This window comes from Thamnophis sirtalis, unplaced genomic scaffold, assembly GCF_051295495.1.
Source record: "Thamnophis sirtalis isolate CommonGarterSnake01/CBP01778 unplaced genomic scaffold, rThaSir2_p1.2 scaffold_9, whole genome shotgun sequence".
Lineage (NCBI taxonomy): Eukaryota > Metazoa > Chordata > Lepidosauria > Squamata > Natricidae > Thamnophis > Thamnophis sirtalis.
In genome coordinates, this window is record NW_028261389.1 from 29,106,297 (window position 1) to 29,160,417 (window position 54,121).

The window sequence follows — 54,121 nt, forward strand, 5'->3', positions numbered from 1 at the left end:
TTGGCCTTTTTGATTCATTGTTTTAAAATCTGTTCAACTGACTTCTGTTTCTGAGTTATTAGACAACACAATTTCCTTACCACAATTCCAGAATGACCTCACACTGTCATTTATTAACTTATTGTTAACACTGTACCTTTTTTTTTGATGGATCGCTTCCGCAGTCTGGTACCCTCCACATTTGCTGGGGCTTCAACTTCACAATGCTCAGGCAGCATGGGCCAACTAATCTATTTACTCACTCTTGCCCACATTTTTCTCTCCCTTTTCTTAGAGGTGTAACTTCCTGCTAGCTCAGAGTTTAAACAAAGTCAGGAATTGCCATCCATTGAGACTCGTGTTACTTTGAATTGGGCCAGAAAACAAACTGGCAGTTAGATCAGATAATAGAAAGGTGCTAGTTGATGTAGTCCCTTTCTCACAATATCTTGCCTTACCTGGAAGGAGGGTTATCATATGGGGAGAGAACCACTTTTGGCAGAAGTTTAATTTTACAATTGGTTTTTTTTTAACATTCAAAGCAGGAAGGGTTAACTTGTATTTCTAAGTACATAGGCAGACTTCATTTTAATTTCTAAGATCCATGCTCTTCATTTCAAAAGCCCTATACTGTACAACTGATCGATTCAATATCTAATAAAAGTTATTTTTCTCTTCTTTGGCAGGCTTCAATGGGTAGTTGTGGTGGGGCGTGGAAAGTGATAGAAAAGCAAAGAAGAATTTTGATTTCATCAGCAGTCTTCATGTAGCCCTCTGCAAATTCTCCTGACTGGCCAATTTTGTCATATTCCATCAGAGTAGGAATATTGATCTTGGGTTGCATTGAGGAAACCAAAATGCTGCTTTTTTTTGAAAATAGAATGGACTCCCCAGGGTTATTTCTCATCATGGTGCCTTTGCCAATAACTCTGACAACATGCATGGCTACTGCAAAATCTAGTGATGATTTCCATATATGAATGCTCTATGCCAGGCCTGATTGCACAGATAGCAGAGATTATTCAAGGTGGAGCTGGACTCATTTTATACTTTGGGGAGGTGGGGGTGGAGGGAAGTGGAATGGTACAGCTAGGTTCTGTGCGGTTGGGAATATGGGGTTTAATTTTTTTTTAAGTGGAAGTATGTGAGTAAAAATCAACAAAATTGAAATGTCATATTGTCAGACCTGCCAGCACGTAAATCTCTAAATAGAAATGATCCTTGGATCCATTTATAGGGAAAGGTATAATTATATTAGAAGTATATTGCAGTAATGCATAATCAGAATTGAGAATCATGCACCAAAATCCCTAAGTTCTGTGACCCGACATAAGCGTGCCCGACAACAGCGCGCCGACAAAACCATGTCGATAAAACCGCAATGGCGATAGCATGCCCACAAAGGCGTGCCCACAAAAGAGCGCCGACAGAAGCACCATTACGGTTAAAGTCAGGGTTAGGTTCAGGGTTAGGTTCAGGGTTAGGTTCAGGGTTAGGTTTAGGGTTAGGTTCAGGGTTAGGTTTAGGGTTAGGTTTAGGGTTAGGTTCAGGGTTAGGTTCAGGGTTAGGTTTAGGTTTAGGTTCAGGGTTAGGTTTAGGGTTAGGTTCAGGGTTAGGTTTAGGGTTAGGTTCAGGGTTAGGTTTAGGGTTAGGTTCAGGGTTAGGTTCAGGGTTAGGTTCAGGTTTAGGTTCAGGGTTAGGTTTAGGGTTAGGTTCAGGGTTAGGTTCAGGGTTAGGTTTAGGGTTAGGTTTAGGGTTAGGTTTAGGGTTAGGTTCAGGGTTAGGTTCAGGGTTAGGGTTAGGTTCAGGGTTAGGTTCAGGGTTAGGTTCAGGGTTAGGTTCAGGGTTAGGTTTAGGTTTAGGTTCAGGGTTAGGTTTAGGTTTAAGTTTAGGTTTAGGTTCAGGGTTAGGTTTAGGTTTAGGTTCAGGTTTAGGTTTAGGGTTAGGTTCAGGGTTAGGTTTAGGGTTAGGTTTATAGCGCGCTTCTGTCGGCGCACTGTTGTCGGCGCGCTTCTGTCCTCATTCTTCGGCATTATTTCAAACTTGTGCTTTTGTCCCTGCGGTTTTGTCAGCGCACTGTTGTCGGGCGCGCTTTTGTCGGTGAACCCCTAAGTTCAACTTTTTCCTTCCTTAACTGCCTCCCATCATTGACCCCCTCATGACCAATCAGGTTCAAGCAAGATGTTTTCAGAACGGATACTTTAAAAGTAGATTGGTATGCAGTTGCCTTCTTCTCCCAGCTGGGTGACCTTGAAGCAGTATCTTAGGGAGATCCAGAAATACTTTCACTTTCCCCCAAGAATCCCCCTCCCCAGAGTTCATGGCAGGCTGTCATCGCATGGTAGTGAAGCACATAAGCAAGCATAAGGAGGCAGCTAACACATATTTTCTGGTTCATTATCAATTTAATATCTCATGTTATGCATTTTTAATTAGAAAATATTTGGAAGGTGATCATGGACTATACAGTGAATGGCAGTCAATTTTATTAACAATATAGACTTGCTAATATATCCCTTTCTCAGAAACGAGCCCGATATTGCCAGATGCTTTAGGACACCAATTTATACAGATGAATCATCTAAGGAGTGGCAGGCTAACTAGCACCAGATTCAAGTACATTTGCAATCTGATACAATTTCCACTATAGGCAAAATGTCTTTCTTTGTGGAATGGAACTAATTACTATTTGTGCCAAGGAGTACGTTTTAATCTATTTTAGTTCTTGCTTGGTTTCTCCTTGTTCCTAACCAGATGGATTCCACAATTTCTTGCTTGTTAAATCCAGCCTTACTGGAGCTGAGGACAAGAATAGTTTAGAGCAGAGATGTATGTGCAACTCTAAGAGTGTCTCCTGGTCCCCAAAAGTTATATATACAGCTTCATAGTCAGAACAAACATCTGTTATTTATTTGGATTATGGCTGGGGAGAATTTAGTTTGAGATTACCAACAACAAATCAGTGCTTTGCTGTAGAGATCTGACTTTCCGTTTCCCAGTTGTTTAAGGCAGTGTTTTTCAACCACTGTGCCGCGGCACACTAGTGTGCCGTGACATAGTGTAAGGTGTGCCGTGGGAAAAACACTTTATATATAGTCAATATAGGCACAGAGTTAAAATTTTTTAACATTTTCTAATGGTGGTGTGCCTCGTGATTTTTTTTCATGAAAAAAGTGTGCCTTTGCACAAAAAAGGTTGAAAAACACTGGTTTAAGGAAACCTCTCTGTCAAGCTGGAAGAAAACTTTGAATGAAAAACAGGCGTGCTTTTTATAAGTGGCTGAACTGTGAGTGAGTTCTGGTACAGGAATACATTCTAATCTGAATGTGTGTTCAGAGGCATAGTCGTTCCTCAACTGTAAGGTCAAAATTTCTTTGCATTCTCTCAAGCCACTGTTTTGTACTTGATTTTTGTGGTTAAAGAAAATAAAATTATACTCTGCAGGTTTGGAGTCTCTGTGTCCCTAGCTCATGCTGACCTAAACTCTTTGCCTTACCTGGTCTCCCTGCCTTTCTGTCTATTCTGCTAGGGTGGGCTGCTCCGGGCTCATCCGGGTTCAGGAGAACCCATAGCTAATGATACGGCAAGTTTGGAAACCTCCAAATCCCACCCCTAGTTGGCCCTGGTCAGCCCACCCAGCCCCTCCCAGGAGTCTTAATGTGGCCCATTTTGGATGTGAGGTAAGTACAAGGCCCACACGGAGGCTCGGGGAGAGGGGGAATGGGCCTCCCAGAAGGTCTGCGGAGCTTAAGGGAAGCAGTTTTCACCCTCCCAGAGGCTCAAGGAAAGCCTCCGGAGCCTGGGGAAGGCGAAAACGAGGACCCGCCATGGTGCAGGAGGCCAACTAGGCTGCACCCATCATGGTCACGTCCACCTCAGCAACCAGGCGGAGAACCTGTTGCTGAAATTTTTGAAGCCCACCCCGGCTAATTGATTTAATATTTCATAATTCTAGTTCTTTGGCAATATATTTCTTGAGTCCTCTTATTTTAAACTAATTGGAGTTTCCAGCCTAGTTTTTCCATGTATCCTAGGCCTGCAGCTTCCAGGATCCCAAGTTCAACTGTGACAGCTGGCATTATATACAAACGTTCAGTAGAGATTTGTATTCTTCACAAACGTTTTGCCATACATGTCTGTTAACTATAATTGGAGGCTTCCAAATTAACTTGTTTTGAATCTGCTAGAATCGAAAGAACCCGCATAGATGCTCCCGTGGGAATTCCAGAACAGATAAGGGAAATAACACAAAATTACTATTCATGCTTTCCTATGACTTACTGTTTCCTCCAAAATATTCCTATCCTCTACCACTATAAATGGTGTATAGGAGAGAGAAATTGGTTAAAACAAGAAACTTGTACTTTCCTTTGCTTAATTCATGGGTGTCAAACTCAAGGCCCATGGGGCGCATCTGGCCCGCGATGTGGTTAGATCTGGCATGTGGGGCTGCCTTGAAAACAGTGAAGGACTGGCCCTTAGTGCCTCAGCCCCAGGCCAGCCTGGCACTGATCTGCAACTTGGTGGTGACCATCCGGGCCAGAACACGATCAGCCTTAGATCTAGGGGGCTGCCCTGGAGGTAGCGAGGGGCCACCCCTGCCCCGCTCCACCCCCTGGGCATGCATTGCAGACAATGGATCCCCCAGCACCACCCGGGCCACTACAGGTGCCACTGACATGAGTGACATTGAGCTGGCCAAGCCCACTCCGGTTACGACCACCCAGTCAGCTGTGATCACCTGGCCATCCCCCCACCCCCTCTCAAGGTCAACCACAACCCTGATGCAGCCCTCAATGAAACCGAGTTTGACATCCCTGGCTTAATTCATGAGTAGGCATAATTTGTGCCTGGAGAACTGTGTTGATTGATGGTAGCATTACTAGAGGGAATCCAGCCTCAATTTTCAGGTCTGACAGATAGGAATTAGGATTGCTTAAAAAGAACAAAAAAACTAAAACAAGCTTATTGAAAGGTTAACACCCCTCTTTTCTGTAGGTTTGCACCAGAGGGGAGAAGGGGAAATGGAGAGAACATTAAAATCATGTCTGGTGAGTTTGAAGGACTACATTACAGAAAAGCATGCTGATGCTGCTCTGAAGATGGGGTAATTACTACTGGGGTAATTAAACATCTGCAAGGAAAGAACCAAGCTTACAGAGCACTAATGAGGCTGCAGGGCTAAAGAAAAGTAGCTAACCTAGCTCTAAAGTGTAGGAAACAGAGGCCAGCAGCTATTTACCCCTCCATCATACATTATATGTATAAAGCTAAATCAAGACTAATACCCTGGAAATGGATAAGTGATTTTGTTGCTGAAAAGTGGTTGGGAGAAAAGATATCTCCATGCTTTCTAGATCTAGCATTCACTCTCTGCAACTGTCTCTTATATCTTTGCACATATATATCATCAATGCATTAAATTCCGGAGTTCCATGCGAATGCTAATATGGGATCCATTAATACTATAATAAGCAAGTTAGTGCAGTAGAGCAAAAGACAACCGTTTGTTCTGAAACTCTTGGAAGGACTTCAACTGCCTTGAGATGAAATTACAAGCAAAAGCACAAACCACAGAAATAGGCGTTTTGCCTCTGGCTTTCTTTTTCTTTACTCTGCAGATTTAATTCATCAGAGAACTTATTCTCCCCACCCTCTAGCCTCCATTTCAAAAAGTCCTCTTTTGGTGCCATGACTAACAATTAGCATGATACACCAAAACCTGATCACTTTCAAGTTCTGGAGAAATTACTGAGAAGTCTTTGCTTCTGTACTAAATTCTTCTGTTAACTCCATCTGAAGCCAGTTGGGTTATCACCAAGTCAAACCCACCTAAGGGATTATATTGGATCTGAAAGTTGGCCACTTGCCTAAACAATTCAACACATTTCAATTTACTGAGCTTCCCACCTTGCCTTTTGGCAGCATTGGACCAAACCTGAGCTCTTATCAGGTGACTTTACAGTGGAACAATTATTATTTTTTTAAGTTATAGAAACCAGGATGGATGACCTATCAAAATGACAAAACCAATACAATGATTCTACTCACTGCTTGGTATTATGGCTTGTTTGAATAGAAGATAATATCTGTAGCTCAGGATTGAACTGTGTTGAGAACTTGTTGCTATCTTAGATTGGTTATTTGCTTTTTATTACCCAACTGTGTTACAGCCTCAGTGCGAGTGAGTGTGGGGCTAACTGCCTGTTTTCAGTTTGTTTTTTATGCTACATAATATAGCATGTTTTTTTTTCTTTTGCTATATGTTATATTGTACCTCTTTCAATGTGGCTCCCTCTCCTTCTGCCTTTCATAAACCATTGAGTGTTGATGAAAAGTTTCAATGCTCATTTTGTCACGGTGCTGCCTAGAATATCCTTACAGTTTGCAAAGTTGGGAGCAGCAATGTTATGAAGTGCTGGCAACTAATGTCATGGAGAAAGAAAAATAGAGGTCTAAATAAAGGAGTCTATTTAACTCTAACCTGGTGTCCAAAAATAATGAATTTGCAACTTTCAGAATTTTCATCTAGCATGTTGTAGTTTTACAGCTTCATTCTGCGAACCTCCTTTTGATCCTTCCCATTGTTAGATTTTCTGATGTGACAAAGATGTGGTTTTGAAATTTTGTGGAAGGATTTTTCAGTACCAAATTCCCCATTCTTCCTCCAGCCTCAGAGGGAAAATGCAAAATATCTTATGATCCCTGGTAAGCCCTCCCACAGATCATAAGATTTCAGGCTAGTCATATTAACTGTTGATGGCTATGTTCTGTTTTCATGGGGAAAATGACTTGAAGGACCCAGAAAATAATCCACAAAATATTCTAAAATTGAATCATTCTGGTTAAGGAAAAACACACCGCAATCCTTCCTGAGACAAAATCAACTGTATTTCTGTCTCACCCTGGATATATGACAGGTAAGAATAAAACATTAAATAAAATCTCTGTTTGGAAGGAAGTCCGATAACAAAACAATCTAATAATGAATGTGTAACCATCACTGTTGTTGGACGTGAATTAGATATCTTCAGTTAAATATAAGAGTCATGTCTTAACAATAGATTAATTCAGCACTGGTGGTTTAAGCTTCCCCCGCTTCTTTTTTTTAAAAAAAATAAAGCCATTTATTCAAATATCTCTGAATCTTTTGGCTCTGGTCTTTATAGGCTTTTACAATAAAGAAGCCTAGAAAGTGCCTGCCAACTACTCAATTTAAATTGGGGAGGGAAGAGATCTTGGACAATAAAACCCTCTCATTGTAAAAGTATTTTGCATTGGCCTCAATGAATAATGGGAAAAAAACCCTATGCCACATTGCCACATCCCCCACAAACAATTGCCTTGATAATCCTTCCAGCCATCATTCACTGCTGCTTTTCTATTGGTTGGTTGCATCTGTAATTCCTCAGTTGCAGAGTATTTAAAAGCAAGGGAGTGGCATCATAGTTCCCTTCATCTCTGCGTAGGATCTTCTCCGTGAGCTGCAGGAACAAGGAACAGAGCCATGCCTGTGAGTTTATGGGACAGAGATGTATGATACTTAAGGATGCCAGCTATTACTGAATTCATGCATTCAAATTAGATTAGAGTATCTTGCTGTCTTGCTGTTGCAAACAGAGGCGAGATACCCTAATCTACTCTGATCTTTATGGAAAGTGGACCTTTATTTTTGAGCTGTCTAATTAATTTTTCCTAAAAGCTGTCATTGTAGTAGCACCAGAATGAAAGGTGAAACTGGCTAAAAATGTTAAATAGAATGTGTGTTCTCTTAACAGGCTTCTAACTAGCACAGGGTTTCTGAAGTATTGAATAGCTATGAGATTATTGTAATTTTCTCATTTGTTTGGGAAAAGTTTGTGGAAATATATCTGAGAAGAGAAGTTTGGCTTACATTTGCTTCAGCTTAATAATTTTTGTCTCCCTAATTCTCATCCTATCCGCTTTCTCCCAATTTTGCAGTAGCTGCAAAAAACCTGCTGGAAAAACTGCTGATGGAAGCCCCTGGTTTTGCAGACTCTGTAATCTAAATATTATAATATAAGTCTAGCACTATTTTAAATCCAGAGATTTGAAGGAACGGAAAACATCTGTTTGGGGGAATAAATAAAAGGGAGGCTCAAAGTCTTGGGAAACTTGGTATGGCTCAGGCTGGCATAGACTTGTAGGGGTGTTGCCCTGTTGGCCTTTCCTCACCATATCTAAAAAAAAGAGATTAAAATTGGCAAAGTATGTTTTATAAAAAAATCCTAGTATTTCTGATGCCTACAGGTTTTTTTTATAAAGCAGCCAAAACAGAACTCAAGCAAGCAATATTCCTTCCTTCCACTGAACTAAAAAAAAAAAATGGGGAAAGATTCTTTTTTTTTGTCTATTGTAAAACTTAAGTTCCCCATAAAAGAGAGAAAATGGTAGATAAGGTGAGGAAAGGCCTAAAAGGGCAACACCCCTGCAAGTCTATGCCAGCCTGAGCCACACCAAGTTGCCCCAAGACTTTGAGTAGTGCTAAAATAGTGCTAGACTTATATTATAATAGTCTCTTTTTAAAAAAAAAATTGTAATTTTATTTATACATGTATATCTTCTTTGCAGCACTTCTACATCTTTTACATATCCATTGTGTTTCTTTTATCTATACATATATCTTATATAACTATATCTATATACTATATCTATATACATATTTTACATATCCTTTATCTCTATTAATTCTATACATTACATCTTTTATATATATTTGATCCTCTTAAGTTACTTATTTCGTACTATTTTTATCTACAGTCAATCTTATATTTTTCCCCTCCGTTAATTCTGCAGTTTTGTATTTATTTTGTGGTTTTTAAAAATCTTTTTTCTTCCCTTTATTACTTTCCTATTTTTTTTCCTCTTTCCTCTAGCCAATTATACCATAAGTCCCATACTAAGTAGTACTCGGATTCCTCTTTGTCTTTTTGCTCTTTTGTGAGCCTGTCCATTTCGGTGCCAATTTTAATTTCTTAAGTAGACCCCAAAGGCTTTTGTAAGACATTTCTCTGAATAGCAGGTAGGGATTGAAAACGGTTTTCCTGAAGAAAATCACCTCAGGCATTCAGGATCAATATGATAGGAGTCAAACGTGGCCTTCTTCCCATAAAGGAAGGGACTGAAAACTTTCATGTTGCCATCTTTTACTTCTGAGATTTTCCACAAGCTTCTACTTATGAATTAGTGTGGAGAAGTTAACTATCAGATGGCGCTATCAGTACACCTCCTTCCCCTCTCCCATTTTCCTGGCAGAGACAGTTAAATAGGCAGGAGCTGCCCTTCCCCTGCAGAAGATGGCTATGGTTTGAAGCTGCTACTCTCACCCAGCCGTTCCAATAGTGAAATTCAGCCTGAAGAAAGAGAAAGGGCAGTTGGCATCATCATGACTCAGCCTGGTTCTTGTCCCTCTCCTCTCAGTTCTGTTAGGTTTGGCAGGATAGAAAAAAGCAGGATGAGGCTGCAGTAGTTACGGTCTGGAGGCAAAAGAATGCCAGCTCAAAGAGAGCAGGATAAAAAATGTCTCTTTCTGTTGTTTCATAGTTGCCTTAATTCAGCAGTCTAGAACCACACTAGAGCATTTGGTCACAGTTATGGCAACTCTTATTTATTTATTTATTATTATTATTTATTAAATTAAGGAAGGGGAACATTTTTGTTTTGCCTGTCAATAGCAACAAATAATCTAATTGCATGATTATCATTTCATTCTCAGCAGAACTGCCCACTTAAAAGATAACATCTTAATGTGCCATGCTAATCATTAATTCCATGCGGAATCATTAATTTCCTGGGTTTTTCCTGTAAACACAGTGCAAATTATAAATCTCCCAACTAATAATATAAAATGTTGTGAGAAATAACCAGTTATGCTATCCTTTCTGATTTATGCAGAAATATTATTCCTATTTTTTTATTTGCTTAGAACACCTTTTCTCAACCCAGTTAACCTCTAGAGATATTACAAGGTTGATTCCATTGTTGGCTGAGGATGATATTGCAATCATTTCTAGAATGATTCTTTGAACTGGTTAACACTGAGTAAAATCTACTTGTATTTTTTTAAAATTTGTACATTTGATTTTTTTTTTTAAAGTAATCCAAACAATAGAATACGGTAGCAACTTCAACACAGGCTAAACCCCCCCACCCCCGATTTCCTCCATATTTAGAGGACTTTAGTTTAGGAAAGGATAGAACCTTTCTTGGCAATCCCTTCCTGTGATAAAATAATTAGACTTTAAAAGGTTTTGATTGTTCACTTTTTATTATATTAATTTGAATATTCATCGGTTTTGAAATTAAAGGACAGTAAATACTATATGGCCATATTTCTCTGTCACCTGGTACAATAATGTGTTTTATCAATGCAGCAAGTTGTTGAAATTTCAAATAACCCAACAGCGGTTGTTCATAATAGATGTAGATTCCAATTTACCAGGGGGGGGGGCAGGTTCCTACAAGGGGGGGGGGGCTACAGGAGCAACTCACTAAATGCTTTTGGAATTCCTTTTCTAGGGAGTTGTTTGTACGAATCTGAACGTTACACCTGGCCAGAAGATAACAGTGAAAGGTGATATTCCATCAGGATGTAAGAGGTAAGATGGCATCTCTAAAAAGATAATTTGGAACATATTTAGATTCATGTGTAATGGAACCTTGTATTGGTTCATAGAAGCATTCCCCACCAGGTGATGACCAGGTGTACAGTAAGAGGTGATATCTAACACATCTGGAAGATGCCAGATTGTTAAAATTAATCATAATGGTTTCCTCCAAAATGACTGGGAGCTATTGTTAAATAACATAAAGAAATGTCTTTGTACCTGTCTAATTGCCAATCCCATCAGGAGGCCAGACCAGAAAATCAAGTCCACATTAAATTAGAACTGTACTTTATTGAGATAAGATATAATACTGGAATCTTGAACACCTGATGTGTATTACTTCCCTTCTCCTTGTGTCCTGGTGAATCAGGGATGAGATTGCCTGAGTTACTTCTGGATACTACCTTGCTTTCTGAGACTTAAATAGTGTTTTAGTCCTCTTTGTTTATATAATGATTCTTGCATATAACAATAGCACTTATATACTGCTTCACAGTGCTTTACAGCTTTCTCTAAGCAATTCACAGAGTCAGCATATTGCCCCCAACAATCTGGGTCCTCATTTTACCCACCTTGGAAGGATGGAAGGCTGAGTCAACCTTGAGCCTGGTGAGATTCAAACTGCCAAACTGCTGGCAGCCGGTGATCAGCAGAAGTAGCCTGCAGTACTGCAGTCTAACCACTGCGCCACCACGGTGCAGATATCTCTACACTGATATATTCTTCAGGGAACTACAGTACAATATAGTCTGGGTCTATGCGAGTAGGAGGAAGAACTTAGTAGTTCTCACTAATGAAACAGAAGACTCCTGTTGCTTCTTCCTTCCTCTTACTCTAAAAGATCCCAAAGTTGTTTTTTTTTTCCAAAAGGCAAAACATATTTTGAGAAAAAAACATCATTGGGACAACCATGTCCTAGATGATTGAGAATCTCCATGGACAATTTGCAAGAAAGGAGTTAATGCCACTGTAACATTTCCCAGTGACTCATATCTGAACACGTCCCCCCTGCTCTCTGCTATTCCTGCCAAGAAACTAAATAAAACCAGCTGTTAGGGCAACAGCCCCATTTTCTGTCTTCCTCTGGTCTCCTTTTGGAATTTGTCTCTCTCCTATTCACAGTAACCTGCATTTGGTGGTCTTCTAGAAGGAATGAGCATGATGATTTGAAAACTGTACATATGTTCTTCTGACTGTGGTTTCCAATTTGAATCTCCATTTTCAGAGACAAACGTTTGTCCACTTGTTGACTCATACTGTGGCATTCCTCAACCAAGTCTCCTCCAAATGTGTTGGCTCACAGATCAGTAGCTCAAGCCAGCACGTTCAAATGTCATTCAGGCTAGGAATTGTGGGAGATGCCTAAAGTCTGTTCTCATAAAGCTGAGAAAAATTATCTTGATTTTTTTTTCAAAGCCTGGTATTTCACTTTTGGAGATTCCCCCCCCCCCCCCAAGAAATGGATATTTGATCATTGCTTATGCCGCATTTCTCCCCCTTCTATTCAATCATGTCTGATTCTCAGAGACTGCCTGGACCAATCTCTGCAGTTTTCATTGGTAAAGTCTTTTAGAAGTGGTTTGCTATTGTTTCCTTCCTAGGGCTGAGGGAAAGTGACTAACACAAGGATACTTAGCTGGCATTGGGCCCAGGATGTAATTAGAACTCACAACCTTCCAGTTTCTAGCCTGATGCTTTAGCCACCTCACCAACAGCTCTCACCTATGATTCTAAAAAGTTTTAAAACTGCATGCACGTTCTTCCAGTTCTCACCAATATCAGGAAAGCAGCTGGGGACTTTTTCTTGGAAAAAACACTGCATGATCAGCACCATTTAGTGCTATAATCAGTCCTTAATATTTGGCTTGGCATGAAAGCAAAAGTGAGTGTTGGGTCTGTAGAGGAGGAACAGGTCTGGGCAGGAAAATATTTTAGAGCATCTTGCCAAAAAAGCTTACAGACAAAGGTACAATTTGAAAGAGAAAGGTTGCAGGATATTATGAAAATGATGCTCTTCTGTCTACACAATGGGCTTACCCAAGTGAGTGACTTCCACATCTACTGCTTTTAAGCTCCCATCATTTCTAGTTAAAGACAATTTTTAACACCCCCTAGCAAGCACCAATGATGTTGATGGGGAGTGTATTAGGCCTCTGCAGAGAGTCTTGAGGGAGTCTGTATTTTGTCACTGAGACAGATATTCTGATGATCAACATGTCTCAACTCTTCCCTTACTGGTAATAATATCATTCCCATTATTTGGCTCAGACATCTCCCACTTGCACCCCAAAGGCAGGGAAGATCCCTGGAAGAGACAGATGATACTAATTAAAGCCAAGAGAACTGATCATCTTTGAGAAAGATGCTTGAGCAAGAACATTGCTAAGTGACTGCTTCAGCTCGCCTTAGGGGAAGGCGAGACAGCTGCCAGGCTGTAAATTGGGATTGGAAAAGCTTGGAATTGGCAGTGGGTGCCTGTTCCCCATTATCATGTTGCACAGCTCCCACTCACCCTGAAGTTGGTGTGAAATTACCAGCATGGAATTTTCCATTCCCATTGATGATCCCCATTCTGCTTCATGCATGCTTATTCTTATCTTCATTTATTGCTCTTTATCAGAATAGGAAGTGGGAAGCATTTGTATGAGTGAGAGAGAATACCTGAACTTGCTTCAGATTACAATGTGAAAGAAGAAAGGGAGAGTCTACCACAATCATTCTCAGTGGCTGCCTTTGTGGAGCATACTGCAAACCAGAGATGGGTTCCTACTGGTTTGGACCGGTTCGGCCAAGAAGGTATAACTCAGCCTTCAAAGCCCCTGAACCAGTTCTCTCGGTGGTGCCATCGGTGCCACCATCTTGTTTTTTTGCTTCTGCGCATGCGCAAAAACTTTTTAATACTGTGCATGTGCGTGAAGTGCGCATACGCAATGTATCTCTGAGCAAACCGGCAAAGTGGTAGTAGAGTAGCAGCAGCTGGAACCCACCCCTGCTGCAAACTAACCCATCTCTGGTTTGCAGTATGCACACTTCAGCTTACTTCATTGTGCCTTGTTGAGCCAAACATTGGGTTAATAAAGTATTTTATAAGGGTGCCAGGTAAATACCTTAAGTACACATTGCCACTATTTTTCACATCACGCTAAAATACTGTTTGCAACCTAAGCTGATGAATTCATAAAGCTTAAATGCAGCACCCTGTATTAAATACTGCTGGGAGTAATTTGTTTTATGCTCTAGTAAATTGCCCTGTAAATATTTTGGTTTCAGTGATTTTGGAAGAGAGGGATATAAATTCCACAAATCAATCTATTTCTATAATTCTTCCTTACCTTATTTTTTCGTCCATCTTTCACAGTTTTGCAGTAAATCTTGGCAAAGATGACAATAATCTTCTACTACACTTAAATGCACGTTTTGACATTCATGGAGACATAAGGACCATCGTGTGCAATTCCAAGAACCAAGGACAATGGGGGAAGGAACTCAGGGAGACCAATTTCCCTTTCCAGGAGGGTGGACCTACTGAGGTGAGAGGCACAAAAAGAGACAAATGTGTGTGTGTGTATGTGATTGGCAACTAAGGAGCAGCTTTCCCCAACATTTATTCTGCACATGTTTGATAAAAATGTCCATTCTCCCAGCCAGTAGTTTATAAGCCTTCTGTTCCAATACACCTAGAGAATAATTTAGACATTATTCACCTAGTGGTCCTTCTTTGTTTTTATTAGTCATGAAGTTGTGTCCGACCCATCGTGACCCCATGGTTCCTCCAGGCCTTTCTGTCCTTTACCATCCCCCGGGGTCCATTTAAGTTCCCACAGACTGCTTCAGTGACTCCAACCAGCCACTTCATTCTCTGTCGTCTCCTTCTTCTTTTGCCCTCAATCTTTCCCAGCATTAGGCTCTTCTCCAGTGAGTCCTTCCTTCTCATTAGGTGGCCAAAGTAAGATCCAAGCAGTGCGGCTTTTTGCATTTGACTGATGGTGATTTTGTCAATTTTTAACTGTTTTAAATGTAATCCCAGTATTTTTGGAATAGCACCCAGTGTGCCAATTACCACTGGAATTACCACTGCTGGTTTGTGCCATAGTTGTTGAATTTCGATTTTTAAGTCCTGGTATTTTGCGATTTTTTCATGTTCCTTCTCGGTGATCCTGCTATCACCTGGTATTGCGATGTCTGATTGTGACCTTATTTTTCTCAACCAGTGTGATGTCTGGTGTATTATGCGCCAGTATTTTGTCCGTTTGTATACGGAAATCCCACAAGATCTTGACCATCTGATTTTCGGTGACTTTTTCAGGCTGATGTTCCCGCCAGTTAGTTGCTGTTTTAATATTATAATTTTTGCACAAATTCCAATGGATCATTTGTGCTACTGAATTGTGCCGCAGTAGCACAAATGATCCATTGGAATTTGTGCAAAAATTATAATAATAATAATAATTATTATTATTATTAGGCTAATTGAATGGATCCTGTCTCTTCTGTTGAACTCTACTTTATATTTCACTCCATTGTGTTTTTTCTTTCTTTTTAGCTGTCCTTCATACATGACAAAAAAGAAGTGACTATTACATTGCCTGGAAACCATCAGTTCAAGTTTCCCAATGAAACTGGTTTGGAAACCGTTACATTTATCTGCACAGATGGAGAGCTGAAATTCAAAAGCGTCTCACTAGGTTAAACAACCTCCTGACCTGTTTACCTTTTTTTTCTTAATAAGGCAGCAAAATAAATGCAACTGAATTCTGGTCTTCTGTTGATGTGTCTTTTCAGTTCTTGTCTTCGTAGTTCAGGATTTCTCAAACCAACCATCTCTATATACCTCGAGGGTGGCTAACTGGGCATAGGGCTGCTTGGTTGAGGGATAAAAGCTGTATACATAAAAAATGCAAAAGGAGTACATTTTGGGGTCCTTATTGTTTATTTGCATCTCAGTTCTTATTTTATAACAAAAAGAAAATTAAAGATAAAATAAAACGGGATAATAAACCAGAATAAAAACAATTTATTTCAAAACAAAAGGTTATGCACTGCCTTTGCTCACGCACAAGCATGCTCAGTTTACATAGAAATCACCACTTGCATTACTACTGGGGAGGAAAACAGCTGAGGCAATGCACTCTGCCGCACCTTTCAGCTGGGCTTCAGAAAAGGGAATATAGGTGATTATAGCACAGGGGTGGCCGAGCGGGCCCAGCTGAAAGTCAGAGTGAACCGGTTTACTCCCAGCTGATAGTCGGAGCTACCAGTTCACCTGAACCAGTCCGAACTGGTAGAATCCCACCTCTGTATAGAAGATCTCTGAGCATGGGGAGAGAGAAGGAGATAAGCTTACTTCAGTCTAACAGTCACTCAGCAATACAGAGTTTAATTAAATACATTTGGAGGATACCATTTAGCAGAAATAGACAGCCAGTTTGTTGTAGCAGTTAACCTGATGCCTTAATGCAGGACTGTCAAACTCCTGGCCCGTGGGCCGAATGCATCACGTTCTGGCTACGCCCGGTTTAGCGAAGGGGGTGGGGAAGTCCCAATATGTCACATGACGTCGCCATGACAATGTGAGTTTGACACCCCTGCTTTAACGCCTCACTAAAAACCAGGTGTCTGTCAGTTCTAGTGCTCAGTAGATGCCAGGTGCGTGATCTTGGAATACTGACTCCAGGAAAACAAACAAAAAATTAGCAAAAAAACCTGCTTCACCTATTTGGAAATTATGCATAACCAGCTGCTGGAAATTCACCAGAACTTCCAAGTGCTAACTTGTTACTTCTGCAACCATAACTACATCATGAATACCTTAGAAGAGTAGAATGTATATTTATGTGAAACCTACCTGGAGTAACTGTGCAAGAAAAGTGAGAACTTATAATAATTATTTATTTCAGGCTATCTACTTGTAAAATAATCTTCAGTAATTGTTAAAACATATGAGGCACTTCAAAGTGCAATGCAAGCATTTTAAAGTATATTCATGACTACAAGAATGTGGCAAAAGGGAGGAATCTAAAATCCTTACTAGGGAAATCTAAAGAATTTTTATTAAGCCAACACAAAATATATCACACATGAATGCATTTTAAAATCTCCATGTCAGTCAAGAAAAAGTTATAAAAAGCAGGAGGCAGGAAATAAACTCAGGGATTGGGGATTTCTAAAATACAGTTAGCGTTCCACTTACAACCATTCATTTAGCAATCATTCAAAGTTGCAACAGCAGTGAAAAAAGTTACATATGACCAGTCTCCAAACTTATGACCATAGCAGATTGTGTCATGTGACCACCATTTGCAACCATCCCAGCCAGTTTCTGACAAACAAGATCTCAGAGGGAAGCTGGATTTGCTTAATAACCACATGATTCACTTAACAACTAAAGTGATTTGCTTAACTGTGGGAGAAAAGTTCGTAAAATCCAGTGCAACTCACTTATGTAACAGCCACCATGGAAATTCTGGTCCTCATTGTGATCAGAAGTCAAGGACTACCTATTATACCTGAACCAGTTTGGCATCCTGAGTAAAGGCATCCTGAGTAATGCCTGTGGATTGCCAATTTTATAAGACAAAAGTTTAGAGTTAATCTGCTCTTGGCTCTTGTCCACCAGGGGACAGCCTTGCCCACCTCCTGGCTCAGCTTCAAACTGGGCATGTGACATAGATATACATGCCACAAGGAACGTTCGGATAAACCACGACTCTGATTATCCCATTTTATCTCATTTGACTTGAATGTCACAAAGAAGGTAGTTTGCCATCTGGCGGTGAGGAAAGAGTCATGCAGACTACAACTTCTAGGTTGCATGCAGACTTCCATTTGGCCAAATAAATTTCCTAAAGATGGAAAGGAGGAGGAGGGGGAAGAATCTACCAATGTCCAATTCCTTTTAACATTTTTGTTTGCATCTTGCCTTTCCCATTCATGCAAGCTACTTAGCCCCTGTGTCGGCAAGTCCACCAGATTTACCAGTGATGGGTCTCAAAAATTTTTTAGAACCTCTTCTGTAGGTGTGGCCTGCTTTGTGGGAGTGGCTTGCCGGCCATGTGACTGGGTGGGAGTGGCTTGCCAGCCATGTGACTGGGTGGGCATGGCCAATTTGTAAAATGTAGTAAAACTCACTTAACAATGCTCTTGCTTAGCAACCAAAATGTTGGCTCAGAAACTCTGGCATTTGAAGCACACAAGTCTTAAAACTGTCAAGTTACAAGACCCTTGCACCCCTAACCCTTTAGAAAAAAACCCCAGGGGTGTTCAAACTTGACAGCTTTAAAACTTGTGGACTTCAACTCCCAGAATTCCTCCTCTTGCTCTTCAGCGGGGGGAGGTAGCTGGAACCAGTTCTAAACGGAATTGTAGATTTGTGGAACCTCTTCTATAGAAGAGGTTAGAACTGGCAGGAACCCACCTCTGAGACTGACCTTCTCCTTCTAGAGCAGTGTTGGTGAACCTTTTCGGCACTGAGTGTCTAAATGAGAGCGTGTGCGTGCATGCATGCCAGAAATCGGAAGAGCAGCTACCCAGTGTGTATGCACGTGCCTGGAAGATGATCTTCCGGGTTTTTGGTGTGCACATGCACACCAGCCAGTTGGTCTTCATGCACGCATGCGAACCAGAAACCAAAAGATCGGGTGGCCGGTGCGTATGCATGCACCAGAAATTGGAAGAGCTGCTGCCCAGCGCTTCTGTACGTGAAGACCAGTTGGCAGGCACACTGGAACCTGGAAGAGCAACAGGCGACCGCTCGCATGCCCGGAGAGATGGCTCTCTGTGTCACTCCTGGCACCCGTACCATAGGTTTGCCATCACGGTTCTAGGGAATTATACTGTTTAACTCTCAGGGATTGTTCCCAGGCAATCCCACAAAGCAGCATTAATTGGCATATTTGCATTTTGCAGTTTTGAAATTTATGACCATATTTTCCTGACATATATCTATCTGATTTGCTTTATGTTATGCAGGTCTAATTTCCTATGCCAAAGTTCAACACAATTTCTCCCTTTACCCTGCTTTGCTAGCTTCACAAACCCACCAGTTTTGCTGCTGTCACCAGAGGTTTCCCAACTCTTTAAGGAATCCATTCTGAAAGCATTCTAATGCTTTTCTTTGAAACAACAGAGGCTCCCCCTCTGTTTATCACAGCATCTACAGGCCCTTGAAAACCTCTTTGCTTTCATTGGCTACGAGGATTTGTTCTTTGCAGGTTCAGGATCAAGAAATTATCAAGATCCACACAAATCCTGATCTGTGAATCAAAGAACAAGATTAAAAGGACAGTGTGTGTTATTATTTATCTTTCTCCATTTGCCCTAGTGATCAAAACTAATGCATAGCCAAGAGATGACACAGTCTTCAATGGCAATTACAAACATCTCTTATAGGATACGGAAGCTTCGCCCCACAGGGAGAGTAGCAGTCATTTCAAAATGACTCCATCACTTTGAAATGAGTTTTACTTATCTTCCATCTTTCAAATATTCTGGGCTCCTCTCAGTTACAACCCAGGGTGGCTGGAAATGGCTGGGATTGTAATAAAAGATGTAAGCAACGCAACTCAACTAGGCTGGGGTGGTCTGCAACAGAGGGTCCTCCCACCTGCAGTGCCCCTTTGCTCTTGTCTCCACTCCTTCTAGGGAAAGGCTTGATAGGCTCTCTCATTTATCCTCTCTGCTTGGGTGGTCAACATTGCTCTGGCCAGGGTTTTCAACTGCGGTTGTTATTGTTGTTTTAAATATCTGTTGCCAGAAAGGGCATAGTTTAAAATGGAACATTTATGTTACGTTTTGTTTAAAAGCAAAATAGGTTCCCTAAGTCGACTGGAGGTTTAACAGGCATTTTAAAACAGGAATCAGCTGAAAATTTATATTACTGAATTTGCTATTGAATTTTGGGTGGGACTCAGACTGGCTCGTAGCTGGGAGATTAAGGCCGATCTGCATTATTGACACATTCCAGGGTGAAGATGGGCTGCCAATCACTTTTGGAGTTCATGAGCACACAAGATCATCCTCTCCCAGGTTCTAGTCCACAAGGAAGACAACTTTCCCTTTTCTTTTTCTGCTACACATTGAAAGTGCTGTTTTTGCTTGTTTAGCTATTCAACCCATACACTTCATTTCTCTGTAGGCAAATCCCTTCCCTCCAGTTGATTCCAGTGCATTGCCCTGCATGGTTATTTTACCAATAGGAAAAGCTGGACTTCCTTTTTTCTGTAAAGATAGAAGAGTAGAACAATGGAATATGGACCTTTCCTCCTTCCCCCAAATGACATTACTGAGAGTTGTGCTGCACTCCCGTTCAGGTCCAGGTGACCTTTTAAAAAAATAGTAAATCTATGGTGCATTCTTTTTACTCTCCCAGAGGGCTAAAGAAGCAGAGGGATACACTAATTAGATGCTGTGGTAAATACATTTAGGACAGAACATCAGATTATGCAATTCGGTTCTTTTTTGTATTTGCTCTGTTCCATTTTCCTTTCCACTTTCCAAATTCAAATTTGCTTCCAAACTTAGATTAGAGCAAGATATTGTAGAGTCATGGAATAATATTGCAGACAGAATTTTCCAGGAATTGCAGAAGTAGGACGAGCTAAGATCACGATGTTTGATATGATTAAAAATATTAACCAATGCACAGTTAATTAATGCACAAATGACTTAATTGTCATGGATGAAACTTTGGCAGGCTATAAATCAGGCTTTGGGCAGGGCATTTGTTTTTCACTCAAACAGAAAATGTCTCATGTGGCTGTAACATACCACACAGCAGCAACATTTAAGAAGAGGCTGAGAAACCAGATTAGGCTCTCTGTAATTAGAGTATTGGAAATGCTTACAGGACATAACTGGAATATCCATACCTTAAACTTCTTCTATAATTCCATCATCATTGATTAAGGGATAGCTTTCTACTGCATGTGCAAATAATCTGTTAATAAACCCATTCTTAAACAGTACAGAGTAAATGCAACTATTTTCTCTGATAGTTTATATTGCCCTATTGGATTGTATCGGATCATAAAATCAAGAGAAGCAAACGACAGGCTTAAAGCTCAACATGTGAGAATGAAACAGCTTACCAAATGATTGTATTGATGCCATAGTAATGGAGTACATCCCAAATGGTGATCTCTATATATTTTAGGACACCTTTTTCAACTCAATGTCTTTTGGATGTGCTGGATTATAATTCTTAGCCTTTCTGCATATCACAGACATAGAAGTTTAGAAAGCATATAGACACTCACTTCAATACACAACTTGTTAAAGTTATCATTTTTACCATCTTTGTTTAGCTAAGAAGTTTATTACACATCTACCATGGATGAAAAATCTGGGAACTGAGGGACACTATAATTTCTTTCTAGGACATTACAACCATCCAGGTCTTATGTCAGGCTGACATAATTAATGGGAGAAACAGAGCCAATTGTGTGCTGCTGTAGATATATGCAAGAATGTCTGGATGCAATTACACCATTGGAAGATCTGAAAGACCAGGTTAGGGACAGATCATCACTGGAGAAAATCTATCTATGTTGTCACTAAGAGTCGGCAACAACTTGATGGGATACAGTCTATATGCATATATCAAGTACAGGCAACTTAAGAACAATAGGATAGATCCAATAATAAACTTGATTGCAGTAATCAACACGACTTAACTAAAATTAATGAAATCAACATGGCTTACTAAAATTAATATTAATTTAATGACTCTAAGGATATTTCCACATTACTATTCTCCCACTCCCTGGTTTTGCAAAAGAATCAGTCATCCTCTACAAATCTGCCAATTTTAAAATGCCAAAAATGAGGAGTGTTAGGGGTATCTCTGCTGGGAGACAGAAAGTAGTGCAGCGGAACGTACAGCTAGAGAGAAAGAATGTTGCTAGTAGAAACACACAAAGAAAGTTTCAGACACTGCTAGTAAAAACAAGTAGCTTTACTACTGATAATTGCTTCACAAGCAGTGATAGTAGATAGTAGATATTAGTCCAAACACAATTTAAAGAACAAACAATAGCTTAACAGTCGCAGTTCACATTCTAGTCATCAAGTCATCAAGCATAGGACAAGCAGAGAGAGAGAGTGAGCTCTCTTGACTCCTTCTTATTGTAAAGTTAATTACACCTGATAAGTACATCCACTCATTTAAAGCAACAATGACCATTTGTTGTTGTATAAAGATATATATTGCCTACCTAACACCAGGAGTATACTCCCAACAAGGAGCAAAGATCACTGACCCACCCAGCACTGCCAGAAGTTCTCCACTAACAAAAATCTCCTCACCCCCATTCCACCTCAAGAAGAAATAAATTGCCTCATACGTATCTATATTCTTGTTATCTGCTCGTCTGATGGTTTGTAAAATAAAAACCAGATGAAGCCCAAACCCTGCGCACGGTGAGGCCAGGAGTTCTGACAAAGGAGAAATAATCATCCACAGGGTCAAATGAGCCAAGGTGTTTTCAAAGAAAAAAGTCATTTCAAATGCACCATAGCTGAGCCAGAAATAAACTAATTCAGCTTCTAAACAAGGCAATACAATGAGCTCAGAGGTCTAGAGCTATTCTTAAATTAATGCAGAGCTCTCACTTAGAAATAGCATCCATGCCAGGAATACAATATTACTGCAGAAAGCTAAGGAGCAGCTATTTATTTATTCCTAAATGCTTTTGAGATCAGGTGATTTTAACCAAACATTTGACTTTCAACTCCCAACTTTTTGTCTTCTCAATGAGAAAAGAATATCAGCATTATCGTGGAGGAGACATCGAGCCTTTTCCCACCACCCATTTAAAATGCTACCCACCCACCTGGAACCAGAAGAAAACGTACTGCTGTCAGCACTTTGAGGTAAATAGACAGGAAACAAGCCAGTAGAGTTTTCAAAATGCTTTTTATTGTTCTAGGATATAATACGGTAGCAATATCTTGAAACTAAGCCTGTCTAATTTTCTTTACTATGTATATCTTATGCCAAACAAAATCAAGGCAGAGTTATTTTTGAATTGCTTTCTCAAGAGTGAGAAGTCTTTTCTAAACCTTCTCCTCCCAATGGCTCATCTACCCTTCTTTCAACAACAGTGGCATGTGCAGGGATAGAGTTTTGGGGGAAAAAAACATCCAATTTGCAGATAAAGCCACTCTTAAAAATAAAACCTCCCCAGGTTCAGCGGGATACTTTTTCATAAGTATGGCATCTTGAGCCTGCCTAGGAGGGGATCTACAATTTCTGTCAGGTGGTAGAAAAGCCTGATTTGAAAAAGGTAGATTCTCTTGTCTCCTTGAAAAAAAAAGATCCTAGGAGGAGATGCCCAGAGACCAGAAGGGAAGGTTGTCCCCACACCAGCCTGAAATGGCCAATAGATGCCAGGACGATTTATCCCCTTGACTACCTGACTGAATCACTGATAGCAAAACACATTATATTTTGCACATCTTTATCTAGCATCTGCAGCAAGATGCCTACGGTTACCAATTTATCATAGATATTTAATGCCGATTACCCTTTCCGGCTGGTTCTGAAGAATAATCAAATCATAATTTAATAGAACTCAAGAGCAATATCCCACTCTTTAGCCCTATTTTTCCTTCTGAATAATACCTCTAAGCCTTCATAATCTCCACCAGCAATCCTGTAAAAAATGTTAAGTGGCTGCAGCCCACGCTTAATTTGGAAGTGTGCTTGACAGCTCAGAGTAAGGAACATGTAGACTGAGAGGATCTTCGAGAGGTCAGCAGGAATATTCTCACTAGTCTGCATGAGTTCCTATCATGTGCCATCAAAATTCTCAGTGTACCCATGAAGCTCAAAAGGTTGAAGTTCCTTGGGTTATGTGAGTAGGATGAACCTCAGGAACAATGACATCTTTGACATTAATTATTAATGGATGTCTTCTGTTTCTTCAATCAGGTCCACTCCCTGTGCTGCAGATACACGTTCTGCTCGAGGTTTTGCATTTCTCCCCCTTCTGAAGGCGGCAAACTCTCTGCCTTGTCTTTCCTCACACTGAGTTGACACGTACTCACGGTAATTTTTTGTTAGCAGAGTGTAAAGGAATGGGTTGATGCAACTGTTGCTATAGGTCAAGCAGGTAACACCAAAGTTGAGGTAGGCCTGAGCAGTAGGGCCAATGTCCAAGTCCATTGACCAGTACAATTTGGCTAACTGCCAGGCCCAGAATGGTACAAAGCAAGCCCAATAGGCCACAATGATGCTGAAGATCCTGGAGAACAGCTTCTGTTTCAACATTCTGCCCGTCACCTGAGACTGCATAGTTTTTGTAGAAAGCCAATAGCTCCATGCGAGACGTGAGTACAATATGGCTAGGACAACGCCGGGTGTTAGGATGCTAGTGCCAAAGAGAACTGTGAGGTAAACTCGGAAAGCCTCCGGTGTCCATGTGGGAAAGCAAATATGTTTATGGCTTCCACTTTCCCGCTGCTGGATCATAACCATCATTGGTATTGTAAGCAACAATGACAGAAGCCACACAGCAAGGCTGGCGACTTTATGATAACTGTTCCCAGCAATCCTAACCTTTAGTGGTCTGGTCACTGCCCAATAACGCTCCAAGCTCATGGCTGTCAGCAGAAAGATGCTAGCATGCATTGTGAGCAAGTCCAAGCTAAGCAAAAATCGGCATCCTGCATCTCCAAAGAACCAGTCCTGGGCAAAATAAGTACAAACCACAAAGGGAATGGTGGAAAGGTAGAGTAAGTCTGCCAAGGCCAAGTTAATAACATACACACACAAACAGCTCGCGGAACGAATTGCCATGCTGCCAAACGCCACCACCAGTGTATAGATATTTCCTGTCATCCCAATGAAGCACATCAGGAGGAGGATTGCTCCCAAAACTCCTGTGAGAGAACTCTGCTCCTGAAAGTCAATTTCTTCATCTGAGAAATTGCCCCAGAATGGTTCTTCAATGAGTTCCGCCATCACTGAATAGCCAAAATGGACTCCAGTTCCACAGAAAACTACCCTAAGCAAATTTTGTGCCTCACAAGTCTGACAGTTAAGCTCAATAAGAAGGGTTGGGAATGCTGATGGAGAAAAAACCAAAATAGGTTGGCTATGAGGAAAGAAACCTGTTCTTCATAAGGAATGATGGCAGTCTTCCTTGCGTGTCATGCTCAGCGATGCTTCTTACCATTCCTTAGAGAAAGACCATTGACTGAAAGAAGTACATCTGAGGCATCTTATGAATGGAACAGCACGGTTTCTTCTTTCTATTTTCAACCTCCAAAGATTGAGTCCTGTGCATCTGTGATTCTTCAACTTCTCTTTCTATTCTAGTATTCATCTGCTAGCCCATTAATGCAAATCAATCATTTCAGAGCAATCCAACAGATTTCTTCCTCATGTCTTCTGCTGCCCAACTGACTGTCCTCTACTCAAAAATAGCATTCCCCTTTTTGGGGGAGGAATATGTCTGACTCACGGCTTCACACTCAAATGCTAATATTCTCAGCAATAACTACTGGACTGTTAGCTAATGAAGAATGACACTGTGTATTTAAACCATCATGTCTTCCACCCATCTAACTCCCATCTGTTTCCTTAGCTTTCTGTCACTTTCTCCGTTGCTTTCTCCAACCCCAGCTTCTCCCCTTTTGTGCATTGTTGTAACAGAGAAGGAAGGTCCTAAATTGTCTTAGAAATAAAATAGAAAATTAAGAGCTGTGTTAGGAAAGAAGGGGGCTAGGATGGAGTAAGATAAACTAGTTAGTGGAATCAACACTACTTATGGTATAATGGAAAAAATGGTACTGAAAAAAAATTCCCCACAGAATTGTTTATGTAGCATTATAATTTTAAGATATTTAAAATATATCTGGAATAAAATACGGGTTTTTTAAGTCAATCATACCCAATATCTGTCTTGATCTAATCAGGATGCTCATCATCTTATGCAGTAGTCTGTGACAGATGTGATGAGGTTTGGAGAATCATAGATTTAAAAGAACCTTTTAGACAATTAAAGCCAACTCCCAATTATTTCAAGAACACATATTAAAGCAAGCCTCATATTTCTATGATTCTGCCTCGAACTCAGCCAGGATCTCATCACCAATCTCAGAAATTGTCAGTTATCATATTTCCCACCCACTACCCTCATTTTCAAGGCTGAACATATCCAGTTCCTGCAATCTCTTCTTTTAGGACATAGCTTCCAGGACAGAAACTTTGAAAATGTTTTGAAAGAAATGTGCTATGAATCTTGCACTTCGCTTCTCTACTGTTTGGTAAAGCTTCCTGCTATTTTTCGAGTGTGTATCTGAGGGGGGGGGGGAGATTCAGCTGTATTAAAAGTCACAACTGAACAATTAAAACAGACATATCTTTTTTCAGGGTAGCATGGTAGCCTAAAAAAGACAGATAATTCCAAACCATTTTTGAAGTGTGCAAAGCTTACTTTCCAAGCTAATGATCCTTCCTCTTCCAGAATTTGCTTTGCTTCTATCATAATAACAAACAAGGAGAGCAAACAGTGGCCAATCATCAGCAAGGAGTGGTAGCACCCTAGGTGGGAATATGCACATTTTGGTCAATGCAAAACAAACCATTCAATTCATTGTAGGGCATTGCAGTAGCATCCATCAGCTACTTTACCTCAGTCTTTGTGCTGCTTATTTCTATACCAAGTGTAATTCAGAGTCAAAATGATTTTGAGGGCCAGTTGTCCAGCAGTATTTTGGCAGAGGGCTGTCTAAATGGATTTTATTTCTTTCAACACTTCTTCCAGCTCTGAACGAATGCATGGGCTGCTTTGACTCCAGAAAGTCTTTTCCTTTGTGGTATCCGAAAACTATAGACCCAGAAACTAGCAGCGACTCACTCTTCCTCAGAGATGTTAATGTTTGATCCTGAAATTAGCTTCAACTGTTAAAAAGAAAGAAAAGAAAATATGTTATATTATATTATAATATTATAAGAGCCGAGGTGGCACAGTGGTTAGAGTGCAATACTGCAGGCCACTTCAGCTGACTGCTATCTGCAGTTCAGCAGTTCTAATCTCACCGGCTCAAGGTTGACTCAGCCTTCCAAGGTGGGTGAAATGAGGACCTAGACTGTGGGGGTGATATGCTGACTCTGTAAACCGCTTAGAGTGGGCTGAAAGCCCTATGAAGCGGTATATAACTGCTATTGCTATTGCTATAAATCTACTATGGCAAACATGAATAGACCTAACAAAAGGGGGGATAATTCTGCAATTCTATATTTACACTTATTTTATTGCTGAGCATATTTTCTTTTAAAATTACTGCTCTAGTCCTATTGATTGAAGAGACAAGCTAGAAGGGTTGTGGGCAGTCCCTGGTGGCAGCAAGAGATAACATCTGCATTTTACTACCCAACAAACTTCCATACACCTTGGCATACAGTCATGCTGGTCACATGACCAGAGAAGCTTCTTGAGACAATGCTTCCTCCCTTGGCTAAGAAATGAAGATGAACACCACCCTGTAAAGTTGGACAAAACTGGACAAGGGAAACCTTTACCTTTACCTTAGAGATCCTATTGCCTAATGAAAGCATAATCATTTAAGCCAGGAGTGTCAACCTTGATTTCATTGAGGGCCACATCAGGGTTGTGCTTGACCTCCGGGGCTGGGGTGGGTGTGGGCAACTTGATGTCATTTGTGTTGGGGGTGCCTGTGGTGGCCCGAGCACTCTGGCAGCAAAAATGGGCTCCCAAGCTCCGTTTTTGGCTGCAACAGACTCCTCCAACCCTCTGCCAGTGAAAATGGAGCGGGCGGGGCACACATTCCCCTCCCAAGCTCTGTTTTCCCTTGTAGAGGCACCGTGGCCCAGTCCTTCGCTGTTTTCAGGATGGCCCCATGGGCCAGATCTAACCACCCCATGGGCTGGATCCAGCCTGTGGCCCTTGAGTTTGTCACCCATGATTTAAGCAATATAAGTAGTGTGACATGCATGCATTAAATGGTGGGGAAAATCCTGGATATGGATCAGAACATCTTTTGTTCAACTCTTATATCTGCCCAATCTACCTAAATGACCTTCCTGTTCTTATGGGTCAGGGCAGAGTTTATCAACCTCAGCAACTATTTAAGATGCATGAACTCACAACATTCTGCAAACAACACACCGGCTAGGAAATTCTGGGAATTGAAATCCATATATCTTAAAGTTGCTGAGGTTGAGAAACATTGGGTGGGTAGGTGTATTGAAGTGTTCAGAACACAAGGACAATCTTGCAATATTAAAATAGCTTCCATAGGGGACAGAACCAGTTACAAAACATTAGTTTGACAAAATACTAGCTGCTTCTCCCTACTGCCATTGCTTACCTTGGTCCTTTTTCTGGGTACATTGGCATACTCTAATAATAACCCACTGAGCTGTAGTCTCCCATTAAGCTTACAGGTCCATTTGAGCCCTAAAATATTATTAGAGGTTGCCACTTTACCATAGAGCCAGTTTGGTGTGTTAGATAGGGCATCAAGCTAAAAACTGGGAGACTGTGAGTTCTAGTTCCCTCTTAAGCAAAAAGCTCCCTGGGTGACCTTGGGCCAGACTCTCTCAGTCCTAGGAAAAAGGCAATGGAAAAACCACTTCCCAAATCTTGTCAATAAAACTACATAGATTTGTCAAGGCAGTCAACAGAAATCAATGATGCATTATGCATTGTATTTAGAACCTAGAGATGATCTGAGCTTAACTGCTTTACTAAGGCCCAAGGTAATATAAAGCATAAACATTGTTGCGAGGAATACTGATTAAGATTGTAAGATTTATATATTGTCCTACCCAAAGGGGAGAATGTTAGGAATATAATCTTAACGGTTGGGTTGGCAATATATAAATCTTGTAACAATGTTGTACCTGTTTCTTTAAAGCATACTGTAAAATGTGATTGGTTGCTCTTTTCCTCAATCGGTCATAAGAGGGAGCCAGAATGACTGTTGGCTCTCTCTGTTTTGTTAGATGCTGGGCTGATCTGATCTGAGTGCCGCGAGCTATTGTAAGTTTTGCAACTGTTAGCAAATGTTGAATTCTGAACTAATTATATGATACTGGACTACGTTATTTGGATTATCCCTTAACTGAAAGACGTTGATGACTGACTGTCTTATCCGTGTATGACTTGGTCTGTTTGATGGACTCTAATACCTCTATTTCACAAAAGTAAAAGCCTATTTAAACTGCAGTATCTCTGTATGCTGGTTTGTGTATTCTCCAACACAACTCTCACAACGCTTCGCTGAATGTACTCGCTCTACCAACGGGAAGTTTATCTAACACAACCTTAACTAAAAGGCATGTGGAGACACACACATGGACAAAGATACATAGTTTTCAATCTAGCTTGCCACTCCTTCCTTCTTAATTCATTTTTTTTAATTTACCAAGTCAGGAGGGGAGGAACGGCAAGAAAAAAATCAGCAACCATCCTAGGGGGAGCCTTGTCTTCAATCTCTCATGGCTGAATAGAATGAAAATATCCTCTTGGAACTCACTTGCATACTCCTGGGGCGTCATGGGCTGCTCCATCACGTGGCTGAAGACAGCGTTCCATTCCTCCTGCTCTTTCTCCGTCTCACAGGTGAAGATGTACTTGCGGTCAGGAGTTACAATAATGATGCCATGTTTCCAGGTGAACCGACCCTGCATGGCATGTGGCAATCCTTTTATGACATTATATCCTTGTTCCCCATTGCCCAGGAAAACCTCACCTTTAGCAAAAGCATCCTGCATGGGATAAGGAAAAAAAACAAACATATCTGCCTTCAAGTCATTTTGGGATTCTAGACTATAGTTATAACTTATAACAGAATACTGTCCATTCAATTCAATTCAATCCTTTATTGTCAGAGTACAACATGTGTACAATGAGATTGGCTGAGCCTCCCTTTGTGCACCCTCCACCCAAACACAATATAACTCATTTGTTGTTGTTGAATACTAGCGCGGGAAATACAAGCGCGGGAATAGAACTCCCTTTCTGATTGGTTCCCGGGCGGAGCCGGTTCAATCCTCGCCCTGATAGGTCGAGCTACTCGACGCCCCATTGGCTCCTCGTTCAAACCCGGGGGTATAAATGTTTGGCGCGAACCACGCCACGTTGAATCGAAGTTACTCTGTTCACAATAAAGGTTGCTGTTTGCATACCCGCTTGTCGCGTCCTTCCCTTCGCCCCAAGATGCAAAAGTTGTTAGTTGCAAAGTCGTGTCCGATCCATCGCAATCTCATGGACAACATTCTTCCAGGCCTTCCTGTCCTTTACTATCCTCTGGAGTCCATTTAAGCTCACGCCTACTGCTTCGGTGACTCCATCTAGCCACCTCATTCTCTGTCGTCCCCTTCTTCTTTTGCCCTCAATCTTTCCCAGCATTAGGCTCTTCTCCATTGACTCTTTCCTTCTCATTAGGCGGCCAAAGTATTTGAGTTTCATCTTCAGGATCTGGCATTCTAAAGAATAGTCAGGGTTGATCTCCTCTAGGACTGACTGGTTTGATCGCCTTGCAGTCCAAGGGTCTTACAGGGGTCTTCTCCAGCACCAGAGTTCAAAGGCCTCAATTCTTTGGCACCCAGCTTTTCTTATGGCCAACTTTCACAGCCATACGTTGCAACTGGAAAAACTATAGCCTTAACTATATGCTTGTTTGTTGACAGGGTGATCTCTCTGCTTTTTAGTATGCTGTCTAAATTTGCCATACATAGTGAAAGACAAAAAATCCCTAGCCCAGTGAATCCTACAAGTACTCTGGTTGTTCTCCTGGAACACCACTGAGAAGGGAGAAATGTGCCAATACTTTAGCTACAACACTCTAACCTCAGGAAGAGAAGCAGCAGCTGGAAGAACTGAAACAATAATAGAACCATTTCTTCATACATTTTTGTAATTAAAAGGACTCACAGCCCTTCAAGCATTCCTGGAGAGGTCAATTAAACACAAACAAGAAACTTTTGATGAATTACTTCCATGTTAAGGCCATTATATTATTGTCAATATATTAATGTAAAGCTAAACTATACACCAAAAAAATAGATTATAGATTTTTTAAACAATTTTGAATTCTCAAGCTTGGGGTGTAGCTAGGCCATAATATATCATTTTAGCAGTGAACAGTTATACTTTTATATAAAGCTATCTAATGCAATCATTCAAGTACATATGTTTCTAATATGTTATAACTATCATCTTTTTTCAAACCTACTTTATTTTAAAATGTGTTCCTTTTTCTTTGACAACATGCATTTTTATTTTTATGTTTTGTTTTCCTTCATTACTTTAAAGACAATAAAATAATGCATTTTTAAAAAAATGTTTTGGATGTATCTGAAAAGAAATTATACTCTGGATCTAAAATCCTGGACTGAAGTTTTTTTTTCATTTTTAGCCTTTGAAATGGCTCTGGTGAGCTAATGAAAAGATTGACCAATATGATTCCTTTGGCGAGAAGTTTAAATTGTTATTTAAAAACAGTGTCACTTTTGCATCTCACTGTAACAGTCATACTGTTGGTTTTTTTTTAAAAAAAATGTTCTTTGGTGCCCAAAATGAAGCAAACAAAATGTTAAAAAGTTATGATAACTATGTAGTTATTTACCAAACACATCTAAATTATATTAAAGTAACCAAAATACCTTTACAATCCCCAAGATATGTCACAACTTTTGAGCACCCTTAATATTGTTTACAAGGGGATGCAGTGGCTCAGTGGCTAAGACACTGAACTTGTCGATCAGAAAGGTTGGCAGTTCAGCGGTTCGAATCCCTAGCGCCGCATAACGGAGTGAGCTGTCTTTGCTTGTCCCAGCTTCTGCCAACCTAGCAGTTCGAAAGCATGTAAAAATGCAAGTAGAAAAATAGGAACCACCTTTGTTGGGAAGGCAACAGTGTTCCATACACCTTCGGTGTTTAGTCAGAGAGATGCAATTCAAACACATCTTGAAGGCACTGAAGTGGGAAAGGCTGTTCCAACTTTATAAATTGAGGAGATAATTCTTCTCTCTTGATATAGAGTACACAAACCAATAAAAGGAGAAACAGTCTGGTCTGCTTTTAACAGTGGTTTGATATGCAAAAAAAATAAGTGGAAAAATATGAAATTTAACATAGGTGCAGGATTGAGTTCAAAAAGTAATAAACGTAATTTTATTTCAAGCAACCATTTTTTTCTGCTGGACTAATATATATTTAAATACCTGAGTAAATCAGGAAGATGAAAAGCAAAATCAATAACTTGCTTACCAAGGGATCTTTGAAGTACATCAGCCTTCGGTGATCTAGACTGAACCAGCGTTTCTTGAAACATTCCTTCTGCTGTGAAAACCAACCACAGACATTTATAAGAGGAGAGAGCCCTCACCTGGCCATTCTTTGGAAGCAGCATTAGAAACAACCTCAGTTCCTAACCTGTGCTAGAGTCAATTTCTAGAGTGGATATCTTGGGTTTACTTGTTACCTTTGTTGCTCGTTTTTTTTTTTTTATATTTGCCAATCAATCTTTCCAAGGACATTACAATAAAGGTTTCACATATAATACTAAATCAGAATGGACTTTGTGACTTAAAATAACCATGGTGTATGGCTTAAGTGTGAATTATGGAAGTTGAATTTAATCAATAAATTGAATTCATTTTCAGTCCTGGCGCAGCCATTTTTAGAGCCTGGGTCTTGTAATACTTTTGAATTTTGATGTTGCAGAAGATCCCAGCGAATATTTTCAATACTTCTTGGCTGGCTGGTTAAACAAACAAATGATTTATTGAACAAAGCAACTCAAGAGTTCTTGTGGAAGAAAAGGTGAGGCTCAAATTATCCTACTTTGGACACCTATACAAAGATGTAATGCTCTGCAGAAGGCTCATATGCTGAGAAAAGTGGAATGAAAAAGAAGAGGATGACCAGCAGCAAAATAGATAGACACAGGTACAGTAGCAATAAATGCACCATTGGAAGAGCTGAAGGTCCAGGTTGGGGGTGGGATCATGATGGAAAAAATCTACTTATATAGTTATTAAGAGTTGACAACAACTGAATGGCATGAAATTATAATCCTGCTCAAAGATAATGTGTGGCTTTTCATTTCAAAAACATTGCACTTTCTTGAATGAAAAAAAAAGTCAATTTTATAAAAATCTGGAATTGTACATCACTGAGCACTCCTGTCTTTCATGCTCCCTTTCTTTTCATATATCAACAGACTTTCAGCCAGTAATAGGCACAGAGAAATAAGCCACATTTACATGCCATTCAAAAGAAACAAGAAAAAGAAAAGAAGGAAACAACAAGACCACATCCTCTTCAGCAACCAATACTCAGATAAGCAGGGATTAACAATATACTAATCGAGGAACTACCAAGGGAAAACTATACACACCCCAACATTGGCAGGGCAAGCTACTGTAAATAAGCAGGGAGCAAATATTATACTCACTAGGACTGATGATGTTATCTAGTTGAGTGTCTGCAAGCAAATAACCAAGATCATTTCACATTTTAATCCTGAGCTACAGATATTCTCTTCTATTGGAGCTTCTTTTGGGTAAATGGTAACAAAAACAACAAAGTAATAAATAGCAATAAGTAGCTGTACCTTGGGTCCAGTTTTTTCCATATAACCTTCTCTTAGGAAATTCCTTGTTAATCGGGTTTTCAGCTGCAGCAAAAAAAATTATGAGGATTATCTGTGAAAATGCCTTAGCTACTTTAAACAATTAAAGATTTGCATGAATTGTTATTTTACCCAGCTATTCATGCTGGACAGAGAAGAAAACATGCATGAGTCCAGAGACATATGACTATCCCATTTCATGGAAAATAATTAGATTGGTTATGTCATAAGGAAATCATGTCATCTGTAATATAATTTAGTTAATACGCTATCCAGTTTTGCAAGATTCTAACCTCCTGATCACTAGCTCCAGGAAAGGCAACTTTAAGGTGGTGGAATTTTACAGCACGGATTGTATTGAACCAGTCCACAATTTCCTAGGAAGAGAAAAAGCACAATAAATAATAAAATATGACTGACAACTTGATCTTAAGTTGATTTACTCAGAAACAATTCTCAGTTTACTTCTATGGAATTTATTTGATTGGTATAAAGAACTTCCAGAAGTTCCCAAAGGTGCTTTTTTTCAAGAGGCAACTGGACTTTCTGATTTTTCTTTGAAAACGTTTTGCTTCTCATCCAAGAAGTTTCTTCAACTCTGACTGGATACTCCCACCATCCAGTCAGAGCTGAAGAAGCTTCTTGGATGAGAAGCAAAACATCTTCAAAGAAAAACAAGAAAGTCCAGTTGCCTCTTGAAAAAAACACCTTTGGGAGAACCAGGACCTGGATGATTGAGACTCTCCATAGGGAATTCCAGAGGGAATTTATAGAATACACCAGAATACAGATTTGTTGTAATACATATGGGCCAAACTGTACTTCCTTTTTCTTAAATTAATTATGGGCACAAAGAAAAGGCTTTGAAGGAAGAATTAAAAGAGAGAGAAAAACACTCTTTAGATATGTTAGGTATAGAACTCTGCCAAAATTTTAACCATGCTCTGGAGAAGCTTGCGGAAGATTCATCTAAAGAGAATTTCTTTATTAGGCGTCCAACTAGGCATATATTTACTGGCAATAAAAAAGGTCATGACGAATGGAGAGTTCTTGCATTGCAAGTAGGTCTTTTCTAGGGAAGAGTTGAAGACAGGAAAAAAAACAAGAAGTAGGAATGATCTGGCCCCCAATGAGGGTCTTAAATGTACCATTTTAAGATCGCAGCAACATTTCAGACTGTTTCCATAATTTCCTATAGCTGTACAGTAAACATATACACCAGATCCTCATACCTTCCCATCTTCGTGATAAACAAAGATGTTGCGAGTCTTGTTATGTTTAAGATAAGTGATCTGCAAGCCATTGGAATGCCTCATCTTTTCTGTCTGGAACATGGCGTTGACAGTGTCGATTTTAACTTCTACTTTGGGTTCTTTTGCCTGAGAAGAAAGTGGCTTTGCTATTATTTGTACACTATTAATGGATAGACATAGGGCGTTACAAAGTTTCACCTCTGCCCTTACCCATTTTTTTTTAAAAAAAGGAAAGATCTTTTTGTCCCCAGTGCATTTAAAAAAAAATCTAGTTCTTGCAGGAAGCTGAGTTGACAGTAAGAAAGAAAAGGAATCAGGGGTGTGATTCAGCCATGTCGGACCAATTCAGGCGAACCGAATGTTAATTTTAATCTGGTTCGCTGAACTGGTAGTTACAAGGACCGGCTGATCCCGCCCACCTCACCCCGCCACTCCCAGGAGTCTCCACACGGCCCGTTCATCATGCTAGGTAAGTGCAGGGCCCGCACGGAAGCTCTGGGAGAGCAAAAAACTGGCCTACCAGAAGTATATCCGGATGTCTGGAAATGGGCCTATTTCCGGCCTCTGGGGGGCCTCCAGAGCCTGGGGGAGCCTGTTTTTCACCCTCCCAGAGGCTCAAGGAAAGCCTCCGGTGTCTGGGGAGGATGAACCCCCCCCCCGCCATGGTGCAGGAAGTCAACTAGGCCACACCCCCAAGGCCACATCCACCCAGCAACTGGGCAGAGAACCAGTTGCTAAATTTTTTCAATCCCACCCCTGAAAGGAACTGTAGAGACATCCAGAGAATCAAATGATTTTCTGACCCTAAATAAGGCTCTACTCTGCGTACAAGAATCCCTTAAAAGCTGGTTGTTACGCACATCCTCTTTGACGAAATATTTCAGGCATCTCTCTTTCTCAGACAGAAGAAATCTGCGTGGCTGATATAGCTCATTATCCCGGCCTCGTTTCCACAGGATCCCTTCCTTCAGGCCTAGGAGACAAAATGCAAGCTGCGGTGTTGGCTGTGCTAAATCTTTTTAATTCTGATATATTAAGTCACAATGGCTGGGTCAAACAAGTAACTTATGGTTATAATTAAGCTCGGAATTACACTCCTAAATTCTCCCCATCCTTAAGCGAGGCTTCACATGACCAATCCAATTTTACAACTTTTTTGACTACTTGTTAAGTAAAACAGCTTTTGTGAAGCAAGACCATTATACTCAATGGATGCTTTTTGCCAGCAACCAGCATTAAAAAAAAAAGTGTACTGCAATCATGTGACTGCAGGACCCTGCAAAGAGCTATAAATTCAGACTAGTTGCTAAGTGCCCAAAATGTGATCACATGACCAAGGAACAAACTTTTGAAGTTCCAAACATTGGAACTTCAAATCCAGGTCGTAAATACCTTTTCTGGGGTCCACTGCAGCTGCTAAACAACTGGTCATTAAGTGCGAACTACCTGTATATGAAATCATCAATATCAGATTAAATCCTAAAGCCTAGGTTATAAACTACAACTGGCTTCTGACAATATGCTTAACCACATTCAAAGGAACCCATTAAGACTAATTTTGTTGCTGCAAATGTTATTGTCTGTATATACATTGGCAGAAGGGTGATATCAAGTCAGAATCACCCAAGTGGCCTAAACTTTTCCCCTGCTTGGTACTTCCATTTTGAGTTATAATAGTAATAGCAATAACACTTAGATTTATATACTGCTTCACAGTGCTATACAGCCCTCTCTAAGCGGTTTACAGAGTCAGCATATTGACCTCAACAATCTGGGCCCTCATTTTATCGACCTTGGAAGGATGGAAAGCTGAGTCAACCGGGTGAGATTCGATCTGCTGGCAGCCGGTGATCAGCAGAAGTAGCCTGCAGTATTGCATTCTAACCACTGTGCCACTGCAGCTCTATATATTCCTATAACTTCTCATAGTCCTAGAACTTCCAATTACAGGCTCATAGGAGCTATAACTAGGCCTAACGTATTTTGTTGGAATTCATTCCGGGTGTTTGCGTGCAGGGCAGCTTCTGCTGTCTGAAACACACATACACAGGGATGCAAAAACATCGCACCAGAAACATCTTTCTGGCCTAACGGTCATAACTCACTATGCAGCCTCATGTAACAAGAACTATGTGAGCCAGCTACTCCCACACATGCCCTTTCTCCCCCCTATGCTGTGCTGTAACTTTCTATTCCCTCTCTCCCCCTCCCAATGCCATGCAGCTTGTAACCTTCTGTTCCCCCTTTGCCCACCCTTTGCCATGATGTGATTTTCTATTGGTTTATTTGTAGAATACTGTGAACTTTTCATTAGTTTACTTGTACCATGTGTGATTATATATGCCTTTTGATACGCTCCTTTTTGATGACGCTGTAACTAACTTTTTCTAATAAAAGAGCCCTTCGATGATCATTCGAGGCTTTTGCTCATCCCGAGGAATTTCGTCTGGTGTTTTCCTTTTGATTAGGCAAGGACACATGAGCAGCCCACCAGTGTGGCGACAACGCCGCAGTATTTCAGCTACAAAAATTCAAGCGACCAGTATCTCATTCTGCCCATTTAATTTTTGGTAGTCCAGATACGGTAATTCTAAATTGTTGTGTACCTACAACTCTTTCTCATCATGTTACTACATCTATTGAATCAACTTCAACAAGGCCAAATCCTCTATTTCTCCACTCTAAACTCTAGTCTATTTTGGAAGAGATCCTCTTTCCTTCCTATTCCTTAGTTGTAGTTATTTAGGAGCCTGTACAAGTGGTAATTCTTGAGATGGAGCATCCTTTTGTTCAAAAGAAGATACATATCTTTTTTTGCTTCTTTGAAGTCAGAAGAGAAACCCAAGATGTCCTCAAGCTAAATGACTGGCAACAGTTCCCTAGGGTAGCTTCTGATGAAGGGTTTTTCCACCCCGTTTTGTGAAAGCACAAGGTTCCTGCTGCAGAAACATCTCCAGGTGTCCTTCTTTCCCATACCTTTTTGCTGGATAGCTGCCCCTTGATCTTCCCTTGGAAAGGGAGAATTGAGATGAAGTGGGACCTATAAGCAATTTGTCCAGATGGCCATTTAACTCTGGCAGAACCATTGGCTTATATTTTTCATCGGGCAGGACTTTTATTATCTTATTCCGTGCTAGCAATTCAACTGGGGACATTTCACAGTAAAGTATGCGGAAAATCTGTTTATTTTTTTTCTATTTCTAAATTTGTTCTGCCTGTCTCCCCATGAGAAAGTCTTCAAACCCTCTGATGTATAATTTCACATCTTCTAACATGCACAGACCACAGCTACTGAGCTAGAATTTTTCCTGTTACATTTTTGCAGGCTGTCGCACTATGACATTTCCTATGTTGGAGAACAGTGAAGTGTTTTTTACTGGTAGCACTGATGATACCATTTTATGAACAATTGATGGGCATGTTAAAAGGAAGAGGTTTCTGAAGAGTGAACTGTATGCCTGATGGTAGCATTGGTTAAGCATTGGGAATATAAGGAGCTGTCTCTACCATGGAAGGTAACTTGGCCTTCTGGATCATTTTGGTTAAATAAGAAACTTAATGACATTCTGCAATTGTGGCGTTTGTTGTGGATATGGTTTAATGTGTTATTCAAACCCAGACCCAAACCCTGATTAACTAATGCTTGAGCTGATATTAATTCCTCCGGAAAGCAATGTGGGGACAGCTTTAACCACACTTGTACCACCATCTCTGGGACTCTGCAATTGCCTTCTCCCTTCTGCAGTTGTGTGAAACTCTTCTTCTGAAAACAAAGGAGCTTTTACTGTGGCACTAAACCAAACTGGCTGCTATGTGCTTTCTGTGGTTTTTGCTTGCAAACAGTAACAAAACCACGGTATTATATCTACAGTGGCAATCAGTCTTAGCACTGAACCTTCTGGCCTAGTATTTTAGACATAGATGGCCGGCCATTTCCAAAGCTTCATTTTCATCAGTCTACAAGAAGATGCCAGGAATGGAAACTGGCAACTTCTCAAACCACATATTTTGCCACCAAACTCTAATCTTTCTCTTGAATTTACAATCTCTCATCCTGCCGATCCTTGCTACCCGGGCTATATTATAAGCTCACATAGCAGCATCCTGTCTTCTCCGACAGGTCCTACAGTCAGTTTTGAAAGTTAGTCCTAATGGTGCATTTCACACATAAATTGAAGTCGTAATTTATTTGCTTGCTTTGAGCATAGCATTTTATGTGAAACTGACAGCATCCATTATCTCGTCTTCATTGTGATCCAGAGCAGTATGGCTTATCCAGCAAACCAATGTAAAAATATATATATCGTACTTTAGCATTATATATGAACAACACTAATATATTTCAGGAGTCTATATAAAAGCAAAATCGACAACTCAGGCTTATTTTCCATTTGGGCAGAGGTACGGTATATATTCAGGTTTCTATCAGTATAAAATTAAAATATCTGGGTCCAATTATTTTTAAGCAGCTCTCACTGGGCTTTGCCTCAGGGCTTCCAACATACTGTTGGAAAGATTATTTCCCAAGTTTTAATTTGCTTAAGACAAAAGGCATAGACATTTGCATAAATAAAAGTTAAATAAAGCTAGAAAATCCACCATAGAATTGTTACCATTGGAATAAAGAACTTCTTTCTTTGGCTCCAGGAATTCCTTCCGTTCATACTTGGCTCGTATCCACTGCTCTCTCAGGACTCTGTGAGACATCACCGTAAGTGATAAAGCAGGTAAGAGAAGCCATGAATGCCTACCACCCAATCTACTATACCTTCTCTAGTCAAGAGTTATAGCACTTACTGACAGTCGTTGTAAGATGGGCGATAATAATAAGCAGGTACATGAGCCTCATACGTTGCTTTGGCTAGTGCATTCCCGTGCTGGGCCAGAAACTGTAAAGCAAGGAAAGGCAATTGCTCTCAATCATCTCCCTTTGCACAGAAATGATCTTCATTAGTAGCACTTCTACATCTCAGTTACCAAAGCTCCAAAAATCCTCAATCCTCATATTCTGTAGAAAACTTTCTCCCTGCCAATTAGCGCCTGTAAAGGAATGCAGAGCTGACCTTCTGGAAGGAAGAAGCAAGCCAGTAAAGGATGGCTTGCAGAAATGATTGCACAGTCTTAAAAAAGAATAGTTTAGCCTAGTGGTTAAGGCATCAGGCTAGAGACTACGATTCTGCGAATTCTAATCCTGCCTTGGTGACCTTGGGACAGTCACTCTGTCTCAGCTCTAGGAAGGAGGCAATGACAAAACACTTGCCAAGAAAACTGCAGGGACACTTCCAAGCTGTTGCCAGGAATCAAGAAGGCACCAAAAAAAAAAAAAAAGGAAAGGAAAAAAAACAACCTCAAAGTAACTGTGTCTTAATTTTTTTTTAGGAAAAGGTGGGACAGAGAGAAACCTGGACAGGCTTTCAAGATACTGTTATTCTACCTTATTACAATAAAATAGACTCCTAAAATCTTTGCTGCGCCTGCTTTTTGACCTTTCCTATATCAAAGGCCTAACAGCATCTGAGATTCAGAGGGTTTTTTTCTTGAATCTTTTTCTGAGTTCTTATACCACAACACCCTTTTGCTTAGTATGGTGCTCAAAGACATGAGTAGTCTGTAGCAGTATGATTACATGTGACCCTCAATAGTCTTTCAAATTAGTCAGTTAAGTTTCTGTAAACAGCCCCAAATTGTCAGTCTGTCCAGATTACTGACTATCTCTTTCCACGAACTATAGGAAACTAAAATCAGCCAGCAAAGCAATATCCCTGATCTTGTAGGAATAGTATGTTTCTAGCATATAGCCCAGAGGTGGGTTCCTACCAGTTTACACCTATTCCAGAGAACCGGTTCGTCAAATCTACCGAACCAGTTAGAAGAGGTTCTACCGGTGGACCCGGAAAGCAGGCCACACCTACAGAAGAGGTTCCAAATTTTTTTGAAACCCACCACTGGTGGGTGTGTAATGTCCCGCAGTTATCTATGCATTAATAATGATCTAGTAATATTTCCTTATACATTTTAGGGGCCTTTCCTTACATAATTGGTGTTTTCTTTCATACTTTTGGATTTCTAATTACTGTTTCCATTAGTTGGCAATTGCTAAAACCAATCCCACGTGAAAAAGTATTCAAAGCCTTCTTGATTTTAATTGTCAATTTATTTATTCCTGCACATTGTAATATTTATTCATTTACATATCTGTTTTTCCACTGTTATGCAAACACAATTCCAGCAGCTGCTAACATGTGTAAAATTAAATATATATTATACTCCCTTTCAAATAGCCAACAAAATATTTCTGGTTTTAATTCCATATCTTGCTTTACGATTGCTTCTAACCACTAACTTCTGAATAGCTACTTGGACCGACCTAAGTACTAATTCATAATTTCATATCTGGTCACATGGGCGGCAAGCCACTCCCATCCGGTCACACGGACAGCAAGCCACTCCCATCCAGTCACATGGGTGGCAAGTCACTCCCACAAAGGAGGCCACACCCACAATTTTTGAAACCCACCACTGATACAGCCACATCTGAGAAATATCTGAATTTGTGGATAAAAGGACTTCAGCTGCTGCAGTTAAAGCTGAACTGAAAATTTATAGAGTTTGTTCTTTGTCTAAAATCAGGGTATATAATTCCTTCCCTGCTGCTGCAACTTATGACATAATTTAATTTTCCCTCTCTTGCCATCTGCTTCTTTCAATGAGAGAAAAGACGGTGCCATGACCAAAACTAATAGCAGGCCAAGAAACTTCTCAGGATAGTACTCACCTGTATCTGGCTTTCCTCCCAGCAACTCTTCTTTATTGATTTAACTTCACTTATGTTAGGGATCTTGTAGTGTATTTCTGAGCACTCACAACAGATGAAAGTACCCAAAGTACAGGAGACCCAGCAAGGATCTGAACAGAATCAAACAATATCAGTGGCTATGGACTGATTGTTGTGACGTTCAGCCCAATAAATTGTAGGGAGCCTACGTTCCTTAAGGTCCAAATACCCATCAGTTAATTATCACTGCTGTTCGTTGTTCATATGTCACTGTGACTTGCAACACCTTTCTTCAACCTAATGTCTCGCGGTTATTTATCAGCCCAGAACTGACATGGTGCCTTTTTCAGAGTCCTGCTTGGAGGTGTATAGGCCCCACAATACTGTGATATCATAAAAGGAATAGGGCAGAATTTTTAAAACTCCTTTTCTGTTCTATTTTGGGGTACTTTTAAGGGTGAGATTGTGCCATCCAAAATAAAAATATAAATCCTCTAAACCACCCACCCACCCTTAGGAGGCGAGCCTCTGCAAATATTTTTAATATAAATCAAAATCCCAGATCAACCTCCTAGCACTTTGCAGGAACTCCCATAAGGGCCTGGCAAAAATATGGTGATATCAGAGAATTGGGAAAAGGCTTTAACTCCATGTCCTATCAAAGGCATGATGGGTTACATTTCTGTCCTTTCTGATCTAGATTACCCAAGCTGTAAACAATGCAAATGGGATTAAAAAGCGGTGCGCTGCTGTTTCTGTTTATATTGAAGGTCAAAAAATACCTTATGCAAAAGATTTTATTACATAATATCCCATTGTTTTATTATGTGGCCTGCATCAGTTCCAAGTCAAAGGTCCACCCAGCCCTGCAGCCCAAGTGGTTTGTTAAACCTCAAATGTACATGCCATCTGCAGGATGCAGCCCCCAACAAATCAATGCTTAAGGTTTTTTTAATTACATCAATTTCCTGTATTTGGGGGGGGGGGATTTTTTTCCCAGTAAATCAATCTTTTTCTCCAATACCTCAAAAAACTGGATACCTTCACATATTTGTCTCTACCTGAATGGTAGTCCTTCTCTTAAATAAAAGTCCAGTGAGTTCATGCTTTCCTGGTCCTTCCATAATTCTCCATACAGTAGTGCTACAATTCTTCATTTCTATCTTCCAAGGAATTCACTCTTATTCTTTGGTGGTGGAAGCAATCTTTCCTCCTAACTACTCCCAGATGCTGAACTTCAAATCCCACCACCCATCGGAAGCATGGTCAATCATGACGGCCATGTTCAGCAACATCGGGATTGCCATAGATTCTTATCACTGAATGGAAAGTCACAGAAACAACAGCAAGCACATTCCAGTGTTAGATGGCTACTGCAATCTGCAGAGTTATAGAATGCTTAATCCTTAGTAGAACAAAATATTTAACGTACAATATATAGCATACACAGTATTCCATGATATATTTAAGAAATTGTATAATATTAACTATCTCTTCCTTGCCCTAAATGCCAGGCATAATTTCGCCATCTGAATTTCTTTCTAAGTTACTGCAATTGCTGTTTTCAAGAGCTATCTTTGCTAGTTATTCATTTCTCCTACTACCACCATTTTCCCCTTTATTTACCCGGCTGCCCGCAATCTGCACACATGGCATTTTCTTTTCTCTTCGAAACTTCCTGGAGGAGGTTTTTATTCCTTTCATCTTCTGCAGCCATTTTTCTCAGTTGCTTTTTAACTCTCCGGGGACTTTTTCCCCTCTCCTCCACATGTATAGGAGACTGGACTTATGTAGAGGTAGCTTTTCCTTTCTTTTCTTTTTTGCAAGGGAAGAGTGACAGGAAAACAACAGTCAGTGTTCCTGCAGAGCAAAACCTGAAGGATAGACTGATTTTGTAATCCAAAGCAAGTTCAGGCTGAAGGGTGTTAGATAGGCTCAAGTGACAGGCACACGCTGTAGTTCAGAAGACCAACCCTGTGGGTGTAAACTTAAAGGGAAGTACAGCTATTAACCACAGAACCGGATTTTCCATCTCAGAAGGGGCTAAAGGACAAGCTCATACGTTTAAGCACTTTGCAAACTGCTCTGTGATTAACAATAGGGGTGTAACTTCCCCGCTTGTTTGATAAGTTCAAAGTATTTATAATCAGTCACCAATTGGCATGAATCGCATTTGGAGATTTTTTTAAAATTAGAGGTTGGATTTAGCTGGAAACAAATTGTGGTTCAGAAGGTAAATCGGACTATCCATTACATCCCAAGATTGTAGAATGCAACGATCAATAGTATCCGGCAAATTAATTTAGAAAAGGATCCTTTTTATAGCTTTAGCTATTCATTTAATTGTATTATAATTCTGATAGACTCTGGGCAATGTACAAATCAAGACAAAATTTATGAAAACAGGTACATAAAACCATAGAATTTGGACTAAAGTGATTTCAAAGTGATACAAATAATTTAAAAACAAACCACCTTAGCCCCCTCACCCAGCAATACTGCATTAAACTCAAGCCTGAGATCAAAACCAGGTTTTCAAGATTTTATTAAATTCTACAGAGAGGGGTCCATCTTTACCTTTGCGAGGAAGCTGTTCTAGAGTGTATGGGTTGTGACAGAGGAGGCATGCTTTCTCAGTTCCACAGGATGACAATCTTTAACAAAGGGTACTGCAACACACCCAGTCTGTCAGAAGAAACCAGGTTGGCAGAAACAATTGGAGATAAATGGTCCAGATCTCCAGGCCTCTGAATATACTATACATGGCTTTATAGGTAATAACCAGAACACTGAATTGTATTTAGAACCCAACTGGTAACCAATGCAGCTTGCAAAGGAGAGATGATATTATATAGGATGCCAACAGGAACAATTGCTGCTGACTCTGTAAACTGCTTAACGTCTAAATATTGCTAGATCCCAATCTACCTGCTGCCTTCCCCCAGGGAGCCTGTTTACTGCTTATTTATGCAGTTACTCTGTTATTCTTTTCCATAAGAAAAGTACAAGATCAGTATTGTGGCTTGTACCAGTGAGTGAACTTTAGAGAGCAGTTTCACACGCAAATACTGAAGAAGATATAAAATGAAAGATGCAGGAAACCATTTAAAAGTGCAAGCTACCCATATGTTCCACAGAAACTGAAACTTAAAACTTCAGATGACAGAGACTGAGTTATAGATGCCCTCCATCCCCATCCCCTCCCCCTCATCCTAACCCAATTTGCTCCATCATGATTTATTAAAAGAAATGGAAGCACACGTTTAAATCATAGGTTGCAAACCACACCGGGCTCATACAAAACTAAACCACAATCATAGTATGATTTGGCGTATATTTGAAGCTACCCATGTCAACACAGCTATATCCCTATCCATATGATCATATTGCTCATTTTTTGGCTAACTAGAAGCATGCGGAAGAATTGGAGAAACAGATTTGTCTTCGGGAGGCAGCCGCATTTAGGTTCCTGGCCCCCAAAATATTTCGAGTGTGGATACTGCCGGGCAGTCTCAAAAGTTGTATAACGATTGCATGGCTTTAAAAAAAAGACCTTGGTAATATATATAACAAGTATAAAAAAATGATTCATTAAAGTGAGAGCAGAGGCGGAGCTTCCTGCAAAGACTCACGGAGGAGGCGACGGCAGGACGGAAGAGGCGGCGCGCTGGTTTGTTCTTCTGCCGGCAGAATCGGAAGAAGTCATCGGCGGCATGGGCCGCAAGAAGAAGAAAGAGCGGCGCGATGGGACTGCGGTGCTCCGGAAAGTCGTCTCTTTCGATGAGAAGAGTCGACGGTGAGTGCGGGAGAGGAGGAAGGAGCAGGGCGAATAGGCCTACCGCTGCCTAGCCTTTGGCTGGGCGATGTGCACTGCAGATCCCTCCCGCGGAAGCCCCCTGCGTGGAAAGGATTTACCGGGAGGCTCTTTGCATAGCGAGAGAAGAGTTAACGCCGAGCAGAATGCTTGCTCCCAAGATTCAGACACGTGTTGTTTTAGGTTTAGTGTATAATGTTTTTCAAACTTAGTCACATTAAGATGAGTGGACTTCAACTCCCAGAGTTCCCACCCAGTGGCCAAGTGTGAAAAAACGCTGCTTTATCTTAGTAGATTTTAGTATACACGTGCAACAGCATGTATAAATTCACAAGTAGTTCTCGACTTGCGATTACAATTGAGCCCAACATTTCTGTTGTTAAGAGAGACATTTGTTAAGTGAATTTTGCACCATTTTACAACTTCTTGCCACAGCTGTGATGTGAATCACTGCAATTGATAAGTTGGTAACATGGTTGTTAAATGAATCAGGCTTCCCCATTGATTTTGCTTGTCAAAAGGTTGCAAAAGGTGATTAGAGGACCTTGGGAAACAGAAATGGACATAAGTATGAACCAGTTGCCAAACATCTGAATTCTGATCACATGATCATGGGGAAGATCATGTGATAAGTATGAAAAATGGTCAAATGTCACTTTTTTCAATGCTGTTATAACTTTGAACAGTCACTAAATAAATGGTTGTAAGTCAAGGACTACCTGTATTTATAAAAAAGGCAACTTGTTAGAATTTCTGAATTCTGTTCAAAATAGATTTTCCCCAACTTCCTACATTCCAGACGTTTTGAATTACAGAATCTGTTCAATAGCTGGTTAATGCTGGCTGAGGGTGATGGGAGTCACTCTCCTCTTCATCTGGGAAATATCAACTAAATGAAGGGTGTCATAGTTTAGAAACAATCCACAAAATACTTAACCAGCTCTTCAAAGAGTGAGATCCAATTTTTTCTCTTGAGGTTGATATTCACAGTTACTTCCTTACTCCCTTGGTCTTTGCCTCCTCCTCCTTCTTGCTTATGGACGTATCTGAGCTATAGATATCCAGATATGGTTCAGATAGTTATCTGGGTTAATGTTTTCTTTGTGCTGCCAAGTAGAACATACATGGATTTTTTCCAGCTTAATAGGCAAATAGAGAAGTGAAATATGGAGCAAGAAAGTCTGCTTATCGTTCTGTCTCTATTGTGTAGACAAGCTAACATAAAATGGCAAGTAATGGGCAACAGTTACATTTCCAAAAAAGCTAGCCCACTTATGGGAACAGAATCACACAAGGCTACCTGGACATTCAGAATTATAAAAAGTTCTCAGTTAACAACTGCCAGATTTAATTATTGCTTCGCTATATAAGTGCTGAAAAAAGTAGTTTTATGACTGGTCCTCACACAACTGTCCTAGCATCCCACAGTCATGGGATGACCATTTGTGAACTTCACAGCTGGTTTCAATCAATCAGAATACAGCTGGAAGGGACTTTGGGGGTCTTCTAGTCCAACCCCCTGCTCAAGCAGGAGACCCTATGCCATTTCAGACAAGCAACGGTTCAGGCTCTTCTTAAAAACTAAACACTTGCTTCCAACAAGCAGAATCAATGAAGAAGCTAGCAGGGTCAGTCATATGATGTCATGCTTGGATGATTCACTTTATGCCTGCAGTGGAAGTGACATAAATCTGGCATAGTCTTGTGATAACAGGTAGTCATATCCCTTAGCAAAGGAGTTGCGGGTCCTAATTGCAATTGTTAAGGGCTACCTGTATTACTCCCTGAGAGGCTTAAAAAAATCTTAGCTTCCATACTTTATGGTTATCCAATCTGTTCTGCCATTTTTCTTCCTGTACAAATGAATTGGATTCTTAAGGAATGTATTGCAGGAGCCAGTCTAATCTGCATCATGACTACATCGTGGGATATCTACATGGGAATGTTTAATATGGGGAAATCGTTTTATGCTTTTGAATGTAGATAAACATTTTGTATGTATTTGCCTTCTGATCATGCAGGATAACTTATTTGTAGAATATCGATTCCATAGGCAGAAGGGTAATCCTAACATATTGCTGCCTACTATGCTTATTTTTTCCAGGGACTTCTTGACAGGGTTTCACAAACGTAAGGTTGAGAGGAGGAAAGCCGCTTTGGAGGAAATAAAGCGCAAACTGAAGCAGGAAGAAAAGAAGATGAAAGAAGAGGTATGATTTTATGTGAGATCTGTCAGGGAAATAGAAGGCTGCAACAGCTACAAAAGTAAGGCAGAACTGTTTCCTTCCAAAAAGGAATTTTTTCAAACCTTTTGGATAGCTGCCATCATTTTTGCCTTTTATTATTGATACTCCAAAAATGTAAATTACATTTGCTTGCTATTTTAGCAAGCTTGCCCTCACCATTTTGACTCCACTCTAAATAGGTTATACCAGAGTATTACCTAATTAAACTGACCTTACTTTTGATTAAACAACAGAGATATACACTATATTGCCAAAAGTGTTTGCTCACAACTGAGTCTGATTATGTGGATGGGTGAGCGAATACTTTTGGCAATATAGTGTATGTGCTTGGAAATAAAATGGAGTACCTCCAAGTATGGTTCATATTTTGAGGCAAAGATTTTGTGGGGAAAAAGAGAGCTTTTCTTAGGGCACCATGGTTTAAATTGTCTTATTTTAAGGGATAAGATTCCAGATCTCATAGGCTTTGATAGTGTAATATTTTAGAGTAAATTGATTTTGGAAAGTTGATATAGAAATACCACACAGTACCACAATTCTAGCAAATACTATACTACCACAGTATATAATAGGAAGAAATAGTGCATGACTTCTCATTGGCAGAATTTTAACTAGATCTGAAAACTCTTGGAATCTCTATTTGTTTGCTTCTCTTGTAGAGACATAAAGAGTACATGAAGATGTTGAAGGAGAGAGAAGAAGCCTTAGGTAAGTGTTGTAGTTGAACATGTAAGCTAGCCTGGAATCCCAAAATGTATAAGATGACAACTTAGAGAACAGAAGGCTGATCAATACAACTTCTCTAAAATAAGGTTAAATGAATATGAAACATGTTTCAAACCATATCTTCATTTGATCTCTGTTAATGAATTAGTTTTTCTAATCTATAATCTTTATCACACTTTAACTAAGTGTTGTTTTTTATATTACTCAGTATGACTATGTTTAGGCCACTGCTATTAATTACAAACAGTTGGAAGGAGACAGAGATTTAGTGCTGATTTTTTGTTGGCACTGCATAAGCCAACGTAAGTCTTTAGAAAAATGTTATTGTATTGACTTTCTGCTGACCCAGGACTGAAAAGATGATGTTTTATGGATTTATTTATAGATAAGCAATGTGATTATGAGATGTAGAAATGATTGTAAGTGGTGAAGAATCACTAAATTTGTTTAAATTTGTAGTGCAGATTGGAAGGCTTTTTTATTATTCCTACTTTTCTCTTTTTTCCTTTTTCCTTACATTATTAACTCTTTCTCTTCTCTTTATGTATATTTGTAGTAGATTTTATTGTTATAATAACTTTGTAGAAAGTATATTAAAAAATGAAAGAATATTTTCATGGGTAAATGATGCAAATGAAAAGGTAAAGAAGGTTGTCAGGATATGGCTAAAGAGAAGTTGAGTTCTTTTTTTTCTTTTTTTTGATAGCTTGAAGAAGCTTGCCCATCATTGGCGGAATTGTGTAGTAAATAATGATTATTATGTGCCAAATACAGATAACAAGAGAACCTGCTTTGAGGATTATCATCTCTTAAAATATCCCAATTTAAAGTTTGGAGGTGGAGACATCAATTGTCATTAAACCCACATATATAAAGGAATAATAGAATGTAATGGTAACAGGGCTGAAAAGTCTAAACTTAAAGAATTCCTTCCCTAAGGTGTTCATTTAAATTATAACTCTACTTATTTTATCTTCTCAGAGGAAGCTGATGAGTTGGAACATTTAGTGACATCTCAAACAGAATCAGTGAGCTATGATCACCCAAACCATACGGTCACTGTTACTACCATCAGTGACCTGGATCTTTCTGGTGCTCGTGTGCTGGGGCTAACTGAGGTAATATATCTGTCTTTTATTCACTTGTTTATTCACTTGTTAATTTAACAAAAAAAACATTTATATGTAATTTTTATATGGCTGCCCAACTTACAAATGCAACTCTGGCTGGCTAACATAAGTGTAAGTGAACAACAATTATAGGACCACACCATGCAATATAAAATGGCACAAAAACATCTCAACATCCTAAACCTTTTTTTTTTCTTCAAACGGCTCATCCAACATCTTACTTTGTGTGTGAGTATATCAGGTTTTTAAAGTCATGCAGAAATCCAGGGCTGTCCAGACCTCAGGACATGCTGTTCCGAAGCGTAGGAATGTGTGCCTCTATAATTCTTCCTCATACAACCTTTAAGTAGTATTATTTCTTTGAAGGGACTCAAAGCACACCCTTTCTGTTGGATTTTGTGGAATGGGCAGCTATCATAATAGCTAGTTTATTAATTAACCCAGCCATGTGCCATAAAGGGCTTTATCAGTGAAATCCAGGATTTTGAATTGCAGTCAGAAGTTGATAAGCAAGCGCTACTTGCAAAGCAGTGATTATGTTGTAACCATGATCATGGTACATCTATAAATATCAAAGCTCCTACGTTTTGGACCAGTTGTAATTTCTGAATCACCAATGGCAGAGCCATATACTCTGTACAACACTAGTCCATTTGGGAGGTGCCCTGGGTCCAGGAGGACTCTCAAATTGTGCAGCAATTCTGCCTTGGGAGTGCTATCCCATTACCTCACCCAAAGATGTGTTGGGAAATAACTTGATTTTACGTTTCTAGTCCAGACCATCATCAGGAATCAATATTGATTGGGAGGCACAAAAATAAAATATGAAAAAGAGGCTTGGAAGAAGAGCCCAAGACTGGTCAGCATCCCTCAGTGAGGAGTATGGCTCAGTGGGTATTAATCTGTGATCTCTACAGCCATAGTTTGACACTTTAATCACTATGCAAGAGCCATGGTGGTACAGTGGTTAGAATGCAGTATTTCAGGCTAATTCTGCTGACTGCCAGCAGTTCTCACCCGCTCAAGCTTGAGTCTTCTTTCCATCCTTCCAAGGTCAATAAAATGAGGACCCAGATTGTTGGGGCAATATGCTGTGTAAACCGCTTAGAGAGGGCTGTAAAGTACTATGAAGCGGTATATAAGTCTAAGTGCTATTGCTATACTACACATTTCTCACATACATATATTTGTGCATCCAAATATGCAAGATCCTAGTACTATGTTTGAATATGTCTTTTGACCTGTTATTCACAAAGTTTATAGAAGGGAATAGCTTTCCAGACTCCAACTAGAAGCCAAATTCTGAACCGTAATTTATGGATTATAGTTCACCACTGTGTTAAATGATTGATGCCATGTTTTGGCTCTACACGTTTGGTCTTGGTGTTGATTGCTACTATTCTTTAATCTAAAGTGTTAACATTTAATCTGAAATTTTAATATTTTGCTTAGAAAATCAAATCATGTTTCTAGTTGCATGTCTAGATTTTATTGTGGTGTTCTTTATTAACTCACATGCCTTCTTTTTAGAATGAAAATATTGACCCAGAAGGAGAAGACACTGTGAATACATCTACATTGCCTAAGAAAGCAAGAGATCCTTTTCTGTCTGAGAGGTATTACAATTGTGTGCCTTACTTTTAATTACCAAACCATTCAGAATGTCCAAACTTGGGAACTTTAAGACTTGTGGACTTCAGCCGACTGGGGAATTCTGGGAGTTGAAGTCCACAAGTCTTAAAAGTTCCCAAGTTTAGACATCCCTGGCTTAGAGATTATTCTAACATTGAGGGAGAACAAACTCAGTTGAATTTAAAGAGTTTTTGTTCTGAGTAGACACATGGGATGTGCTGTCAAGTTATGTTATAAAGAAAAAGTAGAGGTACGTATGATACGGTCAGGTGGAGGAGGGCATAGAGGATTATGTGAAAGTGTTATTAAAGATATTACTAGCTGAATTAGGAAGAATTGTGACTGAAGAGTCTTCTCACTGCTGGTTCTTATAGCATACTTTCTTTAGAAAATATACAAATATTCTTATACCTACCCCTTTGTCTATGTAAATATATTTCTCCCACTAGGCAAATGAGCTAGTTTTTTTAGTCCTTTTAAATATATTGGGATTTTCTTTTTACAGTTCTTGTTCTCCCTCTAGTTCTAAATGTATTGCTGCAGAGTTTATTTACTCAATATGGATTGATTTGTTATTTCTTAATAGTGTTGTTTTGTTTAATTTTTATAATCTGCCCAGAGAATTTCAGATGTATCGTTTTTTTTAATGCATGTAAAAATAAAATAGAAGAGAAGAGGATTGGCAATTCTATAAATAACAGAACATTCAAGTCAGAATTAGTCCAAGGAGACTATTTTTTTTCTTATCTGCTTACTGTCTCTAGAGCTCAGAATTGTCTTTAAATATTTAAAGATCCTAAAACTGGATGTATGTATATAGCTCTGAGCTGTGTTTATAATCATGATTTCTTGAATAAACCACTATAATGCTGTTGAATAAACCAGTATAATACCCTTGACTAATGAACTTTTCATTTCAGTTCAAAGACACAAGGGATTCGGAAAAAAAATATAATTGCACATATGACCATCTCCAAGGTCATATAATCACAATTCAGAAGCATGGCAATTGATTCATATTTATGACCAGTTGCAACATCCTGTGGCACATTAATCACGATTTGCAATTTTTTGTGCTAATTTCCAGCAAAAAACACCCACTGGGAAAGCTGGATTTGCTTAACAACTGCGGTGATTTTTTTAACAACTGCTTAAAAATTGTTGTAAAATCAGGTCCAATTTGACTTACGACCTCAACAACTTAATGACAAAAATTCCAGTTCCAATTGTGGTTGTAAGTTAAGGACTACTGGTTGTTTGAAAATCACAGCAGCTATGTTTACAAAGAACATACTGCAGGTGAGGGTGAATAAACCTGAGAATTAAAAGCTAGCTTTTATTTTTTGAAACTGAGAAACAACCATTATTTTCTTCTCTTATCCACAGAATTTCTTCCCTCACGGCTTCTCTGCATTCCCGTACTCAGAAAAAGAGGAAAAGAAAACAGATCAACCACAAACAAGGGACAAAGAACGGAGGCCAAAACACAAGAACAGGACGAACGAGCAAGTCCCAGCGCCGGAAAATGACGGGCAGGAGGAGGCATGTCCAAGACTGAATGGCTGACACATGGACTATTAAACTCTACTACTTGGCTTGGCGGAAGATCAGTGTTATTTGAACACAGTCAACACTTGGTTGGGAGCTAAGAAATGTTGAGCTTATACAAGTTAAGGAAACCTAATCTTGATTTGTGTAGGTCTCCTGCTGGGAAAGATCTTTCTCATTCAACTTCCCCTTATTTGGGTGGACAAAGGCCCTTTTCCCCAGAGACAGATTAGATCCCTGATTAATATCATGTTTCCCACGACTGGTGGAGACCACATTTATAATTGCATTCAAGTTCTGATCTCCATGCAATAATATTTCATGTATTGGATTCAGAAAAAGAAACAAGTATAAAAGAGTAACTATGGTCAACTAAATGTTCTCCATTTGTTGGGACAAACACCTAAATATTGTGCAACACATCTGTCAAGTATCAAGTTGGGTAAGGCTGGCACAGATAATAGCAATATTTTCTTCTTGTGCATTTTTTTACTATTATTCATATTAATTTTCATCTCTTGATGAGGAAACATGTTTCTCATAAATCCTTGTGACATATGCCAATGATTACATCACCACTCGTAAACAAGCGCTGAAGATAAAAGCAATTGTTAACTTTTTGAATTGTTTTTGCTCGCATGGCAAAACACAGAAGCTGCCCCCATTCCCAATAGGTCCCAAGAAGTAACTTGTTGATGCTTGCAGGAAATGAATCTATGGAAGCAGTGGGAACGAATCCATATCTACACTTAAAACTTCATCCCTGATCTATTAGCTGTCGGAGACTTTTTAAAATGATCAGGATCCAAATGTTTCTTTACGTGGATCTATAACTCTGCATTTTGTTTTGTTTTTTGTTCTGAAGAGGCCCTCTCTCAAAGTGTTGGCTCTGTGTCTGAGCATCATTTAATTACAGTACATTTAAATGTCAGGGCTTCTGCCATTTTTAATTCCTGAATTAGATCTCCAGACCAAAAAGAATTACGTACTGTTTTGCCTACCCAGCAAAAGAACAGGAGGCAGGAAGAGAATTGTCTGTATTATGTTCTAACAGCAGCCTGGAAAGTTGGGGAGACAGCCAGCGTAGATGCTGTTGCTTGTGCCCTGGCAATAATCACACCAAACCAAAAGATTTTTGATCTATTTGTAATTGGTTGCAGAGCCCAGAACAACAGGGAAAGAACGCATTATGATGGGGAAATCAAAAGGGAGAAAAGTGAGACCTGGAGGTCAAGCTGTATACATTATGTGTCTCGTGGCCTCAGTCGTGTGAGGACTTTGAAAGGCAGCACTTGCTGGATAAAGTATTTTTTGCTCCTTATTTTTGAAGGCTAAATGCCAGAAACACTAGGTTCATGGCAGTTGGGTGGTTACCTGTTTCTGATTTCTCAGCTATTGGAAAGCCTTCAAACAAAAAATTGGATGGTACAATCTTTTAAAGAAGATACTTGCATACCCACATCCAGCTTTGACAAGTGTGCCAACTACTATCCTACATCAACCGGGATAGCCTAATGTCAGTGCTCCGTGCCCAAGGAAATTTTGGATTTGATTCCTCCAATGAATTCATGAAGCTATCTTGAATTCAGCGCAAAAGCTGTAACTGGTGCAGACGGCATCTGCCTAATTGTTGAGATGGGTGGATATAAAGCCCATGTTACACTAGTCCTGAAAGAGTCACACTGATTGTGATTACTGAACTGTACCTTCAGTGTTCAGATTAATTTGTAAAGTGGTAAGAATCCAAGTATTTAAAAGAATATTTCCTCCAACACTCCAAAA

General features: G+C 39.8%; 4 protein-coding genes across 7 annotated transcripts; 2 read left to right on the forward strand and 2 right to left on the reverse strand.

Moving 5' to 3' along the window:
• The first annotated feature begins 7,337 nt into the window (after positions 1–7,337).
• Positions 7,338–15,364, forward strand: LGALS1 (galectin 1). The gene is made up of 4 exons (XM_014061531.2): positions 7,338–7,492; positions 10,519–10,598; positions 13,966–14,137; positions 15,151–15,364. The coding sequence occupies exons 1-4, from the start codon at positions 7,487–7,489 to the stop codon at positions 15,295–15,297; spliced, it is 405 nt and encodes a 134-aa protein (XP_013917006.2). The 5' UTR covers positions 7,338–7,486; the 3' UTR covers positions 15,298–15,364.
• Positions 15,365–20,859: 5,495 nt separating this feature from the next.
• LOC106545069 (urotensin-2 receptor-like) lies at positions 20,860–25,793 on the reverse strand. The gene has a single exon (XM_014061528.2). It carries the CDS (start codon positions 24,565–24,567, stop codon positions 23,506–23,508), a length of 1,062 nt encoding a protein of 353 aa, XP_013917003.2. The 5' UTR covers positions 24,568–25,793; the 3' UTR covers positions 20,860–23,505.
• Positions 25,794–26,182: 389 nt separating this feature from the next.
• On the reverse strand, positions 26,183–44,350 carry LOC106544382 (arf-GAP with dual PH domain-containing protein 1). Of its 4 annotated transcripts, XM_087723168.1 has the most exons (12): positions 43,821–44,350; positions 42,870–43,058; positions 41,244–41,374; positions 39,266–39,357; positions 39,082–39,164; positions 35,329–35,441; positions 34,448–34,594; positions 33,509–33,592; positions 33,198–33,260; positions 31,850–31,921; positions 29,112–29,343; positions 26,183–26,511 (listed from the first exon to the last, which is right to left on the reverse strand). In XM_087723168.1, the coding sequence occupies exons 2-12, from the start codon at positions 42,958–42,960 to the stop codon at positions 26,483–26,485; spliced, it is 1,137 nt and encodes a 378-aa protein (XP_087579294.1). In that variant the 5' UTR covers positions 42,961–43,058; positions 43,821–44,350; the 3' UTR covers positions 26,183–26,482. The 4 variants fall into 4 exon arrangements, with proteins under 4 accessions (XP_087579294.1, XP_087579293.1, XP_087579295.1 ...); XM_087723167.1 differs by lacking the exon at positions 43,821–44,350 and having other exon boundaries at positions 42,870–43,243; XM_087723169.1 differs by lacking the exons at positions 41,244–41,374; positions 43,821–44,350 and adding an exon at positions 42,305–42,562 and having other exon boundaries at positions 42,870–42,946.
• Positions 42,982–52,706, forward strand: NOL12 (nucleolar protein 12). Its single transcript, XM_087723171.1, has 7 exons — positions 42,982–43,039; positions 44,841–45,039; positions 47,162–47,267; positions 47,963–48,011; positions 49,011–49,147; positions 50,690–50,775; positions 52,178–52,706. Exons 1-7 carry the CDS (start codon positions 43,012–43,014, stop codon positions 52,347–52,349), a joined length of 777 nt encoding a protein of 258 aa, XP_087579297.1. The 5' UTR covers positions 42,982–43,011; the 3' UTR covers positions 52,350–52,706.
• Positions 52,707–54,121: the final 1,415 nt, after the last annotated feature.

What these genes read in the sequence shown, in the direction of transcription:
- LOC106545069 (XM_014061528.2), bottom strand. Translation starts at nt 24,567, where the DNA reads ATGGCGGAACTCATTGAAGAACCATTCTGGGGCAATTTCTCAGATGAA.
- NOL12 (XM_087723171.1), top strand. Translation starts at nt 43,012, where the DNA reads ATGTATAGGAGACTGGACTTATGTAGAG. An exon ending in GAGACTGGACTTATGTAGAG is followed by an intron (nt 43,040 to 44,840) that starts GTAGCTTTTCCT and finishes GATTCATTAAAG; the next exon opens with TGAGAGCAGAGGCGGAGCTT. An exon ending in TTCGATGAGAAGAGTCGACG is followed by an intron (nt 45,040 to 47,161) that starts GTGAGTGCGGGA and finishes TATTTTTTCCAG; the next exon opens with GGACTTCTTGACAGGGTTTC.
- LOC106544382 (XM_087723168.1), bottom strand. Translation starts at nt 42,960, where the DNA reads ATGGCTGCAGAAGATGAAAGGAATAAAAACCTCCTCCAGGAAGTTTCG. An exon ending in AGAAGTTCTTTATTCCAATG is followed by an intron (nt 35,442 to 39,081) that starts GTAACAATTCTA and finishes TTTGTCTCCTAG; the next exon opens with GCCTGAAGGAAGGGATCCTG. An exon ending in GACGCCCCAGGAGTATGCAA is followed by an intron (nt 26,512 to 29,111) that starts GTGAGTTCCAAG and finishes TCTTTTTAACAG; the next exon opens with TTGAAGCTAATTTCAGGATC.
- LGALS1 (XM_014061531.2), top strand. An exon ending in ATTCCATCAGGATGTAAGAG is followed by an intron (nt 10,599 to 13,965) that starts GTAAGATGGCAT and finishes CATCTTTCACAG; the next exon opens with TTTTGCAGTAAATCTTGGCA. An exon ending in AGGAGGGTGGACCTACTGAG is followed by an intron (nt 14,138 to 15,150) that starts GTGAGAGGCACA and finishes CTTTCTTTTTAG; the next exon opens with CTGTCCTTCATACATGACAA.